We start from the raw sequence: 71,727 nt of genomic DNA, 5'->3' as shown, positions 1-71,727 counted from the left end.
TTCTGTTTATGTAGATTCTAAAACATTGTTATTACTAAATGAGAACTCGACAACAAATATTAAACAAACAAGATAAGCACTCTAAAATGATTTGGAAGAGTGTGGCCACCACAAAAGTACATTGGACAAGAGAAACACTCCAAAACAATTTCGAAGGAAGTGGCCACATAAGTACATTGGACAGGAGAAACACTCCAAAATGATTTGGAAGAAAGTGGCCACATAAGTATATTGGTGGACAATTGCCGCTCATTTAAATACAATTTGCACTATCAAACGTTCACCAATTTGGCCTCTAGCTCTTTAATGGCTCACGAGACTTGATTCTCTCCGTGTGTGGTGCATTGCATGGATGCCATCTCCTCCCCCTCCTCCTCCTCCTCCTTTCTATCTCTCTCTCTCCAAGAGCTCATCAAATGTGATATTTATGTGTGTGTGAGAGTGTGCTCTAATCTTAATTTTTCAAGGCTATTTTTGGGGTCTTATTTTCATTGTGTATATGTAAATTCTAAAACCAAATGACAACTTGGCAACAACTATTGAACAACAAGAGAAGCCCTCCAAAACGATTTTGAGAGTGGACAATTGTCACTCATTTGGATACAATTTGAACCATCTAATGCTCACCAATTTGGTCTTAAGCTCTTTAATAGCTCACCAATTTGGTCTTAAGCTCTTTAATAGCTCACCAGACTTGATTCTCTCTAACGCGCCTATTGTTGCTTGGATGCAATCTCCTCCTCCTCCTTCTTTCTATAGATCTCTCTCTCTAAGTGCTCATCAAACTTGATATTTATGTGTGTGTGCAAGTGTGCTCTAACCTTATTTTTTAGAGTCAAAATTTTCTATATCTCATTTTCATTGTGTATATGTATATAGATTCTAAAACATTGTCATTACAATTCAATAACAAATATTAAACAAACAAAAGGAGCTCTCTAAAACAGTTTCAAAGAGAGTGGTCACATAAGTACATTGTCACCCTGCTATATGTATTTTAAAAATTTACTAGGTACCCTCCACTTTCATCAATGAAAGTGCTCATCTAAATAGTGAAATGACACTTTCCCCTATGATAATACTTGTAAGAGGAGACTTGTATCACCTCCCTACCATACCTTGTGTATGGTGTTTATTTTTTCACACTCACCTCATACACACCCATAGTCAAAATAATTAATTTTATCAATGATGCTAGTTAAAATGTTGATATGGAAGATTTTGTCTACATTCAATGATCTTAACAAGTGCATTTTCTTGTTTTTTGTGCTAACAAGCAATCGAAATCAATTTTTTTAATATATTCTTAAGTGATTCAATAAAGTCATCCATGTTTCTTTGTAGAAAGAATGACGATTGCCACACCGTGCCTCAAGAGACATGTTAATGCACTCTAAAACCAAATGTACAAAAGAAACTACATGCGTAACTGCCCAAGCATTCTAGTTTCCCTTGGTGTTTAAAAAACTTACCAAAATTAGATTTCCTTTTTCATATACAAGAGGTTGGTTTCATTGTAAATTTGTATATAAAAAAGCAAATTTGAAAATTTAGAGAAAACAAAAAAAGCCGAGGAAACCCACATGTTTTGTGCTACTATATAAAATTCGACAAGAATGTACATTGAAATAGTGTAACAAGAATTACTATGTAGCATGTGAACTTGCACAATGGGGACGACAACGAAACTAATGACAAAAGCGTTTCTCTGTTCAAGTCTCAGAACGAGCTTGGTCCTCTCTCACCCCATCTCGAAAAACAAAACATGTGAACTTGCCATGTGAAGAAGGGTATTGCCGATGGTGCTGTAACCAAGCCCGGGCTTACCTAACGTCTACAAAATCAGTAGCCATACATCTTCAAAGTCCATCCACTCACCATGATAGAATGTTGAACGTTCGAGATCATCTCTCAAATCGCTCCAACCACTTGCAGTTTTAAGTGTACATTCCTAGATCTCACTTATGACACGGAGATTGAGTTGTTGTTGAAGGGTCCTGAGTTGAGGAAGGCAACGGGTGAGCCTTCAACCCCCCCTGTGGTGGCGGCGGTGGTGTTGTCGTCATCCTCCTCCTCCCACAAAAAGGTTGCATAAGCTGCCGCAACATTGCTGCAAAAAAACATATATCAATGTTTATGAACTTGTTCGCTTTTTAAGAAGGTAGGCAGTTTTTGTTGCATTTAATTCTAATTCTCGTTAAGAAGACCATAACTAACCATTAATTAACCAACTTACTAGACATACATGCATACATGTAACAAGTGTATGTGCCCTATACATGTACATTTCTTTCTTTCTTTTTTTAACCAGCCTTTGGCTCAAGATCCTTCTATAGTTACCAAATTTCACCATCAGTAGACAGCCACCCTTAAGTGCTTATTTATCCACTTAGAGGAAGCACCAAGGGGAGTTTTGAACCAAGGGCCTCTTGGTCTTATGCTAACATCTTCACCACTTGAGCTATCACCTCATTGACTATACATGCACATTTCACTTGCTCAGTAAAAATGATTTGCTAGTTGATTAACGCTTCTGTTCAAATACCTGTCCTCCGGCGCAGCTTGAACTGCCCGCTCGAAGTAGCTCGCTGCCCTATCATGGTCTCTATGAATTTTCCACACAATGTCCGCATACTGTGCTAGCAGCTCTCCATCTCTGGGGCTTGCAAGAATAGCTCTCGCACAGTACTCTTCAGCCTTTTCATAATCACGCTTAGCCTAATGAACCCAAAAACAATTAATTATACTCAAACTTGCACGCAGTAGTTAATTAAAATTAGAGGATTAACGTTGACGCAATCTTGTATGCATCTAATTATTACCTCTAACAAATATTGGGCATAGTTTCTGAGAAGCAAAGGGTTGCCCGCATCGTCAAGCAGCATTTTTTGGTAGTAGAGATCGGTGAGATTGGCATCTCGAGCTCCTCCACCAAAGCCGCTGCATTTGCAAGCATTTGGTTTTCCACCTCCACCTCCATGATCACTGTCTCCTCCATCATCAACGCAATGCTCTGCGTAGTCTATCGATCCACCACGATCAACATCAATCCTATCAAAATCTACCCTCCAACCACACTCTTCTTCAAAACTAGACAAGTCTCCAGCTAGCGTGTTATTATCAATTCCTTCCTCAAGTGTTGAACTGTAGTTTCGGCTGTCTTCTACAGCCAATTCACCATTGTAGAAAGGGCTCAAAGTGCTGCAAGCTCTTCTACTGATCTCATGAGCTTCGTGATCATGGGGTACCAGAAGAGAAGAGGCTGCAACTCGTGTAGGACGTGCAAACGAAGAAGAAGAAGAAGAAGAAGAAGAAGAAGCGGCGGCAGCAGAAGCTTTTACACACAGACTTTTGAGAGATTGGCCGGTATCAACAGAGCTTGATCTGCAGAATTTAACGTTGGTAATTAGGGGCCTGGCTGCAGGCTCTTCTTTATTAATTTGAGGCGGCGGCACAGAAGCAGCTAAGGTTGAAGAAGAGGAGCTTCTCAGAAGCTGCATTATTTCTTCAAATTAAGAAGTAATTATGTATCCAGTTAAAGTTAAACAGTGTGATTTGGAAGGTGCAGGTAAGGTTAGGGTTTCAAAAGAGAGAGTTCATGAGCAGAGCTTGGGGCCTGAATTTGGGTTTTATAGCGCTCTGAAAAGCGCCACGTGGGGCCCCCATTAAAGTGGAGAAATATCGCGGGAGTGGTCACCTACAACCACGTGTCAGCACCACATTGCGCAATCAGAGATTTTCTGCCCCAAAACAACGTGGTTTTGCCCACTTGGCATAGCAGCTGATGTGGACTCGCAGCAAGCCAGAAACCTCTAGAAGTCACCATCCCTCTTACTAAAATGACCCTGTTTGGTGCGCCAACCAAATAAAGCGTAACTCCTTCCTTTGCTCGGTCTTTGTGTTTGAGAGTATATATATACATATACTCACGCACACAAACCCACGCCGCGTAGCCATGAGGGTATCGAACTTGGGTCCTCTCGTAGCAACCCAACCATTCTACCAACTCAACTACGTGCCCGTGGGCTCATTTGATCGATCTTTCTTATGCTACAAGTCGATTTAACTAACATGTATAAAAAGTCATCCCTTCCCTTATTTTCTTTAATTTCAATCGGTAAAATATGTACTATAATTCCCTCCTTTTTTTTAAGCTAACAATGGACTTCCAAAGTTGAATATTTCTCTCACCACTAAGATTCGAATAATTTTTTGTTATATCAAGGCAAGGCGAAATCTCTTTCAAAATGAGTAAATTACATTACATGATAGTTCTTTCCAAAAAAATCTTACCAACCCATACATTTGATAGCATCAAGCTAGACATAGCACTCAGCCTCTATGGGCCATACACGTTTCGACAAGTTCTTGGCCCCCTTTGTCTAATCACATCCATGGGCATGCTTGTACTACCAACATGGTGCATTTTCCATCTATATGGGATTTGAACTTAGGGAGTCACTCTATAAACCCCTATAGCATGTATTTAAAATACCCCTATTTTATAAGTATACATGTTTAAACCCCCCCCATAAACTTGCATAAATAAATTACATTAGACATCTATTTATTTAATCGCCTTTTGAATGGCGTTAACATAGAAAAAAAACATCCCTTAAAAAATTACACCATCATAAACAAACAAGTTTAGCACTATTTATGCCAAGTTCAAATCAAGTCATATCACACTTTCTCTTCTTGAAAAATAAGAAAACAAAGTGAGAAGATTGTGCACGACAACTAAAAGCAACTATTCATGCTATACAACCACATATGTGACCTTAATTGATTTGAGATACCTAGCATTAGCCAACCTTCATTGATTTGAGATACGTAGCATTAACCAATCTTGTACAGAGAAAAGGTCATTAGATACCATTGAAGTGGCAGCTTTGTTACAATTGTCTAAAGGCACATGGACTTTGGTTATCAAAATAATTAATTCTTTGTCATCTACAATCCCAAAAATGTGAAGTGATTCACATACATTGGATGAAATGCTACATACATTCAGCCATTAAACTATTGTTATCTACAATTGTACATATTAATAGAAAAATACCATCACCTTCAAATCTTTTGCATCAGAACATGTATTTTACCTTTACAACCTGAACATAAGGAAATGATGTAAAATACCATTTGACAATAATAAAGGAAGTTCTCACATAGTTCAATTTGGTAAAAAAGAGAACAAATGCGATTTGTGTACGAGAAAGTGTATTGGCATAGGGGACTCAATCCATGACATCCGTCTTGAAATCAAGACATATATTGTTGACATTGAATCGCATCAATCATTATAATCATTTTAGTACTCATGGGCCGATATTAGATCTTCTATCGACCAATTAAAAAATGTGCCACATTTATGGTGTTGCACCTTTGCTTGTCTTTGATGTTAGGGGCCTAGTCGTATCACAATCTATACTTTTGCCTTTTATTTTAGGGGCCTAATCATGTCCAATCTATACTTTTGTCTTTGATGTTAGGGGCCTAATCATATCACAATCTATACTTTTGTCTTGTTGGTAGTGTTGCATTCTTTCTTGCTATACTCTCCTCTTCTTGGTTTGTCTGCATCCACTATTGAGCATAGCATTAGAAGTCAATGATCCACCTCACTATATTGTTCCCAAGGCCTAGCTATCTCATGTTTGTGTAGGACCACCTTTTTAAGGAGTAGCCATATTTGAGCAACGTAGATGCTCAGTATCTCTTTTTGGACACCATATAATACTTCTTTTTTATTGATATAGTAAAATTTAGACTTTTGGAAAGCATGAGCCGAGTTATAATACTTAGGTTAGGTACCCCCAAATTCCACATTGAGTTCTAATACTTAGCCATGATCACAATTGTAATACTTAGGACAAGTACCTCCATGTTCTACAATGAGTAAAGGGCCAAGGGACACAATGTTTACTAATGTGTGGAGCACAAGTATTCATAGAATATGCAATCACTCTTGAACTCTCAAAGCTAAAAAAACACAAACATGAAGTACTTCCATGACTGGTATATAAATACTCAAAACAACTTTGAATATTGGTTACAACTATAGAGAAAAATACTTATGATAATAGTAAAGATAAAAACAATCAGATGATGAAACATGGAAGTTCTCTAAACAATCCAACAAACTTTTCTAATAATTCTTCCACTTCGTCATTCAACTTGGATTAAAAGGGATATTTATAACATGAAGCTTTATTGTAATGGGTAACACAAATGGGGTAACATCATGCAAACAAGATATATCACCAAGCACCTACTACAACTTCATTCTTCAACTTGGATTTAAAGCAATATTTATAAAACTTTAAGCTTTGTTGTAATGGGTAGCACAAATGGGGTAACATGCAAGCAAGATATCTCACTAAGCAGCTACTACAACTCCATAGAAGAGTTTCTCCAAATTATTTTCTCTTTGAGTGTATTGTAATGATCACTTATGTAGGTTTGTGCAATTGATAGTTCCGCGAAGGTCCAGATAGCTAGAAGATAATTGTAAGCCCAAGTGGAATTAATTCACCAATCAGTGTTGTGTAGTTTTTTCCCATAATTTTTTAATTATCAAAATCCTATTTTGATCACCAATCATCATGCCCCCATAGGATTAAAGTGTCCTAAAAAAAGAAAAGCAAAAAGCTAAAATTTTTCTTTCAAAAGTATAACAAGTTATCCTTCTAATTTTCACCAAGTTTAAGGAAATGTTGTAACACCCAAGTACTTTTTAAGCCTAATATTTCAAGGCATACTAATCCTTATATTAAAACATAGATTCGGGTTGTTGCAAGATCAGGGTGTCCAGTTTTATCCAGTTTATGCTAGACTGGCGAGAAAATTTTGGGGGGCAAGGTACTTAAAATGAGATCAAGCAAATAATAGAAAATACGCTTGCCCTTAAATTAACCCAATATAACTTAAATTAATATAAATTAGTCTAATTAATAAAAAATATGATGAAATGATAAACAAATGATCTTTCCATACTTAGAGTGATCCAATTTATTTTTCCATAAATGCACCATTACAAGTACACTAGTCCCTTTAGGTTTTAGATGATTCACATCAAAAATGTAATTTTACTAATTAGATTATTAATATTTGCAAGCCTTTTGATAGTCTGGAAGAATTTGAAAAAGAGATCATTAAAAATCCAACCATTGGATTTGCAATTTTTACTAACCACCACATTCCACTAATGTCTCAGTATCTACCCACTCTTTTGATCTACAAGATTGAGGATTTTAAGTGGTAGCTATTGTGGGTACAAAAAGTGGCGTATATTATAACACTTTAAAGACTTTGAAATATTTAAAGAAAATAGACAAATATCTTAAAATTTTCTCAAAAAATCAAGTTAAGCTCCATATTATGTGAAGATCTAAGGTACAAAGTGGGAATCTCATATGAGTTTATATGTAAAAGATATTAGCATTTTATGGAATCAGTTCAAATTTGGGACAGGGTGTATACATTGACTTTGTACCTAAGAAAATGAGGACTTTTGACTATCTAATGCTTAATCAAATTATGCAACTATATTTCCAACTTTGAATATGATGTTCCAACAAAAGAACTTGAAACGAAATTCCTTCATTTACTAGGTAGCCACTAAAGGTAAACAAATGCAAGCTGTAGAAGAGATTAGCAATGTGATAGTCCCATGTAGTCTTGAATAATCTATGCACAAGCTGGTTACTTCAAAGATTAGTAAAGAAAATGTATGCAATGCAGGGATTTGATGATAGTTAGTCACGTATGGCATTAGCTTATCATTGAATGTAATTATTTGGTAATTTTAAGTTAACATGTTTGCATTATTGTGCAATAATGGGATCATATTCTTGGGTTTAATGCCCATATATCTTTTGTAGCCACAGCGTAGATGGAATGAAGTTAATAAGACAATGCAAAGTTAGTAGTAACCAGCTTATGAAAGACATTCAGATAACTACTAAAGCATTGAAACATGATCCTGTCGATGGTGATGTTATGATGTCTTGAAAGTGAAGCTCCCCCACGCCTATAGTGGTGAATATTCTGCAAATTCTTTCTGTCCAAAGTTGTCTTCATTGCCTTTTGTAGGTGATGTTGTCTTTATTGAAGAGAAAGGTAAAGTAAAGTAAAAGAAAAGATGATTGATGAAGGGAAAAAACCCAATGGGAAAAAAGTGCCTCCATCTTTATTGATGTGCTAAAGCTTAGAAAATTGAGGTGTGTAAGTGCAGTGCATGGGTTCATCTACAAAGAGTGTCTAATGCATATGTCCAAGAATGGGACACTCTATTTATGCCACACAGTCAATGCATTGGAAAGATTAGTTATGCTGTGCAAGTAGGTCTATAGGTACCTAAGTGATATGTGGTAGCAACTTTAACTTGAAAGTCCAAATGGCTGTCCACAATCAGTTAAGTGGCATTTGTTGTAGAGGTTTCACCACTCATCCTTACTGTGAATATGTGCGTGAGTGATGGACTCATCTTCGCTTCACTGGATTGATTAAATAGACTATAGACTTTGACTCTTATGCTCATCTCATCCAGCATGAGCGACATGACTTACGTAGGCTCAACTCTCCAGCTTGAGCTTATTACACACAAAAAGATGAAAATAAAAGAAAAATGAAAAATGAAAAATATGTACATGCAAACGATATACACAGAGTAGATATACTTGAATATCTGGGACTGATACCAAGCTCATTTATTGGCTTGATTGCCCGACTCTTGACTCTTATGCCAACCAAAATGTTTCATTTGGTGGCGACTTGACTTTGTAGTGTTGTGTCTGGAAGTACACAAATATGAACTTATTGTACCTTTTCTAGGAAGCCTTGTTGCTGGTAGTCTTCATTGTGTGGTTGAGGCTTCCAATTGTAGCTTGCTCGCATATGACAGCTAGTAGATACCCCATTGGCAAAGTATTTCATCCACAATATAATCCATGTTTTGATTTGGGCTTGGATCAAAGATAGGGTTGACAAACATGAAGAACCGTGAAGATAATCTTTGAGGTGGTTCATCTTCTTTGATCTCTTGAATCTGAGCTTCTCGATTGACTTCACTAGAACATCTCTTAGGGACCCATCTTTTACCTGTGGGGGTTGACATTGGCCTTGAAGATGTTTGGGGTTCTTTGGCAGCAGTAGTAGCAGATAGGTTCTTTGGCACCCACTTCTGTTTGCCTTGCAGAGTTGTTGATGGAGTAGCCTCGTACCGTGGAGTAGCAGTAGAAAGTAGCTTTCACTGGCTTCCACTGTGTTGTAGACTTTGAGGCTTGAGGTGGTTGTTCCTTGGATACACTACTACTTGCTTGAGGTTGGGCTAAGGCTTTTGGTAACCATAGCTGTTCTTGTCCTTCGTAGTAGCCTTGTGCTTTGAGAAGATCTTCTGGAACAACCCAGTCTCTGTGAGTTGTAGACATAGTGCTACAAGCTGATACTCGCACCAAGTTGCTTTTGCCATGAGCACACATCTAAGCTAGTTGTTCTTTGGGTATCCATGTCTTCACTGAACTGCCATTTGACTTTGAATGCTGTGAAGTTGAAGGAAAGTTCTTTTTCTTTTGTCTTCGCCCTGGTTGACTCTTCTTTTGCGTGGATGTCCTTCGTCTTTGAGGTTTCCCTCTTGTAGCTGTACCAGTGGAGGACACTGTGTAAGCCTGAAATTCTGGTTTTGGTAGCCACAACTCACAATTGCCTTGGTTGAAGCCTTGCGCTTCCAATGACCTGTAGCTAGATAACCATCCACTTGACTTCATGCTTTTTGTCATCTTGTGCTCCACCCAAAGATGTGTATCTCCAGCACTCAGCTGACGTGCGTTCACCACTCGCTTTGGCACCAATACTTGACGTTGTTGTTTCTTTTGCGCTTTTGGTGATGAATATTTCGGTTGATATATCTTTCTGCGCTGATTGCCCTTGCCGTTTGTCCCAGTTGTTGATGAAGATGGGCGTTGCTCCGCTGTGAGCTTTCCTTGTGGTTGTGCTGAGGTTGTTGCTACGAATGTTGTCATTGTTAGAGCAACATTGTCCTCGACCTTGGCTTTACCTTTGTCAAGATCAGCATTAGCTGTACACCTTGGCTTACTCTCTTTTAGCTTTGACTCAGATGGCTTTTGCTGAAATTCTAGCACTAGTGGTACACTAATGCTAAGTTCTTCTCTTCCTGGAATGGACAATAGAAGCTTTGTTGTGCCTCTATAGCATTCACGTTCAGCCATCCACCAGTGGCAACCAAGAACCACGTGTTCACTTAGATGCCCTGGATTCATCACAAAGAACCTTCCCTTCTTGGAGTGAGAGTTTATGCTCAAAACAACATTTAGTACTCCGATACACTTTCCAACAAGGTTATGTGAACTTTGTTCAAACTTGGAAATCAAAGCAAGATTTGGCTTACCAAGCAAACACCAAGTTTGATGGGACATCATGTTCACCTGTGCTTTCCTGTCAAGAAGAGCTATTCTTTGGAGAATCTTTCCACGCCTACCTTGTAGGTTGATGGCAATTCGTGTCGGTGGAATAGATGCTCTGACATGCTTGTCCTTAGCGTCTGTAGTAGTTGAATGACATGGTTGTGCTTGCTCTTGAATCACTTTTGGTCCTGCTTTTGCGTGCGAGCTAGCACCTGGGTTCTTCTTTGGTTCACTCTTGATAACAAGGCTGGACTGCAAAGTTTCTCGTTTTGTCGTAGATCTGTGTGCTACACCTAAAGTGTGCTCTTCTTGTTGATGGATGCTATCCATTGTACCTGGATCTACAGTCATACAAGATGTTGTCTCTTTTTCAATCAACGCATTTGCTAGCCTTGAATCTTTCTCTATGGAGTTGATAACCAAGTTATCCTTTGAGTGTGTTGTGGTCTCTATTACCAGATTACTTGGACTTTTTGGGTTCTCTACTTGTCTCAATTCTGTGTTTCCCCTTTGAGACAAGATTTGTCCTTCAAGCAGTGATTCAGGAGGTGGTGTTTCAGGCCATATTGTAACAATATGATAATCTTTTGGGTTAACCTCCTCAGTTTTGTTTGACTTCTTGAGCCTTGCCTTTGATGGACAATCTTTGAAAGCATGATCAATCGCACATCTAGTACAAGTTATCAGGAAGGGGTTTGCCCTTTCTGTTATCACACTCATACCCACTAGATGTGGTGTTCTACTCTCGGGTGTGTCTAGACATGGGGTCTTATTGGTTTCAGAGCTCAGTGGCATGTTCGGAACAGGCTTCAAAGCTAGTTTCTTCTCTTGGACTGAGCTACTTAGTTGGTTTTTGACACTAAGGTTTCTCTGTGATAAGCGAGGGTACCAACTTTGTGCTTCTTCATCAGACATTGTTGGGGGAGAGACAGGCCTATAAAAGTTCATGTTCATGTCTTGGTAGACTATCATGCTCCTGTCCGGCGCTTCCAACATTCGTATCAACGGCATTTTAACCACAAAATTTTGAGGACTGGGATGGAAAAGTTCGAAGACAATCCCCAAATCGGTTTTAAACCTCTGAAATCCACTACTTGAAGATGGTATGGGATGGGCAGTGGTACCATCAAGATATCTGAATGTATATGTGGGGCTAACTTGGAAGGTCATGTTCATGGACTCTACATTCCGTTGCGGAGAGCTTGACTCTGATTCATCAGACAAAGTTGTTTCATGCTCTGAAACTACCTTGATCATCTGGAAGGGTATGATGTCATATCCCTCATCATCACAAAACCTCGTAGGTGTTGCTTCATTCACACTTACGTCAAGGGTAGCTAGAATGTCACTCCATCCAAAAGGCTCTAATTCCATTTTTGGAAACGGCTCTGGAATATATGCGTCATCCTTTGTCATACTCTCAAGAGAGTTATGTTCAGAATCTCCTTCTGAAGCTCCACACATCCATATCTCTTTGCTAGAGCTCAACCATGATGGTACAGATGTTTTGTCATGGATTGTAGCCATATCAAAATCTTCAACAGGGGTTTTTGCTACGTCTCTGTAGGAGTGGTCTGCTATATTGATCCGCGTGATTGCAGAATCCTGGCGTAAGTAGATATAGTTAAAACCCCAATCCTGTATCATCTTAAGTTGTCTCATAAATGGACGTCCCAAAATGATATCATAATTCGAGCTCTTCCCAAAATCTACTACGGCAAATGTATGCTCATACTCAACTCCACAAGAAGTAACAACTACACGCTCTAGAAGACCTATGGGTCGCTCAATATGTCCATCAGCTAACTGCAATTTCATGCGAGTCTTCCTTAGAGCTGGCATTCTCCAAGTCTTCCAAATTGACTTTGTAGCAATGGCAACACCTTCTCCACTATCCAAGATAGCTACAGTGGTGTGGCCTGCTAGCTCAACCGGTATGGTCGTATTACCATCATCTCCCTCGCAGTACTCACCAACTTTGTTGATTGGTACTGGTTGGTAGATCTTTGGACTCTTTTGTTCTTTGAAAGGTATGGTTTCTGAGATAGGTATTGAAATACCCATCTTCTGTAAACATGTACCAACATCCTTCCACAGTTCCGGCTTCACTTTAAGCACCTCTGCCAATGTCAATGTACACTTGATTGGTGCACTGAGTAAGGCAGATAAGTTCATTGAGTCTAAGATAGGCGGGTTATCCATTCTAAGAGAGGTTAGTTTCATCAAGTCTGAGTGAGCTTCATACTCCCCTACGTAAGATGGTAAAGTCTTTAGAGTTTCTGCTTTGCTTGCAAAAGACTTTTTTGATCCAACATCTCCAGCCTCTGATCTTAACTCAAGAGTTTTTGGGTCAAAGTCAATCTCAACAATAGGAGGTTTCTGATTTGCTCCCTTTGTATCCCTGTTCTTGTTTATGGCTTCCCATCACTTGTTTCCCCAATCTTCATCCACTTCCGGTATATGTGAAGTATGTTCTTGGATGAATTTCTTCGTGTTTTCTTCTTTCTCTTCATGTTTCGTTTCATTCTCTTCCTCAAGAATTTCATTTGGTTTCAATGTTTGAGGCTCTTTTGTGGATTTTGTCTCGGTTTGTGTGAGAGGTTTCACCTGATCAGCTAGAGCTTGAGTCGCTTCGGTCAATTTTTTATAGATCTCTAATTGCCTAGCTTCTTGTACTGGATCAGGGTATCGTCTCCATCTTTCTTCTAGGTAATCAAGAGGTTTAAGTCTTGCTTCATAAGCCTTCAGTAAACCTTCAAGAGGTTCAAAGTGCTTATCGGCAAGAACAGATCCTCCTGAGTCTTTCTCATCCCCTTTTTCACCTTCTTGTGGTTTTGTTGGTTTCGTCTCCTTTGAGCTGATTGTTCTTTCTCGTCATGTTTCTTTTTAGCAGCTGCCCTTCTAGCTCTTCTCGCTTTCCAGCTTCTAGAAGAAGTTTTTCCGCTCTCACTCACGACAACTTCTTTTTCATTTTTTTCCTCTGGTGCTTTAGCCTTAGCTTGAGCTCTTGTTACAACTTGTATGGACACTACTGGTTCAGTCTCTGACAACCCTGGAGAGCTCTTTGATGGCACAACATCTACCAAGTTCAATGTGGCTGGTGCCTTTCCCTTGTTGTAAGGATTCAAGAGGCAATCTTGCACTAGATGCTTCTTACCACAATCAACACAAAATATGTTCAATGGTGGTAATGTCGGCCTTACAACCTCACTTGGCTGAGCTTCTTCCGGCTGCGCAGTTCTAACCTTGGCAACTCCTGGAAAGAGTGTTTGATTACCCATTCCCTGATATCGTGGTGTTTGTAGCCTCGCATTTTGGTGAGTTATCTCTTGTTCCCTCATGTATCTAATGCGACGGTAACAATCTTTTGTCTCATGATTGGTCCATTCTTGTTCAAATTCGCACCACATGTTTGCCCTTGTTTGCTCTACTCCTTGTTGTGTTGTTGGTCTAAACATTTGTCTCATTTTTCCCAAAACCAACTCCGCAATGGCTTCTACATCTAGTTGACGACTCTTATCAGTCTCATCATCTCTTCCCGAACTAGATGCTTCAACCCTTGATGCAATTCTCTCCTTACTGTAGATATCACAGTTGTCATCTAAGTCAATTGCATCATTTATGCAAGTTTCTAGTGCTTTATGTCGTTTAATGTACAAGCTTGCATGTAAAGACTTGTTTAGCAGTCCTTCCAAGAAGATTGAAACTAGCTTCGCTTGTCCAGGAAGCTCATCTTTTGGGTAGCGAGAGATGTATTGGTGTAATCGATTAGCACAATCTCTCACTGTTTCCTTTTCTTCTTGTTTAAAACTGTCGATCAAGATGCTTACGCTATGCTTGATTCCAGTTTTTGTGAACGCTTTCACAAAGTCTTGTTCAAGAGCTTCGAAGTCTTTGAATATCCATGGATTTAAGGTTTGGAACCATGATAGGGCTTTCCCTTCTAGCGTCAATCCAAAACCTTCCACTAAGATGTGAAGATCGAAGACCTTCTCAGCTCTCGCCACTTGTCTAAATGAAGCTAAGTGATCGTGAGGATCACCTGTTCCATCGTACTTCTTGACCCATTTCTGAAAATTACATGGTTTCGTTTTGTTTCGTGTTGGGTCCCATGAGGATTCAATCGGCCCAAATCCTGGTGGTACTGACAATGTGTAGCCCGACTGTGTTGGTAGTGGTCTTGTTGGTACTCTAGTTACCGGATGACCACTCGTGACCTGCGTGTGTATTGAACCCGCTGCGTTTGGTGTGACCGAAAACAATGGTGGCATAGGTTCCTTTGGAACTGTTTGCCCCAACATATCCACTCCTCCTGGATCCTCAACAGGCATGTACCTTATTCCACTCCGGTCAGTGAAACTATCTACTTGGTAGTGAACTAATGGTGCATGATCAAAGGTTGAGAAGTAATCCTCAATCTTGACCACAAATCTTTTGAATGGATCTAAGTAGATCTTTGCACCATAAGTATTGACCTTTACAAATTGCAACTCAATATTAAAGCCTAAGGCAATACTCTCAGCTCGCTCGGAATTCATAATTAATCAATTGCAAAACCCCAACCTTTTACCTGATGGTCAAAGCAAGGCTCGGTAATTGCTCCTCTTTGTACTTCAGTCCGTGCTCCAATCTCTGAAACCTGCAATCAAGTGCTCTTCTTAGCAGTATCTGGTTTCTTTTGTGCTATGTGCACTACCACTAGAGTCAGTGCTTGTGATTGGTCCCACTCAAAGTCAATTGCACAACGAAATCTGGCAGTTTTTAGCAGTTCACGACAAATTGACTAGAATCACTAAAATGCAGATATCTCACAATCCGGGAGGGATTTTGCGATGGTTGAGGCACCGTTAGAACCGCGTCGACAAGTACTACAGGCCCATGAGGTCAAAACTCAAAAATTTTACAGCTGCCAAAAATCGCGATTTTTGGCAACTTCACCCTTGCAGATGAAAATTGACTCCCATCTGTAGATATTGCTTTCTAGAGCATGCATGTGAAGTTTTTATGCCAAAACATTCAATTTTCATGTGTTTTCATGCAATTTCACTGAGTTGGCAGTTTCAGACTGTTTTCTGGCGCTTTGATGGTCTTCCAAGTGTTCAAATGCAATGAAACTTGGTAGGCAAGGGTTTTAGACCATGCCTAACATGCCCATAACTTCAAAAAGTCAGTTTGGTGAAGTTGCCAAAAATCGCGATTTTTGGCAAATCGACATTTTTTGCAACTTTCTGACCATGATACTTGGTGTGACCTATCCCCTATACATGTACATCAGGCCTAGGTAGTCAAAAGTCAAAATTGAACAGTTGCCAAAAATCGCGATTTTTGGCAGCTGCCCCCTTTTTTGCAACTTTTTGCTATCCAGAGTCTTCCCCCATGTTCATAGCATGTATACAAGCAATCAAGTTGGTATTTTGGCTCCTCACAACAACTGATTAATTCACCCAAATGAGTCCAACAAGCAACTATGCGGTTTATGGTCAATTTATGCAATTGTGGACTTCAATTTGTGTCAAAACTTCATTCCTATGTCATCCAAGACATGTACAATGTATGCAAGTGGTCTAGGTGCAGTTTGAAACTTATCTACCACAGCTGCCAAAAATCGCGATTTTTGGCAGATAGGTCAAATTTCTCAACTTTTTCAAGTGATTATGGCTCATTTGCTTTGTACATGACCATATGTATACACACACACTTTTTTGACCCAAACTGGAGTACTGCCAAAAATCGCGATTTTTGGCAGCAGAGTGTACAGACACACTTTTTGACTCTGAAACTTCCAGTACACTTTAGTCACATGTTCAATTAGTGTTTTGTGCCAAAAAATTCAATGTGTGGGTGGTTTTGACCTCCTGGACGCTTTTGAGCGTTTTTTTCGCCTTTATGGTCAAACGGGATTTGGATATGGTTTTCGATCCAATCCGCGGGTCCAATATGGCCTACTTACCCTACTCCTAGTGCAGAAATGAAAACATAATACAAAAGTGAAAGAAAAACACTAAACGATGCAAAAAACGCATCACTAAAAAGCTTTCTAATTCCTAAGTAATCATGCAAGAACGTAATGCGGACAATGTAACTCACATGTCACATCAACTCACATACACAACCTCACATAATCCTACCAAGGCCCTCGGACGTCCTCGACTCCTGGCTACCTCACCTACTCTAAATCTAAGAGGAAAAGGACTATCTAATCAAAGAGAATGACATATAGATTCTCTAGCTTAGGTTGGCGTTCCCCGGCAACGGCGCCAATGTTAGCGGCTCGCCGCGACGGACGATCTGGTATAGTTTACCGCGTACTAACATACTCTTGTCTCAATACACAGGGAAGCTACCCGGCTAGTGCATGGAAGCTACGTAGATTTGTCAGATCTACGAAATCTATATAACTCAAGATAAGCACACAGACGCAACTCTAATCACACATCTCTAACTCAATCAGGCGCTAACGACTCTCTTTGCCTAAAGCTAAAAGTGCGCACACAAAGGTCAAGACCAATGCGGAACGACACCAAACTTCATACACACACTCACGAGACACTAGGGAACACAATCGTGAAGTCAATTTTGGATTAGCACATAATTAGCGACTAATCACTTAATTAAAAACTAATCAAAAATTGATTTTGATTGACTGTAGACCGACTAGGAACTCGAGGGGATCACTCTAAAACAATCAGAAGCGAAATCGGACGGACAACAATCAAGCGATCAACAAGCAGATTAAGGTCGCTAATCTAGAGACTTGAAAACGCTTAAATGGACCCGAAATTACATCAAAATGTAGACATTTGGCAATGTAATCACTTACCATTGATTAGACTTGCATTAGCAATGGAAATCGTCGCGAGAATTGACGTTGAAATTGGTGGAAAATAGAGCGTACGCTTCAGCTTATCTTCTCTTCCCTTTAATTAAAAGTCCTCTCCAAAAACTAAGGATTTTGACCTTTATACTCACTTATGAGTGTCCGGTCAAAAACCTTTACAACTTGGACGCTCGCTTGGCTCCGACTACTCACCACTCATAGCCTAGGCTAATTCTAATTAACAATTACATCAATTAAGCGGTTTTTACACACAGGAAGTTAAGTCTCGGGAATGCCGTCTTTTATCTGTTCTTCGTATTTCTTGCATTCCTCATCATTGTTGACTTCACGGCATTGGACGCCGGCTCTTCTTAGCTTGAATTGACATTCTCCATGCGCCGTCGCACTCCAGGTCCACATCTTTACATTCCCGAAGTGTTCCCGCTTTTATCCGCACTTCCTCGCTTGTCGACTTTACTTATGCTTCTTCCGGGTTGTCACATCTTCGTATTTGCCACTTTCGCTCATCAATCTGCATTCGGTTGACTAGTTGTTGACTAGGCATTGACCAAGAGTTGACCAGGCGTTGACCCGATGCAACAGAGACCAAACACAAACTTCAAGACTTTTTATGCATCAAAAATATTCTCTCTTCCACGGCTTTAAGCTCCATTCCATGACCAAAGCTCCAACCTTCCAAAGTGCTCTTCCAAGTGCAAGTTATCTGCCGTCTTCAAACGGACATAACTCCTAGCACCAAGCTCCGAATGGAAATCCGAAACCACCTCCCTGTAGCCCATGACAAAGGCTATCACTTGCACCTATTTTCCACCATCTTGAACATCCTTTGACCTTTTGCATTTGAGCTCCAAGTGAGAGTACCTGTTCATCTGTCTCTCCCATATACAACCACATTTGGCACACATGTGTGCACCCAAGCCATTCACCATGTATCACACCTATACCTGGCACTCCCAGGCTCCTCCACTGTATCAACCAAGCAGCATAGATTATCCACATGCCATAACAAACTAGACAAGAACTTCAAACCCTGACCAAAATGAACCAGACCTAGACATACTCTAACCAACTGGGATTGGGCTTTATTCTGCTATCAAAAACCATGCAAGAGACACCATACTAGGGGCATAGACATGCCCATGCACCAACCAAAAGCTAAAACACTGTTTGCAAAAAAATCCTAACAACGTAGTGCTCAATACCTTCGTAGCCTTTTAGCAACTTGCTAGAAACTGATTAATACAAACTTGATCGAAGAGAATTGCTCTTCTAGAATGGTTTTCTCTTCCATTTTATTTGCCATGCATAGTCATCTCACTGCTCTAGAGTTTGTGGAGAGTTTGTGGTGATCTTTAGAAGGGGGGGTAATGTCACGTAGCCTGTAGTGGCATGTGGATTGCCCATAGTGCTGATTTAGCTCAACCAAACACATAGGCTATACACCGGAGTGTGTGTGGTGAAGGTGTCTGAATCAAGGGTGAGGGAGCCCAAGTCGGAATACCATGCGCGATCGAACAAGTGTGGGCAGGCAAGCCACCACTATATATGTCTTGGCCATGAGGTGTCATCCTCATTCTCATGTAGCTCTCTCTTAGAGAGCAATCCCTCTATGGTTGGGTGGTGACCACAAGCTCCTTACCCTCTTGCATTCATGCTCTGGAACCACTTTTGATGCCTACTCCACAAGTCTTATGCTTGTTGTATAGAACCTTCTTCCCCAAACTCACACACAGCAATAATTCATCCCATAAATTGCTAAAAACTTATATGCAAAACAATTTGAAAAATTAGAGACTTAGCTCTAATTCATTTTGGGGGAATTCATGTGCAAGAAGCGAAGTGAAAACCATCCTAGCTTTGATACCAATGTTACACCACTGTAATGCTACCATGGACTCCACCATAGCCAAAGAGGGTAAGGAGCTTGTGGTCACCATCCAACCGTAGAGGGCTTGCTCTCCAAGAGAGAGTTACATGAGAATGAGGATAACACCACATGGCCAGGATATATATAGTGGTGGCCTTCCTGCCCATACTAGTTTAGCCGCCCATGGTACTTAGACTCGGGTGCCCTCACCCCTAAACCCTGGACACCTTCACCACATGCACTCCAGTGTGTGGCCTACGTGTCCGATCAAGCTCAATCACCACTACGGGCAATTTGACGTGCCATTACAGGCTATGTGATACTTCGCCAATCCATTTGCCTGTGGGTAGTAGGGAGATATGATTTCTTGTGCACCACTTTGTAGAATGCAGTCATTTTTTGGATGACTTCGTTGATAAAGTGGCCTCTCGGATCACTTACCAATTTGATGGGGCATCAAAATTTGCAGAAGATATCCTTGTAGAAACGTTTTGCTACCATGGGCTGCATTGGGAAAACTATCATCAATGCCACTTGCAGGTTCTCTTAATTCAAGGCATGACAAATAATTTGCGACCAAGTGCTGGTTGCCTGGCCATCAAATTCAAATTCTTGTAAGAGTAATATCCATCTAGCTAATCTGCTAGTTAAGTGTTGTTGCTTGACTTTGCAAGCAAGGTGAGCTGGGCGCATGATCAATGGTAGGTGCATCTTTACCTGGTTGGCTGAGCTGCTTCCTTGAGAAATGTCAATGCCAACGTGGGGGAGGTCAAAAACCACATGGGAAACCACATAAGATCGCATGTCAAGCTGGCAGACCAGAACATTATACATGGGGTGGACATGAGAGCAGGGGGGCTACTACAAGCAACCTCATTCTCCCACAGGCAGCGCATCAGGCTTCAACCGGTTTTTCCTCAGCTCGCACACACAATCCAAGCCTCCTTCAGGTGCATACAGATTATATTAAGGCTCTCCAACCTGTAGAAAATAGCTAGGCGCAGCAGATATGCTACCAATTGCACTAGCCATCTCAACATTAGCACCATGAGAAAACCACATGAAGCAAGCCAACAACACTTGAAGATAGCCAAAATGCCATAAACAACGTGTAGCCATGATCCACTGGGTCCACCAACATCCTCCAAAACTAGCATGCTTTCGCCATGAAGATGGTGAGCTAAGTGCCTTTGAGGCTTCGCATCAAGATAGCCATCGGTTCCATGAATAAGACACTACCAAGACGTGTCATGCATAGCTCTTAGAGAGAGTCTAAGATCACACAACAACACAAAGAAGGCCACTGGGGGCTCCAAATGCCATATCAGTCTCCAAGGCAAACTGCCAGCATCACCAGAGCACCATAAGAGGTAAACAAAACATCAAAGCGAGGCATACGGCTCTCTAGAAACCTGGTACCACTCGTGTATGCGCAATGGCAAGACAAAAAAATGACATAGCCATCCAAACCCAAAAGTTGACTAGTATGTACATGGTCGTAGGCTCAAAGCTAGCATATCATATGCCTAAGCATCTGCAATGAGCTCAAGCAAGGGGGATTTTGCCTGGCAAAAAAACGCCTGACATAGTTTGCCAACCCCCCAGCCTGCATGACATTCATGTCATGCAGTAGACATCCAAAAATACTGAACATCCCCCTGGATCAAACGGCCATAGAGTAGTGGACCACACAAGCACATCCAAAGACGCATAAAACCCACCTGGGTCAAAATCGTAGTGTCCTGGTATCCATGCTGCATCTCAATGCTTTTCTGCTCATCCACATACGAAATCCCATGAGGGAACATGTCCCAAGACTCATGCACAAAGGCATCACACACCATAGCTCCTTCAGTATAAAAGCAACCCAAAAACGCCTTGGCCAAAGTCCACTTGACATGCATAACCTATTTCAAAGCTACACAAAGTAGCGTGTCCATTAAAACATTAGCACACATTTGTTGCATCATAACATTTACACCCTCTTTGCAGGTGGCCCTGTCCTCGGCCATACACACTAAACTAGCATAAGTGGTCTCGCATGTCATGCCAACCCCCCTTGCATCTTCTTTTGCAACATCCATAACTGCTATGGCCTCAACATCCATAGCATCAGGTCAATCCAAAGGATCATAAACATGCATAGAAGTAGGGTCTACTACCCCACCAACCACATGATCATCAATCTCCATCACATCGTCATGAACCTCTGCAAGGAAAAGTCAAGCGCATCCACAACATCATCCATAGAGAACCGTCTCATAGCCTGTAGCCTAGCAATGGCCTTTGTCACATTTGAATCCATACTAGCATCCATTTTAACCTGTGGTTCATCATCCTGCAAGCTTTCCACATCCCAAGTAGACATGTCACCTTTAGGGACAACCCCCTCATCACCATATACATCAAAAACATGGTCATCCACAAGATGGGATTCCTGCAAACATAAACTGCCATGCCCCTTGACACATGGAGGGATAGATTGCAAGCTACTAGCATCCATAAAATCATCATCACATGAGGAACTAGAGTCCTCGTCATCACTCGAGCTCGAATCATCGCCATCATAAGAATCTTTATCGCTCGCAAGATACGCATACAAAACCTGTCCAGTTGGCGACATAAGGTAGCTAACCATGTGTTGCACCTTCTTAAACTCCATGCATGCCATATCACATCCAATACGCAAAGGCAGGGTGCCAAGAAATAGAAAAACCTTTTCATTACCTATCAACACCACATCGTGATATTCTTCGAGTACCCAAATCAAAGCTTTAAATTCCCAATAATGAACCTGCACATCCTGTATCGTCTTCAATTGCAATTTCCTCACCTGCGGATTAGTGTCGAGAACCACACTCCTGATCTTCTTCATGGCGACGCCTGAAGATGCCAAGAATTATCCTCAGTGGGGGCACCAAAAAACATGAGAGGAAGGGAAAAGGGAAGAGAACTGCCTCTATAGCTGCCCTCCCCACAGTCTTGGAATCAAAGCACATGCAAAAGGGGGCACCACCGCCCTAAGCCGGAATGAAAACATACACACTCACCACCCACCCACACCAGCAAACACCACACGAAATAAAAAACACGTTGGTAGAACTCTCGGAATGGCCATACGAACCCTCTTTATTTACCAAGTACAAGAAATTATTGGATAGGAACATCAAACCTTCATTCTCTCCTCTCATATCTCCATGCTCACCACACCAAGCTTAGTGATCTCCTACACATAGCTGGGCAACCGCCCTTATTTGAAATCGCCCATGCGAAACCCCTCATAAGGAGCTTTCACAAAAAAAGACATTCCCTTTGGCTTCTCATACTCACAGGGAAAAAAAGGTCACATTTAAAGGTGTAGGAAGATATCCAGTACTCTTAGATGTGGAATGGAGCCTTAGAGAGAAGAAGAAAACCCTTTAGATCAACCTTTAGAAAGGAAAACAACTCCCCTTTTTGTCTGGTCCTTTCTGGTTCATCAATCGCGAGAGCTCTCTCTCTCCCTCACTAGAACTCTCTTGACTTAAACTCTCTCTCTTCCCGGTAATTTTACATTCTCTCTCCTTCTAGTGAGAGGAGAGGGCGGCTCTCCTTTAAGGGTTGGTGTAAGGAGGGCGGCAGATTTGAGGAGGACGTGGCTACGCATATGCAGGGCATCAGAAGATGGTAGTAAAGGGCAGTCGGGTGCATGAAGGGTAGCAGTCAAAGGCCATTAGACATACCATAAGACAAGCAGGTAGCCAATTGGAGCAGAGTAGCTATGGCATACAAGTGGGGTTGCACAATACACTGGCTGAGCACACAGTCGAATGTGTATGGCAGCTGGACAATATCATGGCCTGATCTGCGCATGATGGGATTAGTAGCCCGTGTGTGATGGGTGATGGCCAGTATAAGGAAGGCCTTGCAAGCAAGGTGAGCTGGGCGCATGATCAATGGTAGGTACATCTTTAACTGGTTGGCTGAGCTGCTTCCTTGAGAAATGTCAACGCCAACGTGGGGGAGGTCAAAAACCACATGGGAAACCACATAAGATCGCATGTCAAGCTGGCAGACCAGAACATTATGCATGGGGTGGACATGAGAGCTGGGGGGCTACTACAAGCAACCTCATTCTCCCACAGGCAGCGCATCAGGCTTCAACCAGTTTTTCCTCAGCTCGCACACACAATCCAAGCCTCCTTTAGGTGCATACAGATTATATTAAGGCTCTCCAACCTGTAGACAATAGCTAGGTGCAGCAGATAAGCTACCAATTGCACTAGCCATCTCAACTTTAGCACCATGAGAAACCACATGAAGGAATCCAACAACACTTGAAGATAGCCAAAACGCCATAAACAACGTGTAGCCATGCCACAAAGCATTCCTTTTCAACTGGTAATAGGAAATCCTTGTCGCCAATCTTCAGCTCTTTTAAGGTTTCCTGTGTAAACTTATGCCCAATTTTCTTTGGATCTCTGAGATTTGGTTGCATAGAGGCTTCATCCATCTTCTCCTTGCTTTCTGGCGGTAGGGGCAAAGCAACTAGGTTCACCTTCTTTGCAAGCGTTTTATACTTTGTATTAACACGAGCATCCATCTCACCATACATGTGTTTACATTCCATTTCCTCAAATTCTCAGATTACATCGTACATTCCCACAGACGACACTTTTACCATCTCATTCCCACCTTGCAAGCATGAGCTTTCCATGGCAGAAAGCTCACCCATAGTATCCACAAATGACACCTCATCAAGCACACCTGAAATAAACTCATCCTTCTCCAAAAGACCACACTCCTCAAAACCTTTTTGTACACTGGGTCCACCAACATCCTCCAACACTAGCATGCTTTCGCCATGAAGATGGTGAGCTAAGTGCCTTTGAGGCTTCGCATCAAGATAGCCATCGGTTCCATGAATAAGACACTACCAAGACGTGTCATGCATAGCTCTTAGAGAGAGTCTAAGATCACACAACAACACAAAGAAGGCCACTGGGGGCTCCAAATGCCATATCAGTCTCCAAGGCAAACTGCCAGCATCACCAGAACACCATAAGAGGTAAACAAAACATCAAAGCGAGGCATACGGCTCTCTAGAAACCTGGTACCACTCGTGTATGCGCAATGGCAAGACAAAAAAATGACATAGCCATCCAAACCCAAAAGCTGACTAGTATGTACATGGTCGTAGGCTCAAAGCTGGCATATCATATGCCTAAGCATTTGCAACGAGCTCAAGCTAGGGGGATTTTGCTTGGCAAAAAAACGCCTGACAACGTTGTCAGGCGTATTTTTGAGATGCATTTGTTAGCATTTGTACATAGAAAGGCATGGTGATGTTGAATAATGGATGCCCGTCTCGCTGCTGGGGTGCAGTACTTGGTGGGGCCCACTATGACTTTGGCACCCTTTGGTGACTTTTATGTGTGCATATGTACATACACATGCATGGTACATCAAATAAAGGTTTGCCCATTCTCCGGAGCCAGGTAGCTATGTGGGGCCCACATGTGTACAGGCGGGCCAGTGTGTGCATAGTATGTCGACTTTCACTATTATCGGTATTCATGTGATTTTATGCAATAATGAGGAGTTGTATAGCGTAAAACTTCTCGAGGAAGCTATCGACGGGCCCACTGCATGAGGTAAGCAGGTGCGTCAAATGGCATCTAGTGGCGTCAGGGTCAGATGGTGGGATCGAGTCGTGTGCGTTGTCACCAAAATTTGATTTTGGTGAGTTTTTAGCTTCAAAATGATTTTCTCTCTCTAGAACTGGCCCTTTCGGGGAGAGAAAATACCATGGAAGCAAGTGCAAGAGGCAGCAGGAAAGTGCATTGAGGCCACATGAGGGGCCCAGAGCATTATGCAAGCTGCAAAAGTGCCTAAGAAATCTTACCAGGACTTCACCATGCTTTACAAAAGTCAAAACGGGTAAGAAATGACCTCGAAACGGTAAAATTACGGCTAAAATATGGCTTACGGAGTGGGCACAGGGGCTGGAACCATGGGCAAGAGGGCCAAGGGGCTGGACAAGGGGCCAGAGGGGGGCCATGGGCACCCTCTGTGCATGGGAATCAGCCCCAAAAGGAGGCACCTCATTGTGGAGTGCTCCCCAAGTTAGGAAAAGCACATTCTCTCTCTAACTTTTGCTAAAGATAGGGAACCAGGTGCTTTTTGGAAACTCGTGTGCATGTTGGGGCCATATCTGGTAGTCCAGGGCTCAGTTTTGCATGCAGGTGGGTGGAGTTGAAAGCTCTCTTCATGCTCTTCAACTTCTTCCTCCATAGTTTCCTCTAGTTATGCTCATATACGGCAGTTCTCCTTCCAGGCTGCCTAGTAAGACTAAATTCTGCACTAGAGAATAGCAGAGTACAAAGTCCTCTAGAGAGGCTCTCCCCCTTTTCTCTGCAGGAACTACTAGTCCGTGTGGCTTGTGTTCCTTGAGAAGAGGGCAACGGAAACTACAGGTACACGGAGGAGATTACTGCTTGTGTGGATTGTGGAGTTCTTAGCCTCCACAGCCCTCTATGTGTAAGAGCTTCGTGTAAGCTAAAGAGGCCATGTAAGTATTAATTCACGGGTTCCGTGATCAAGTAATACAAGTCCTTTCGAGGGGGGTCGGCCTCATGAATCCGGCCCTCAATCTGTGTCGATTGTGTTAATTTTATTCATGTTTTTGCATATTTTCATGTGCATGATCATGGCTGTCATTATGGCGAATTTGCCTCTTGATTATGGATGTGTAGGCGCCTCAGTTTTGTCTTCACTGTGTGTGTGAGTGAGATTGATGTAGTTTCTTGTCTGTTATGCAAGAATTCATCACACACAAGTCACAATCGTGAAGTATGTGTGTATGAATCATTCTCTAAAAGTCTACGGAGTGCCGTGTGTGTATGCTCAAGTTCATGGTGAATCTATGCTGTGTAGATGCATGAAAAATTGCACACTAGTTTCGATGCTTGTCATGCATGCACCACACTTGTGGTGTATGTGTGTGCAACTCTCTCTCAATCTATTGCATGCCTTGTAGGCAAGATACGCTAGTTTAGACTAAGGGATAGCTTGATTATGTGTCTAAGATTGATTCCAATTTGCAGATTTTGTCTTGCAATTTGTTAACGATAATCATGCAACAGTTTCTCGGAACTAAAAAGTGCATTAAAATTAGACGCATAAAAGGAAGCGTGGTTTCATTGGTATCAGAGCTGTAGGTTTCTTCTTCTTTCTTAAGCAAAAGACGGTCTAGAAGTAGCTTTTGCGATGTTGTATGGTATGTAAGAAATAAGCTGTTGCGAAGTAGGGAAAATTCTTCTCTCCCTCTTCGTGAAGTTTACTTTCTAGCATCAAGACTCGCATATCAAGAAGCTTACTTATTGTTTTCCTTTCTCTCAGAAGTTAGAGCTAAGAAGATGGAAGAGCAGCATGAGGTATGGTGAATTTAAGGGAGGATGCAGGTTCTTCGGAGGGGACTCAAGCACTTCGGTACTTGGTTCAAAAGCTCCATGAAGCGCAGGCTAATCCCTTATTACAACCTATTGTGCAAGCGCTCATGGCAGCTGATCCAGCTGCTCCTTCCAATAACATGGAAAAGTGGCCCTCCCCAGAGCGGAATTCTCTTCCTGGTATGGAACAGTACAATGGAGCGTGTGACCGTGAGGATGTGTCCTCTGACGAGGCTCCTCGAAGAAGACGAGTCCCCCGCTCTCCTGTACGTCCTTCAAAGAGACGCCGTCCAAGCGCTAGTCCGGACTCCAGTTCTTCCGAGAGCAGGAATGGAGAGCGAGGAAGACATCGCCAGCGGCAAAGAAGGTCTCCCTCTCCTCCCTCAAGTCCTAGCTCTTCAGGGAACACAAGTGGATCCTCCGTTCCGACCATGACATCCTCTAAAAAGGCGGCCTCTGGAAAGAGACGCAAGGGGACTCACCATGCTTGGAAAAGAGCGCGAAAGTTGGAGAAATTCAAAGAAGGCGGGAAGAGTGTCACTTTTCTTTCTTATGACGGTGCCTATGGTAACACTGACAAAGTGCTGGGGTTCATACAACAATTTGATGAAGCTTTTGGGGGTGAAAGTTTCACCGAAAGCTCTAAGTTGCGTCATGTTGCCATGTACTTTCAAAAGAGTGCCCGTCAGTTGGTGGGCGAGTCTCCATACTCAAGGCATCGCTCCAAAGACTTGGAAGGAGTGCAGACAGGCAATCATGGCTCAGTTTCTTACTGAGAATGCCAAGGACGATGTCTTCACCTCTTGTAGAGGATTAAAGCTCGAGAAGGGTGAGTCGATGCAGAAATATGTTGACAAGTTTTGGGATTTACATCTCAAAGCAACTATTTTCAAAAAGATCGACTTTGCTGAGCAAAAGCAGCAATATTGTGCTGGACTCCCAGAGGACATGAAGACGTACGTGAATGCCCAAAAGCCGAAAACGATCTCAAAAGTTATCCATCATTCCTTGGTGGCGGCTAAAATCTTTCCCTCCAACAAAGTGGCTGTTAAGCCAATGGAAAAAGGGGACAAGATGCAACCCTCCGATCGCCCTCAAAAGGATCAGAAGGGTAACCAGGGCAAGAAGAAGGATAAAGGCGCGTTCAAAGGGCAAAACAAGCTTTCCCCCAAGGAGCTTGAAAGGTATAAGAAAGAGAATCGATGCTTCAAGTGTGGTGAACAGGGGCATAGCTATCGAGCTTGCCCGAAGGCCATGGCCAAGAAGGAGGCACCACAAGCTACACAGATTCTCTCCACTCTGACTGAGAACCCTAGAGCTTCTCAGTTATGCTATGTATGGGGGAAGATACGGGACCAAAGTGCTTTTATGCTATTAGATCCCGGATCTACGCATAATTTCATTTCAGTGGAGTTAGCCCAGCGCCTAGGCATAAAATATGATGATATGGGAGCACCATTGGAAGCTATGGGAGCCTTCAAAGGCTAGCAAGTTCCAGTCACCCCCTTGATTGGGAAGCTTAGGCTCCATATACAAAAGTACTCTGACACAGAGGAATTTTATGTGTCACCTCTTGAGCACGAGGATGTCATTTTAGGGGCCCCTTGGTTTCATCGCTTGTATGCGAAGATGAAATTCCCAGAAAGAACAGTCACTTTCACTCAGGGAATTCACTGTGCAAGCACAAAGTAAAGGAAACACTATTCCTCTTGTAAGTAATGATTCAATTAAGAAGGTAATAAAGAAATCACTTTTTGCGTATATGGTCTTTGTCAAGGACTCTCCACCTAATGTTGATGTTTCTTTATCTTCTAATGCAAATTAGAACAAGTGTTAAGTGTTAATGAATCACAAGAGTATGTGCAGGCACAGTGTGAAACTTTCCTATGAGAGTATAATGACTGTTTTAAGGATACGGTTCCTAATGAACTGCCCCCTAGTAGAGAGGAAGATGACCATAAGATAGAGCTTGTGCAGGGGAGTTCACCTCCCAACAGGCCGCCCTATAGGGTCTCCCGTGCTCAACAAATAAGAAGAGATCATGACACAAGTCAATGAGCTTCTTGAGAAAGGAATGGTCCGCCCTAGCTCATCACCCTTTTGTTCCCCTGTGCTATTAGTGCAAAAGAAAGATGGTTCATACCGTATGTGTGTGGACTATCGAGCACTAAACAAGACCACAATAAAGAACAGATTCCCAGTCCCCCGGATTGAGGACATCTTTGACAAGTTACAAGGTTCATCCTATTTCAATAGGATCGACCTAAAGAGTGGGTATCATCAGATCAGGATAGTTCCTGAGGATATCCACAAGACAGCGTTTTGAACGCAGTTTGGTTTGTATGAGTTCTTGGTGATGCCTTTCGGTCTCACCAATGCTCCCGCAACTTTTAATCGTCTTATGGATAGAATTTTTTGTAAATTTTGTGCTTTTACTGGTGTATTCTTTGATGATATAATTATTTATTCTAGGTCACTTGAAGAGCACAAGGAGCATTTGGCTCAAGTGCTTAATGAATTGCGTGCACATAAGCTTTATGTGAATAGCAAAAAGACTGAGTTCTTTTTGCAAGAGATTCGTTACCTGGGACACATTATCTCTAAGGAGGGTATCCGTATGGATCCCGAAAAGCTTAAGATAATAGATGAGTGGCCCCAGCCGATGAATCTACATGAGTTAAGAAGCTTTATAGGAATGTGTTCCTATTACAAGCGCTTCATAGAGAAGTTTTCTGTAATAGCTGGGCCTTTGCATGACTTGACCAAGAAGAAGGTTAAGTTTTCTGTAATAGCTGGGCCTTTGCATGACTTGACCAAGAAGAAGGTTAAGTTTCAATGGACTGCAAGGGAGAACACAGCCTTTAAGGAACTCAAAGCTAAGCTAATGTTGTAGCCACTTTTAGTGCTTCCTGACCTCACCAAGACATTTGAGGTGCATTGTGATGCATGTGGCGACAGCTTGGGCACTGTCCTTTCTCAAGAAGGGCATCCTGTAGCATATGAGAGTCGTCGCTTGTTTGCAGACACAAGAAAAGAGTCTGGGCATATATGAAAAGGAGTTACTTGCCGTAATTCATGCCTTGCAGACTTGCAAGTATTATCTGCTGGGAACGCCTTTCATTATTCGCACGGACCATCAAAGTATCAAGTACTTCATGAGACGCAAACGAAATTATCCGACAAACAAATGAGGTGGGCTAATTTCCTTTCGCAATTTCATTTTCATATTGCTCATGTTGCAGGTAAACAGAATGTAGTAGCTGACGCTCTATCTAGACGCCCAAGGTCTAACGCAATCTCTGTTGCATACAACCATGATTTGACAAGCATGGTTGGAAGGTATGCAGAAGACAGTGATTTTGCACAAGTTATAAGAGACCTTGAGAGCAATGTTGCACATGAACCATACTCTCTAAATGAAGGATTTCTATTACATGGCTCTCGGCTATGTATTATTAAAGATCTGAGAGAGAAGGTTATGTATGAGTCTCATGCTCCCCCTTATGCGGGGCATCGAGGAATTCAAGCTACTACTAATGCAATAGAAACATACTTCTATTGGCCCTCAATGAAAAAGGACATCCAGGAATATGTTACCCAATGCTTGGTATGTCAAAAGGTCAAGTATGACTGAGGGAAAGCGCCAGGGTTATTGCAACCCCTCCCAATTCCCAATGTTCCTTGGGAAAGTATAGTGATGGATTTTATCTTTGGGTTACCAAAGTCCATCCATGGGAATACAGGAATTTGGACCATTGTGGATCGCTTTAGTAAACAAGCACATTTTATACCTGTTAAAAAGACTATTAAAGCACACCACATGGCGACCTTATTCATTTCCCAGATATTCAAGTATCATGGATTGCCTACGTCAATAGTCTCAGATAGAGATCCCCGAATGACAAGTCTATTCTGGCAAGGACTATTTGAGACTCTTGGCACTAAGCTCAATTTCTCCTCGGCATATCATCCACAGACAGATGGCCAAAGTGAAATTGTAAATTCCACTCTACTTGATTTGTTGAAAAACTATGTGGGAGAGGTAGAAACCAAGAACCAATGGGAAAAGTATTTACCGTTAGTGGAGTATGCGTATAATAATACCATACACACGTCCACAGGTAAAGCTCCTTTTGAGATAATAGAGGGACGCCCAAAGCCTCCTCTTATCTTGAAAGTGAAAGATAATATTTTTGCTGCTGATGAGTATGTGCGAGACATACAAGATGCTTTCCAAAAGATAAGGGAAACAATACAAGCATCACAGCAAAAGCAGAAGAGGACTGCTGACAAGCATAGAAGGCCACTAGAATTCAAGGATGATGAATGGGTTTTACTCAAGTTCACAAAGGCTCGTTTAGAACTGGCCCTTCCGAGGAGAGAAAATACCATGGAAGCAAGTGCAAGAGGCAGCAGGAAAGTGCATTGAGGCCACATGAGGGGCCCAGAGAATGATGAAAGCTGCAAAAGTGCCTAAGAAATCTTACCAGGACTTCTCCATGCTTTACAAAAGTCAAAACGGGTAAGAAATGACCTCGAAACGGTAAAATTACGGCTAAAATATGGCTTACGGAGTGGGCACAGGGGCTGGAACCATGGGCAAGAGGGCCAAGGGGCTGGACAAGGGGCCAGAGGGGGGCCATGGGCACCCTCTGTGCACGAGAATCTGCCCCAAAAGGAGGCGCCTCATTGTGGAGTGCTCCCCAAGTTAGGAAAAGCACATTCTCTCTCTAACTTTTGCTAAAGATAGGGAACCAGGTGCTTTTTGGAAACTCGTGTGCATGTTGGGGCCATATCTGGCAGTCCAAGGCTCAGTTTTGCATGCAGGTGGGTGGAGTTGAAAGCTCTCTTCATGCTCTTCAACTTCTTCCTCCATAGTTTCCTCTAGTTGTTATGCTCATATACGGCAGTTCTCCTTCCAGGCTGCCTAGTACTTAGACTAAATTCTGCACTAGAGAATAGCAGAGTACAAAGTCCTCTAGAGAGGCTCTCCCCCTTTTCTCTGCAGGAACTACTAGTCCGTGTGGCTTGTGTTCCTTGAGAAGAGGGCAACGGAAACTGCAGGTACACGGAGGAGATTGCTGCTTGTGTGGACTGTGGAGTTCTTAGCCTCCACAGCCCTCTCTGTGTAAGAGCTTCGTGTAAGCTAAAGAGGCCATGTAAGTATTAATTCACGGGTTCCGTGATCAAGTAATACAAGTCCTTTCGAGGGGGGGTCGGCCTCATGAATCCGGCCCTCAATCTGTGTCGATTGTGTCAATTTTATTCATGTTTTTGCATATTTTCATGTGCATGATCATGGCTGTCATTATGGCGAATTTGCCTCTTGATTATGGCTGTGTAGGCGCCTCAGTTTTGTCTTCAGTATGCTCAAGTTCATGGTGAATCTATGCTGTGTAGATGCGTGAAAAATTGCACATTAGTTTCGATGCTTGTCATGCATGCACCACACTTGTGGTGTATGTGTGTGCAACTCTCTCTCAATCTATTGCATGCCTTGTAGGCAAGATACGCTAGTTTAGACTAAGGGATAGCTTGATTATGTGTCTAAGATTGATTCCAATTTGCAGGTTTTGTCTTGCAATTTGTTAACGATAATCATGCAACAGTTTCTCGGAACTAAAAAGTGCATTAAAATTAGATGCATAAAAGGAAGCGTGGTTTTGTCTTGCAATTTGTTAACGATAATCATGCAACAGTTTCTCGGAACTAAAAAGTGCATTAAAATTAGATGCATAAAAGGAAGCGTGGTTTCATGCGTGGTACGTGTGGGTACAATGGGGGCGTCTTCTTGTGATGAATTATGCTAGGAAGTTATCATGAGGGCTAGTGGAGCCCACTTCATGTGGTTGCGGGTCCGAATGATTGGAAAAAGCCGAGTGCCAGGTGTGCAAATGTGTGCAGAAGAAGTGACAGTGGACCTTACGGCCACTTTTCGGTCTGTTCGGGGTCCGTTTGGGGTCAATCAAAAGGCCAAAGGTGCCCAAGGGTTAAGGCTATGTGAAAGCACTTAAAAAACATGCAAAAGATCAGCAAAAGGGTCGTGACCAGGTGTGTGAAGAAGAAGAAGAGGCGCTACATCAGTTTTAGCTATTTTTGGAGGCTGTTTTGGCCGAAATCTGCTCATACGAACTCCGATTGGAGCGCTTCAAGATTGTAGATGGGGATTTTGGGCCGCTCCGGACACGATGGCGCTGTCCATTTTGCCTAATTCCTCACTGTTTATCTGCTTTTTTTGCTGTGTACACTTCTCTTGTGAGTGAAGTCTCTGCTCCCAATCATGATTGTAATTGGCATATTTCGCCCATACCTTGTGAGCTGTTTGCCCCAGTGATGTTGGGCTGAGCTGAAGCTTATCTAATGATCAGTATTTTGCCTCTTCTTGAGCTTATTGAGTGGTGTTATTGTGTGTGTGAGTTCCCGTGTTGAGTGTGTGTGTGGGTAGTTCTTCCCTTCACTCCATCTGTGTGTCCCTGTCTCGGCCAGGTGGGTTGTGCAAGCCGAGTGGTGCCCCCTATAGTGTGTGTGTGTATTTTCGAGAGCGTGTGTTGGGTGATTATAGAGGCGTTGTGTGTGTTTTCCATTTGCCCCACATCTCTTTTGGTGCCCCCACTGAGGAGCTCGTCTGCGAGTACCTTCGGTCTACAGGTTACAGGAAACAGGTGCAGGTTACAGGTTCTCCAGATTTGCAGGTACCTTGAGACATTCGAGGTTTGCAGCAATGGCAGATGTATGTTAGTGTTGGGTTCATGGGTTGTGAGTCACGCCCATGAACAAAATTTATTGTGGATGTATTCTTGATGTGGTAAAGGACGTATTGAAAAAATCTGCTTATCCTTGTGAGTGTGTGAGGTTTTTAGCTGGGGGATTCTCATTGTGTGGAGATCCTTTCGGTGATGTAGGTGGAAGATCCCTCGACAAACCCATTTCGGCATCAAGCTTAGGATGTGATATTGTGGTTAGATCAGGGGATGCATCTGTTGCTCTCAGGCCGTTGAGGCATTGTGTATTGATTCACTACGTGCATAAAGGAAGTCAATGACGGGACAATCATTAGAGGGTATCCTTTAGCCATAAAATCAAGAGGAAAGTGAGTGGTTTTGATCACAATGGCCGCTGGTTTTTTTGGTTTTTTATCCATTTACAGCCGTTATGCTACCGAAATTTTGTCATGAATAACCAAGCAAGACCACCTTTCTTGCCATATCATGCAGTGCAAAGAGTTTGCATAAACGTGCATGTTGATAGGAAGGTCTTTTATCAGCAGCGCATTGTGTTTATGTTTGGCCCAGAGAAGTTGAGGGAGATACTCGAGTCACCTTTGCCAGTAGTCATTCCAATCATCAACTACGAGATCTCCTTTGACGTGCACATTTTCATTCTCTTCTAGGGCGCAGGTGTACTACCTTGATAGATCATTCTCTCTGAGAATACCTTCAGCGTCAAGTTTTTGGAAGAGTACAGGTGCTTCTTGGTGAAGTCATGTATGTTTCTAAGTGATGGCAATGAATACATTGTGGGATTTTTTGGGCCTTGAAGCAAAAGATGTGGTGTTTGTAGATGCCCCTCAGTATTTCAATGGCTATGGTGATGTTATAGAATTTGTGGCTTATGGAGAAGACAGGTGTCGGAGGATTGGCTTGGACGATGATGAAGGAATGGCTAGCTTTCTTGCATAAGCATTCGATGGTGAGGTCAAAGCTTGGTTTGACATGTTGCCATGTTATGTTCAATCAAGTTGGATGCGATTAAGGTTTGCTTTACTTGAAGATTATGGCCAAGGTGTCGTCCTTGAAGCTTTGCATTTGTTGAGAGAGCATCGGTGGCAGGTTTCGAATTATGAAGCATCCTTTAATATTGTGTGGAGAGCATATGAGCATGTATCTTTTTTTCGAGCCGATTTGTTACAAGTGCTTAAGTCCAAGATGTTGGCCAAATATAGAGAAGCAAAGGTAAAGTTAGAAGCATTGCAAGAAGCACATGACATGCATGTGATTGATATGGTGGATGCTACCAGTGTATATGTACCTTTGGAGATTACAAAAGAGGAGGAAAGAATGAAGAATGATGAGGAGGTTTATACACAGGTCTCTTGTGATTCTATGGATCCCATGGATGCCAGTGACGAGATGGTTATTATAGCTCTTCTGCTACGGAGAAGTCTAGTGATGATGAGAGCATTTCTGTTTTTGATACCAACTCTTCATGTGATGATGCTTCTTCCTGTGACATGGCACATGATGATATGTATGTGGGTGATGCTCATGTTGACCCCATGCATGGTATAGATGCCATTGATGAGGCTTATTTGGTTACCTCTACAGATGCCATGTTTTTGGATGCTTCTATGAGTGGTTCTCTTAGTGTTGTTATCGACGATGTAAAAGAGGGAAGTTACCAAGTTCTCTTATCATGTATAATGCGGAAAGCTGTCATGGATTATGTCTTGCAAGAAGCATATTTATGCTTGGTATCTTATGCCTTTTTTATGGCTATATGTGTGCATATGACACATGTTTTGGTTATGATACCTGTTGATGATTGTTGTGCGGATGATGATGCTCTTGATTGGGGATTTGAGGAGCATGATGTGGAGGTGTATGCTAAAATGAAGTTTAATGTCACCAAGGCTATGAAGAGGATTGATACAACGAGGAATGCCACGAAGGATGGTCATTATGCTTTAGATGCACTTATGGATGATTTGGAGACCCTGTTTAATGAGTATTGGACTGATTTTAGCATTTTTGATGCAGATGATGCTTATGAGTATATGGTTGATGCCTATAAGTCTTTGCCCTTTGATCCTGGTGGAACATGTGGTGGTTACGTGCCAGTGTGGGCCACGATCATATGGCCTTTTGACCCAGGGGGGTTGGCAAGTATTTGAGGTTTGCTGCTGAGCATGAATGCTCTAGCAGGCTGGGGGGGTGGCAAACTATGTCAGGCGTATTTTTGAGATGCATTTGTTAGCATTTGTACATAGGAAGGCATGGTGATGTTGAATAATGGATGCCCGTCTAGTTGGGGCCAGTACTTGGTGGGGCCCACTATGATTTTGGCACCCTTTGGTGACTTTTATGTGTGCATATGTACATACACATGCATGGTACATCAAATAAAGGTTTGCCCATTCTCCGGAGCCAGGTAGCTATGTGGGGCCCACATGTGTACAGGCGGGCCAGTGTGTGCATAGTATGTTGACTTTCACTATTATCGGTATTCATGTGATTTTATGCAATAATGAGGAGTTGTATAGCATAAAACTTCTCGAGGAAGCTATCAGCGGGCCCACTCCATGAGGTAAGCAGGTGCGTCAAATGGCATCTAGTGGCGTCAGGGTCAGACGGCGGGATCGAGTCGTGCGTGTGGTACGTGTGGGCACAATGGGGGCGTCTTCTTGTGATGAATTATGCTAGGAAGTCATCATGAGGGCTAGTGGAGCCCACTTCACGTGGTTGCAGGTCCGAATGATTGGAAAAAGCTGAGTGCCAGGTGTGCGAATGTGTGCAGAAGGGTGACAGTGGACCGTACGGCCACTTTTGGGTCTGTTCGGAGTCCGTTTGGGGTCAATCAAAAGGCCAAAGGTGCCCAAGGGTTAAGGCTATGTGAAAGCACTTAAAAAACATGCAAAAGATCAGCAAAAGGGTCGTGACCAGGTGTGTGAAGAATAAGAAGAGGCGCTACATCAGTTTTAGCTGTTTTTGGAGGCTGTTTTGGCCAAAATCTGCTCATACGAACTCCGATTGGAGCACTTCAAGATTGTAGATGGGGGTTTTGGGCCGCTCCGGACGCGATGGTGCTGTCCATTTTGCCTAATTCCTCATTGTTTATCTCCTTTTTTTGCTATGTACACTTCTCTTGTGAGTGAAGTCTCTGCTCCCAATCGTGATTGTAATTGGCATATTTCACCCATACCTTGTGAGCTGTTTGCCCCAGTGATGTTGGGCTGAGCTGAAGCTTATCTAATGATCAGTATTTTGCCTTTTCTTGAGCTTATTGAGTGGTGTTATTGTGTGTGTGAGTGCCCGTGTTGAGTGTGTGTGTGGGTAGTTCTTCCCTTCACTCCATCTGTGTGTCCCTGTCTCGGCCAGGTGGGTTGTGCAAGCCGAGTGGTGCCCCCTATAGTGTGTGTGTGTATTTTCGAGAGCGTGTGTTGGGTGATTATAGAGGCGTTGTGTGTGTTTTCCATTCGCCCCACAACGTCATGAACCTTAAGATGAGCAGGGAGATCTAGCTTGTATGCTTGAGTCCCTACACATTTTACAATTTTATATGGCCCACAATACTAGGACGAAGATTTTTATACTTCCCTAGGGAAAGAGTGCTTCTTTTAGGTCGGACGCGGATGAACACCTTGCCACCTTCGTTGAAGTGCCTTTCTGACCTTTTCCCATCCGCGAAATGCTTTTGGCGGTCTTGGGCAACCTGAATATCCTTACAAATGGTGTTTATCTGGGCTTCCATCTCTTCGATCATCTTCTTTGAGGCTTCAACTCTGATAGTCAGGTCGGAAAAATTCTTAGGAGATAAACACTCCTGCCCATAGAGAGCATTAAAGGAAGTCATGCCAATGCTTTGGTGATAAGAGGAATTGTAAGCAATCTCCACCAGTGGAAGATACTAAATCCACTTCTTAGGCTCTCGATTGCAGTAAGCCCTAAGAATATCCTCAATGACGTGATTGACTCTCTCTGTTTGTCCGTCCGTTTGTGGGTGATATGCTGAACTGAAATATAACCGAGTACCTATAGTCTGGAATAGGGCCGTCTAGAAGTTCAAGGTGAACTTCGCATCTCGGTCACTCACTATCCGCTTAGGTAATCCATGAAGTTTGAAAATTTCTTTGACAAAAATTCTGGCAATATTCGAAGCTATATAGGTTACCTTGACAGGGATAATGTGGGATACCTTTGTGAGCATATCCATAATTACCATAATGGAATGATATCCTCCCTGTGTACATGGTAATTCGGTAACAAAATCCATGCTTATACACTCCCATTTCATCTCTGGGATGTCCAGCGGTTGGAGTTTGCCCGGCATCTCGACCTATTCAGCTTTGACTCTTTAACAAGAGAGACATTGCCGGATGTAGCAAAGAACGTCTCCCTTCAAGCCTATCCAATGATAGCTTTTTCTTATAGCATTCAAGGTCTTTGCATAGCCTAGGTGTCCTGATGTTGGGTTATCATGTGCTTTGTATATTATAGCCTTCTTTATGCCACCCGACTCTTGGGGAATGCATAGCCTATCCCTATAATATAGACATCCATCATGGCAGGTGAAATTCCAAACTGGGTTCTTCCCATCATCAAAATTCTCCATCTTATTGTGATATGTAATCGAGATCTTTGAGTGAGGCTTCCTTTAGTTGGGTTAGGATAGGATTATCTGTGATTGAGATAGCACTGAGAAATGCCTTCCGACTGAGGGAATCTGCAACCACATTGTCCTTCCCTGGTCTGTAAAGGATGTCGAAGTCATATTCCTGCAGAAGCTCGACCCATCTTCGTTGATGCATGTTGAGCGTAGGCTGAGTAAATATCCATTTTAGGCTTTTGTGATCAGTAACAAGTTGAAACTTGTGGCCTAAAAGATAATGTCTCCATAACTTAAGAGCATGGATGACAGCCAATAGCTCCAAATCATGGGTCGGATAATTCTTCTCATGAACTTGTAGTTTTCGAGATGTGAATGCAATAGGTCGCTTCTCCTGTACCAGAACACCTCCGACTGCAATTCCACTTGCATCTGTCACCACTTCAAATGGTTGAGAGAAATTAGGAAGCTTCAAACATGGAGTTGTCATGACGTATTCCTTGAGTTCATCAAAGCTTATCTGATGATGTGGTTCCCAGTTCACCTTGCTTCCCTTCTTTAGAAGATTGGTTAGAGGAGCGGCAATAAGAGCATAATCTCGGATGAAAGTTCTATACCAGCCTGTGATGCCTAGAAATCCTCTTATCTCACTCACCGACGTAGGTTGAGGCCATTCCACTATGTCCTTAACCTTAGCAGGATCGACGGAGATACCGTCGTCGTGAGACACAATAAATCCCAAATATTCTATTTGAGGTGCAAAGAGACGAGCACACTCTCTTGCTTCATTTGCCAGAGTAGGCTTTTCAAGTGCTGCATGAACACACCTTGCTGGCTGTTCACGACCTTGGCCATAAACGCGGGCCACTCAACCACATTCTCTTCCACGTCCTCCATTTCTTCCTCCTCTATGATTCACATTGCCTCTAGGAGGATTCGGTGCTGGAGCGGCGGCTATTGCGGCAACCTGCCTTTGGGCACCTATTCCTGTAGTGACCCAGCTCATTACACCCAAAGTAGCGCACATTGGGGAACTCATTATTGTTGTTTGGGTTGCAGACTGCAGCATAAACTCTGGGTGCAGTGGGTGGAATAACTAGTGCAGGAGCTGGACGCGGTTGCTCAAATCTCACCCTCTTGTTCCCGTAATTCTGAAATTTCCTTGCATTGTTGAAGTGATGCTGGGCTTCCTTAAACAATGGTTTGGCTCTGAGAAGAGCATCCTGAAGAGATGTAGGCCTCATTGCCTCCAGTCTGGAGTCAAGTGGAGCATTGAGACCTTGGCAAAACCTAGCTATCTGCTGTTTGCTGGTCATGAGCGGAGCATAATGCCTGAGTGTTACGAACTTAGCAAAATACTCCTCCAAGGTTGAACTAAGCTGACGTAGCTCGAAGAACTCATTCATTTTCAGGGCTTGGTGAGCAGGTGGGAGGTATCTTTCTGTCACTGCTTTCTTAACCTTCTCCCATGTCTGTGTGTCTTCAGATGTGCCGGTGTCACGGCAATGTTGCTTCCACCATAGCTTAGCATCTCCTTGAAGACGGAATTGGGCAAGCATAGACCGATTTGCAAGAGCGGTACCCGCAGTGGAGAAATAATCGTCCATAGCCTCGATCCAAACTTCAACATCGCGCTCAATATCCCGGCCTTCCCCCTTGAAAGTGGGTGGCTGGGTCTGTTTTAGGAGCAATTTCTTCTCTTGAATCTCAATATAGAGTGCGGGTGTGATCATTTCCTATAGAAAAGGAATTCAATTAATTTACCGTACACCACTTACTTCATATTCTATAAGACTTTAATATTTATGAAAACCAACTATGGAAATATCGGATTTAACTTAACAACATGGCTGGAAAGAATTTAAAACCCATAGACTCAGAGGTTCTCAAAATTTCATGCCCTACATTGAAATGTGGATGTACCAGTGCCTTGGAAAAGACATAAGCATGGCCTAGATTGGCTCAGAGGCTTGAGAACATGGACTAAATAATAAAAAGATAATTCCCAACTCAGAGGTTGACATACAAATAACCATCTCTTTATTCCACAAGTTTATTTACATAGGTGTAGTCTTATTACATGAAGGATAATAAGCACTCTATTCCTGCCTAAAAAGAGTCCTAGCTTCACGGCTTCTAAGATTTTCTGCCAAGTCTTCCTGGAGGTCATGATGAAACTTAGTCCACTCCACCTCTTGGTAGATGGTAGGATCTTCCATAATCTGCAATAGTCTATACCTTTCTGGTAAGGTCGGAAGAGATCTTCCCAAGATTGCTATCCGATTAGCTGGTAAGACCTTTAAAACATGCTGATAAACTGCTTGGTTTCACTGTATTAACTTGCCATCAACTAATAAAGTGCTACCCACGTCGTCTCGTGGCAAGAATAGATATAAGGTTATCAATTTGAAATTCTCCATCCATCTGAGGCGATCAAGGTCGTTCTGACCAAAATCGGCCATTCTTGATGCGTCTATGAAGTAGTCAAACTTTCCCTTTAACCAAAAAGGGTTGGTGCAGTAGAAAAGATACGTCTCTGCGAGAAACATCTTTTCTAGAATGTAAAGCATGGCAAGGCGATAGGTGAAACTTGGGGAAGTTCTGGCTGTTCCTTCCATAATCTTTAACGTTAAATTTTTCCTAAAGTTTGTGAATTCCATACGATCACATCAGACATTTTATAAAGGTTACACTGACCTTTACTTAAACCATTCATATTTAAAACATTACTCAAAAGAAGTCAACACCAATCTTTATTTATATACACAAGATATGTACAAGCTCAAGTGAACTGCAACTGTAATTTCTACAAGGGTACATACTCCTCCACCACACCGGGTGAGGAACCTACACTCTCCGTGGGCTCACTGTCCAAGGGAGTGTAGCCATGGAAGTCTGTGGGGCTATCACCTAAGTGAAGTAGGGTACCTCATCCCGAGTCTCTAAAAGCCTGTAAACTGAGGGTAGGGGAGGATACCCATACATCCTCCACATCCCCGACTCAGGATAAGCCCAGTCTGCGATCACTACCCTATCGCGACAGGAATCTCGTTAGTGACTCAGTCATAGACCCACCTGTTATGGGTCTTGACTACTCCATCGATCTCTATAGTCGCTTGTGGGTTTGTTCCATGGAAGCACAAAAGCTCCTCAGCCCATCGTAATCTCTGTAAGTCCATCTCCAAGTTCCCAACCTGGTCCGCGTAAATTTGAAAAGTCCTCACGTGCTGTGACCACACCGTGCCTCTCTCCCAGCCACACTGGATCCGTGAAGGGTGTGGATCGGTAAGTTGATCCAAGGTCTGCCATACTAGGGTCCGCGTCTCTAAGGACAGAGATGCGCAAGCCGAAGGGTACAGCTGTAGTAGCATCTCTCCCCCTCCGTAAAAAGTGTCCATCTTCTGAATAAACCAATTCATATAGAGTGTCAGACTAAATTTTTAATTAACTTTTTGTGTTTAAAACAAACACTCTAAGCTAAATTTTTGGTTGTTTAAAAACAACACCTTGATTCTAGTTGTTTATAGAAATAACAACAGGACATAACCCGTTTAAATACCCAACTTAACGTTAGTAAGGCAAGCAACGTAGTGCTTTGATACCACCTGTGAGGTGCCAACCCCTAACCACTTAAGGTTAGATTGGCAGCAATAATGCCTCTTAGTAGTCGACTTGGCTTCAAAGGAAATTCCAATGGGTGTCCCTGGACCTTGCACCAACGTCTGTGGATACGAGCCAAAGGAGCCTTACCTAGTTCTACTTTGCAGAAATTGAGCATAGTCACCTAGGGGTAGTCTATTCCCATCACACACTCAACCCAGCCATGGGACGGCTGCAGAATGCGGAGGTACGTTCACCCTTGGTTCATGGCACAGTCTGGCACCCCGAGGCACTGACAACTGTGCTTTCCCCTAAGATGAGGGACTTAAAGTATTTGGTTACCCTTGGTTCATGGTACAATCCTAGCAACCCTGAGGCCTGGCGGATTATACATTCCCCTAAGGTGAGAAAGAGAATCTTAAGCTACTCGTCCTAATGCTAAATTTGTTGGAAAGCTACCCGACTTATTGGGTCCACCATCCTTTAGAAAGGTGCCGTCAGGGCGACCGATCTCCCACTTTCCACCCCGCATGCACCCGTCATGGGTTTTCTAATTACTACCACACTATTGAGACAGTTAAAATAATGGTTCCTTTAGGTTATTTTTGTTACATTGTTCGTAAAAATCAGCCCTCCAAACAATGGTAGAAAGCATTGTATAAAACAACATTAACTAAAATAAAACCATATACTTGAAAGTATATTTACAATACTTTGTTTCCAAGGGACCGTCCGCCTTACAACCAGGTGTGATCCACCCTTGGATTATTCACTAGAAAACCATCCAACAGTCGGGCGAGCTGTCTAGAATCCCGACGCCCACTACCATTAACCATGATGAGGGTCTAAAACCAAGGGACCCCTATTCTAACTAGATTGTGATCCACACTTGGCGGCGTTAAACTTGCACCCCTGGTTTCTTCCGCCCAGATCACCAGGAGTTCAGCTACCTTGGCAAGGCTGGCCATCAAAGGTAGGAAAAAGCCCCAAGCTTTAGGTACTCGTGAAGGGCTCTTTACGTCCGGAGTACCTTGGTCGTTGAGCCAATCACGGCCGTCCATCTAGACGTCAAGGTTGGTTAGCCTTATCTTTAACCAAGAAATTATTCTAACTCCTACTAAAGTCTACGACTAGTCAAGTTTATGAAGACATTCTTTTCAACTTGAAATTACAATGGAAACCATATGCTTTGTGTTTCCTTTGGCCTCGGCCAAGTTAGAGGAATTGTTCACATTTCTAAGGTCGTTTGACCATCTTAACCGTATTATGTGCATATGTTAAGTTTAAACCATAAGCCTTTAATAATCAAATAATTGGGACAAACCTCTTGAACTTTGTCCGATGGCATCGTCAAGGGGAGTTCGGCCGTCGTAGGGAGAGTAGGACGCGAAGTGGCCCCTCCATAAGCTATCCCACTACGGGTTCGCCTAGAAGTCATCCTCGATAGATAAAAGCTAACTAAGCTGCTTAATGAATTAAAGTAGGACTGCCATGAGGACAATAAAGGTCAGCATTCTAAAGAAGTCATAGCTTAAATCATTTTCCCGTTACCTGGAGATATGCTACCTCCTTAACCTTAGGAGAGACGCGACCTTTCTCTCTCTACTAATTTAACTCCTTGAATAGGTTTTCTCCGCAATAAGCTTTAGCCACGATGGTTAACTCGTATGTAATCCTTAGTCTAAGGTTTATATTATCCCCTTTGTCCCATTTAGTGGCCTAAGTTAGGAAGGCCAATTTCCCTTCTAACTTGGTCGCTAAACTAGCAGTTTTTCGTCTCTCTCTAGTTTTTAGGAGTTTCAAGGATTAAATCTCTACTTTAGCTTCATTCATAATGTTAAAGTAACCTTAATACATCCCCACACAAGGATTTGAGCTTAATTATTTAGAGTAGTTAGCCATATAGCCAATTGGGTCGCTAAATTGGCAGATTTCTACTATCTCTCTCTAGATTAGGGCCTGTATGTGGAACTAATTAACATTCTAACATCATAATAAGGTGAATTAATCCTAAATACACCTCTGTACCAAAGGGTTTTACTAATGATAAAGTGGAGGGTGCTCATCTTACTAATTATATGCTAATCTAATCATTAATAGTCACCTCTCTCTAGATTAATGAAAGTATAAATATGGGGAGCTAAATTTTGACATCATCCAAAGGTTAATTACCTTCCAATTGAACTCTGCACAAAAGGGTTTGGTCAATTAATCATGGGAGGTTAGATATCTCTCTAACTATGTGTAAAAACTACCGTTAATCACCACCTCTCTCTAGATTAATGAAAAACCAAAGATGATGAGTGAAATTCAGCATGATCCAATGATTAATTAGAGTCTAATTAACCTCTATACAAGAGGGTTTAATCAAATTAACATGGGAGATTAGATATCTCTCTAAGGGCCACTTAGGGCCCTATGCCACTGGATCACTCCCACTCCCCTAGCCCACCATTCCATTTCAATCAAAGAGGCAGGTTTGTATTATCCCTTCTCTCTCTGGAATTAATAATTCCTAATTAAATTGGATGGTTTTTGCTAAGGAATTGGTCCTTGGATTAATTTGCGACCTCCCGAGTCCCTGTTCATGGCTCAATTCGTCTCGGAATTGCTCTGTTATCGTTTTGACAAAGTACGAATAGTAGGGAGCTCGGGTTCGAGGCGGTACGAGAAATCACTTGCTTTTCCCGCTTTTCCTAAATAATAGGGAATTTTTTCTGGCAATTGTAAATTTTATTTAAGATGTTAGGATTGCTAAGGCAAGGTCCAGTAGTGCGCTTGCGCCTTTAAATCTCACTTTTACCGCACGTAGGGTGGCGGAACGGCAATCCCTAAAATATAGCTGGTTCGACGGGACGTGCGAAATTCAAATCTCGCAGCAAGTTCTCACAATTTTATGGTATTGCGACTATCTTCCGATGCTCGCAAGTAAGTAGGAATGGTCGCGGTACGTACATAAACTACAATTCGGTTTCCTAGCCAAAATGTGGATTATAGCGGATGCAACTTGACAAAGAACAAGAGAGTAATGGAGTCGACGGAACTAAGTCCTTTTTTGAAATATGATAGAAGCTTACAAAGGTAGGCACATTACACCTTTAATTGGTATCAGAGTGTGGTGTTGTGGGTCCGGTGATGTCATAGAGCTTTGTGAATAGTGCAAGCAGTGAGCTCTCAGAGGCGGTCTAGCTAGCATGGCAATTGCAAATCTTGTGTACATCTAACTGAGAGTAGAGCTTGAAGCTTTGTAGCTTGTTTGGCTATGGCAAGCTTGTAGAGCTTGTGAGGAACTTGCTAATGGAGATCAATTGCGGTGCCAGATTGGAACTTCAAACACTCTAGTGTCTATAGTAGCAAAATTGTAGAAGGCAGCCCCTCGAGCAATCTTGCACACACACCACTTGTTGCTCCTAATATTTCTACACAAAGCAGTGGCTCTCTGCTGCAACAACACCATAGCTACAAGGTTTGAGCTCCATAGGGCATGCATACATTGTGTGGTGCTCTAGAAAACATGAATGCCAAGCGAGTATGTGCAAACTGCAACATATTTGAGCTGATTAAGAGCAACATACACAATAGAGAGAGAGAGTGTGTTTCTTGGAGCAACTGATTTCATGAGAGCAGTGCAGGTCTTGGAGCAATAGAAGCGTAGGAAATAGCATTAGTAGCTATAGTGGGCATAGCTATGGCGAGTAGGAGTCTTGCATCAATAGCATCTAGGCCTGGTTGAATTATTGATGTGTGTGTGTGTGGGGGTGGGTGGGTGTGTGCATGTGTAAATACACGATTCTGAGCAGTTGCACTGAGCAATTACACAAGAAGCAAGTGGTAGATTCGCAGAAGCAATTGAGCGCAGATAAGTGCCACTATTCAAGAATTAGTTAGAGTGCATTGTAATAGAAGCATAACAAGTGCTTGTGAGAGCCATGAGTTTTTGTAAAGCCTCATGTAGTGAGTGCCTGGTATAGCTACATGAGGTGGATTAGATACTAGAGCATGCCCTCGAATAGCCTTGCCAGAGACCTCACGTGCCATTTTATGGTCATGGAATGATGGATATATAGACCTTGTGGGTAGGTGCTTGTAGGATGCCGTGTCAACTTTGTTGCTCAGTTGCCATGTTGGCACTTTTATATGCATCATAGATCAATGTGGCAATGATTCCCTGATAGAGTAGTTTTGGCAATGATATTCTTATATGTGATTTTATGGCTGTAGTTATTTTGATCCACATACCAAAATAGTGTCAAAACTTTGCCAAATTTTCCCAGGAGAGTTGCATTGTTTATTTGTATTGCATATATGGTTTTTTTTGCTGAAATAGTGCAAAAGTACTCACAAAATTCTGCCAAAATTTTGCCAAGTATTCACAACCATTTTATGCATTGAGATTTTCAATGTATGCCAGTTTTCAGTCAGTCTTTTGAAGTGTGATTATGGCTTCCTTGCTAGAGAATGGATTGTTAAATACAAAAAAGTTGGATGACATGAAATTTTCTTATTAGAAGAAGCAAATCTACGATGTGGTTGTGCAGATAAAGTAGATCAAGTCCATTAAAATACAAGGTGTGAAGCCAAAAGACATGTCTCAAGGCAATTGGGACGTTTTAGGTGAGCTGGCAAAGACTACGATTAGACTTTCATTGTCAAAATCAATCTATTTCAATGTCAAGGACGTAGGCAGTGGTGTATATCCGTTATGGGAGAAATTGTGCAATCTTTATGAGAAGCAAAGCATTGCATCTCTAGTGTAGTGGCTAAAGAAGCTTGTGGACTATCTTATGAAGGAAGGGATGACGATCTTTCCTCACTTAAATAAGTTCAATGCCATATTTAGTCAGTTGCATGGACAAAACGTTCCCATTGTAAAAGCGATGTTTTTGCTTACTACTTTGCCAAAGAGTTGGGACACTTTCAAGATAGCAATAAGCAATAGTGTGACATCGATGGACTGAAGACTGTAGATGTTGCTAGTGTGTTACTCACAAAAGAAATGAATCATAAGAATGCTAGCAGCACAAAAAGTGGCAATGCGCTTATGATAAGAGGCAGATCCAGCTCAAGGGGGCAATCTTGTGACAGAGGTAGGTCTCGTAGCATTTCTCATAAATCACAAGGAGATCGAATGTTATTATTGTGGCAAAAAAGGCCATATGAAGAAAGACTAGCGTAAGTGGAAAAGAAAGCAAAAAAAGCAAGATAAAAAGGAGAACACTAAAAAAGATAACAAGGGCAAAGCCAAGGTTGAAGAGGCAGGTCTCATAGCATTTCTCATAATCACAAGGAGATTGAATGCTATTATTGTCGCAAAAAGGCCATATGAAGAAAGACTACCATAAGTGGAAAAGAAAGCAGAAAAAGCAGGATAAAACAAAGAAGAACACTAAAAAGATAACAAGGGTAAAGCCAAGGTTGAAGAGGCAAATACGATTGTCCATGGCAGGTACGATGGTGACATATGCTATGCTTCTACAATTGGTGATGCATTTCTCGTTGTTGCCATAGATAATATTCTATCACAAAATTGAATATTGGACTCAAGAGCACCTTTTCATGTTACTCCACATAGGGAGTGGTTTGTTTTATATGATGTGAATAGAAAAGAATGTGTGAGGGCAATGACAATGAGTGTGATATTGTGGAGTGGGAAATATGCATATAAAATTTGGCAATGGTTCATCCTTTATGCTCAAGAATGTACGACATGTACTGCATCTCACAAAGAGCTTGATTAGCATTGGACAACTTGACAATGGTGGGACAATGGTGGACACCATGTCATATTTGGTGATTCTTCATGGAAAATTACCAAAGGTATGTTGGTCATAGCTTATGGTCCTAAGTCTGGAACCCTCTACATGCTACATGTGTCTAGTGTAAAAATCATGTCATTGCAGTAACCAAGCAATCGTCTACTTCTTTATGGCATCGTGAGTTAGGCCATATGAGTCAAAAAGTAATAAAAATCTTATCTCGTTCTTGCTATATCCCTGACTTTAATTTTTTTGTTTTTGAAGTGTGTAATGATTGTTTGTTTGGCAAAACAAACTTTGTCATTGCATAAAGCTAGTGGCAAGAGGAAAAGTTAGCCCTTAGATTTGGCTCATAGTGATGTGTGTGGGCCTCTGCCAACTATATTGTTAGGAGGAGCTTCATACTTTGCTAAGTTTATAGATGATTACACACAAAAGGTTAGAGTGTATTCTCTCAAGTGCAAAGACAAAGTGCTTTTAGCTTTTCAAAACTTTATTGCACTAGTGGAGAATCAATGTGGTAGAAAGCTCAAGTGCTTACGTATAGATAATGGTGGAGAGTATGTCTCTAAAGCCTTCCACAACTTTTGTGACTCAAAGGGCATTAAAAGAGAGTTGACTGCTCCATATAATCCTCCACAAAATGGTGTAGCTAAGAGAATGAATCGCACAGCAAACACATATACCAGAGAGAGAGAGAGAGAAGTTGCCCGGCCATTATTTTTGCCGGTGCTTGTAATAATTTTGGAAACACTGTAGTTTAGGCGTGTTCACCGCATTTGCCAGATTATCTAATGGTTTTTGGGCAGAAGCTATGCACACTGTGGTTCATCTTATCAATTGATCACCTCATAAGTCTTTAGATGAGAAGGTTCCAAAGGAGCTATGGTTTGGGAAACCTCCATCTTATGGGCATCTTTGTCTTTTTGGCTGTGAAGAATATTGTTATATTCCTAAGGATATGCGGAATAAGCTTGATCCAAAGTCAAGGAACTGCATATTTCTTGGATATGGCTTGTCTGGCAAAATGGGATTTTGTTTATGGGATCCAAATGCTAGAAGTATTGTATGCAGCCATGATGTTATCTATAACAAAGAAACTTGCCTTAGAATCCTATGCCTACTAATGAGATATATAGAGTGGTGATTCAAGAAGATGGAATTGTGCACAATAGAGTGCCAGCTCCCGTGCTATATAAGGCTCAAACTTAAGTTCGAGGCTCTTGAGCTATATAAGGCTCGAACACAAGTTCGAGGCTCCTCAGCTACTATATTAGGCTCGAACTCAAGTTCGAGGCTCCTGAGCTATACAAGGCTCTCAAGTTCGAGGCTCCTAAGCTATATTAGGCTTGATCTTAAGTTCGAGGCTCCTAAGCTATACAAAGATCGAACTCAAGTTCAAGGCTACTGTGCTATACGAGACCGCCGAGATGACACGACAACGCTATGCGGGCTGTGAGTAGTGGAGTCGGGGGGGATTGGCGGGGGCGGGGCGCTAGGCGTGCGGAGTTGCGTGTAATGTGCCTACCTTTGTAAGCTTTAGTTCAAGTTCTAATTTATAGCTCAGTTTTCCGTCTACACTATTTTCAATTTTTCTTTCATAATATTCGTCTAGTGTGAACCAAATTTTGGCCAAGGAGCCGAGGTGTGCACCGACCATTTAAAGTTATGCACGTACCTGCGTCCCTCTTGGACTACTCGCGAGCATTGCAAGAGAGTAGCATACCATACATTTGTGAGAACTTGCCACAGAATTTAAATTCCTCACATCCCGTTTAACTGGCTATAAATTAGGGATTACCGTTCCGCTACCTTACGTGCGAAAAAATTCAAATTTAAGGGCGCAAGCGCACTATTAGACCTTGCCTTGGCGATCCCCACATCTTAAACAAAAATTTTGACTTCTGGAAAAAAATCCCTATTATTTAGGAAAAGTGAAAAAAGCAAGAGATTTCTCGTACTGCCTCGCACCCGAACTCCCTACTGGCCGTACTCCGTAGAAACAATAACGGAGCTTTTTCGAGATGATTTAGACCATGAACGGGGCCTCGAAAAATTGCAAATTAATTCAAGTTTTAATCCTTAGTGTAAAGCATTCAAATTATTTATCTAATTTTTTTTAGAGAGAGAAAGAGGATAATATCAAAACTTGCCAATTAGGAATGGTGGGCTAGGCACATGGGGGCATGTGGACTGATCCTAGGTGGCAAGGGGATCAATTTAGCAACATAGGGGCGTTTTAAATTTGCTAAATATAGGTAGTGACTGGGCAGGACCCCCAAAAGCCTATAAATACGCGATCTTTCTTCTCTCTAGTCCAGGGCATTTAGAGAAAGAGGATAATATCAAAACTTCCCAATTAGGAATGGTGGGCTAGGCACATGGGGGCATGTGGACTGATCCTAGTTGGCAAGGGGATCAATTTAGCAACATAATAGCATTTTAAGTTCTGCTAAATATAGGCAGTGTGACTGGGCAAGACCCCCAAAAGTCTATACATACGCGATCTTTCTTCTCTCTAGCCCAGGGCATTGAGTTTTGGACTTAATCTAAAGCGCTTAAGGTAAGCTCCTAGCCTTAATCTAGCTTAGTAATTAAGAATGTTTAGTAATTCTTTAATTAGCTTCTCCATTTTCTAGGATTAATTAATAATCCTAGAGAGAGAAAACTTGAAAAATATCTTAAACTCATCCAATTAATGAGTTTAAGGGCTTCATAATTTTCTATTTAATCTTTTAAGCATGTTTAACCATTCTCTCTCTCTTAATTACTCATGTGATTAGCATAAATCATATAATTCAAAAAAAGTTAATTACTTTTAGAGAGATAATATATCTCTACTTAAAATTAAACTAAACCCTCTTAACCAAGGGTGTATTAGACATTTAATTTTATGATTATGTAGTTGGATTAGTGAAAGATTATATCTAGTCAGTGATTTTCTAGAGAGAGGTGTGATTTTTAGCCTAAAATTAGATATTTCTAGAGCCAAAAATTTTTATTTTATGTGGAATGACCTGAGGAAACCATTGGTGAAGTTCGTTTTTTATTTTGTTACGTTTTAAGTGAGATATGACCGTTTTAAGCTAGTTTTCGCAAGATGCCTCCGCGGCGTAACAAGGAAGCGGCTACCAATTCCAATGTAGCCGGACATGATGAGGATCGTGTCATGGTCCCTATTGTTAGAGAGGTAAGACAGGTAAGACCTTATGCGAGGGTCGCAATCCCCTTAATGGCGCAAGTTAAAGTTAGTGGCAAAGTTGGTCCAATTTTTTTAGTTTGCATAGTATTTCTTTATTAGCATATGCAAATAGGATACCCAAATGATGAAATAGGCTTTTTGTATTAAGTTGTTCAAGTTTTTGAAAGGGCACCAGAATTGAATGGTGAAGACACCTTATAATATTACCAAAAGCTCTCTGGTGGCGCCCAGGTCTCTCTTTGCGTAGCATCTCTCTAATCGGGACCAAGTGGGACACAGCTCTCTCTCTCTCTCTCTCTCTCTCTCTCCGATGCCTGCGTTATCTCTTCCCCTCTTATATGTAGTACAAGCAAGGATATATGGTGTCTTTTGGTTGCAATGCCATGATTTTGAGTATGCACTTCAAGCCCTTCTTAACCCTCAAGCCTAGCGCACACACAGGCTCATCTTTTTCAAGCTCAATCTCTTCTGCGCAGCAGTAGGGACACATATGTTTGAGCTGTTGTGTGAGATAGAGGCGCAAAGCTCCTGAAGTAGCCAAGGAGCCTCGGAGGAGGTGAGTAGCTGCCTAGACAGAGACATATACTATGTAACACTATGGTTTTAAATACCATTAGTTTTGTCTCTCTCTCCCACACGGATGCCATGCAAGAAGGCACGTGGACCCTTCTTGCATGGCATCCGTGCAGCACTCCAGTCTCCCTCCCCCTGTCTCTCTCATTCTCGGTCTCTTGCTCTGCCTCCTCCCATCTCTGTGCAGAGCGTGTTAGCCAACACATGAGACAGCCCTCCCCTCCCATCCCTTCTCTGGAGGGGCTTGACAGAGAGTGCCTCTCTTGCTCTGCCTCCTCCCATCTTTGTGAAAAGCGTGTAAGCCAACACGTGAGATAGCCCTCCCTTCCCATCCCATCCCTTCTCTGGAGGGGCTCGCCAGAGAGTGTCTCCTGTGTAGAGCGTGAGACAGAAATTGCCTGTGCAAGATACTTCTGTGCACCATACAGAAAGGGCAGGCAAGACAGGAGAGGCAGGGCGGGGTAATGCCAGGAGGCGACATTAGACAAAGGGAAAGGCTAGAGAGGCATCAGTAGAGAGAAATTTCTTAAAGGCGCAGAGAGGGGGAGGCGGCCAGTGGTGAGGGAGAGAGCGCATGAGGACAGGAGTGTGCAGTAGGGGAGGGGATTTCCAGAGAAGGAGGCTACCACGAGGGAGGTGAGCATAGGAGGGCAGGCATGGCTCAAACCAGGAGAGAGGAAGAGAGAGAGGACGCCAGGGTAGGAGAGAGAAGAGGAGAGAGAGGGGGGAGAGAGTAGAGAGAGGGGAAAGTCGTTTACCCTTAAAGCATTACAGTGGCATTAATGTAATGCTCTCCAACGATAAGGAGGTGAATAGACCACTCCAATGAAATACGAGTGCCTATGTTTTCTATTGGTCATTCAAGTTAAAAAGAATGTTTTCCTAAACATTGTTTGATTGTACATTAAGGTATATATTATGTTTCAATTATTCTTTTCAAGGAATGGTTTTAATTTTCCTCCACGTCCAAACGATCGGCCGTGATTGGCATTACGGTCAAGGCACTCAGAAGGCGACAAGTCTTAGTCGCAAATGCTTAAGCTTTAAATTTAGCCTACCTCTTATGGCTAGCCTTGCCGAGGTAGTTGAGCTGTCGGTTTTCTTGGCAGAAGAGACTGGGGGTGCAAGTACAACGCCGCCAAGGGTGGACCACATCCAGTTCAGATGGGGGTCCCTTGGTATTAGACCCTTCACCATGGTTCGTGGTCCTTGGGCGTCGGGATTCTAGATAGTCCGATCGTGTTTTGGGTTTTTTGTGGAGGTGGTCAAGCGAGGATCACACCTTACCTAAGGTTGGGGGTCCCCTGGACGAAGCGTTGTAAATCTACTTTCAAGTATATGGTTCAAGATTCTAGCTTAATATTTTTATACAATGCTTTTATCTATCTACCACTGTTTGAAGGGCTGTTTTAATGAACAACGTAACAGAAATAACCTAAAGGAACCATTGCTTTAAATGTATAAACAGTGTGGTAGTAATTAGATAACCTATGACAGGTGCGTGCAAGGTGGAAAGTGGGAGATTGATCGCCCTGACGGCACCTTTCTAACGGCGGATGGGTGGACCCGATGAGTTGGGTAGCTTTCCAACAGTTTAGCATTAAGACGAGTAACTTAAGATTGTCTTTCTCACCTTAGGGGAAAGTATAATCTGCCAGGCCTTAAGGTTGCCGGGATTGTATCATGAACCAAGGGTACCCGAATAGATTAAGTCCCTCATCTTTGGGGAAAGCATAGTTTGCCAGGCCTCAGGGTGTCGAAACTATGCCATGAACCAAGGGTGAACATACTTCTGCATTCCGCAGCCGTCCAATGGCTGGGTTGAGTGCGTGACGGGGATTAGTTGACTATAGGTGATGACCACGCTCAAATTTTGCGAAGTAGAACTAGGTTAGGCTCCATTGGCTCGTATCCACGCACATTGATGAGCGCGAATGCGAAAAAGGAGACAACACCAAAAATTTCAACGAAACAACCTCGATGGCCCTCGAACAGAACAATTGCCTTCATGCCTCTCTATACCCAAGTGATAGAAACACCAGCGACGACCACAATACATACACAGATTGGTTCCATCCTTACACTTGACATACATAAGATTTCCATGAGACAACTAAAAAACTGAAATTGGAGACTGCGACACATTGGAATCAGAAAACTTGTCACACCATTGATTATATACAAGTCTTTACAAGAGAGAGATAGCCACCATGCTTCTCTCGAAACCATACAAACTCCCCATGTACATCACCATCCTGACAACAGAACATGCCAAGTCTTCACAGCTTTTCCTTCTTCTTCACTTTCTTCACACACAAGAACTTCGCAGATCGGACACCACAATTTGCAGGGAGCACCACTCAACCTCGAATACATAAGAAGAGAATCACTCTTTCCTCTTCTAACCTCGATGGTGAAGCCTACATACCCAAAGTGAAGACACCTAGTGAAAGCCGAAGCTATGGAAACAAGAGCTGCCGTCGAAGCTAGCTCGCAATGATGGGGACGATGGCGGCGACGGATAAGGGCGATGAAGACTCTATCACACTCTCTCTCACTCTTCACTCCCTCTCCTTTGCTTTTCTCCCCCCTTTTCTTTCTTTCTTTTCTCTTATAAAGGGGAACAGTCACGGCGCCGTGATTGTCCCAAATTTTTTTTATTTTTTTTTTCAAAATTTTTTGGCCAAAAACCTTGAAAAACAGTACATAAGACTTTTTTGTGAAGGAAGTAGCCCCAGAAGTCCCCAGAAGCGACGAAATGGACACCGAAACCGCCGGAACTCGCAAGTCGAGCTGCGAATGCATAGAAACACCGAAATAGCATCTCGCATGCGCGCAACGTGGACGCCAATTGGAAATCTCACTGGAACCTTCCCACCTTCACACATATCGACCTCATAGGAGTCGATTCACACGCACTCGAACAAAACTGAAAGCCTATATACATTGCCGTATGCACAAGACAGGCATGGTTTTTCGGGGGTGCACCATCATGCCCAACCCACACGTTGAGCATTCATGCTCAACCCAAAACATTCTTTACGTCGAAAACTGTAGCTCTTTCAAAGTAGAGCTTCAACCTGACTCCATTCACCTGATGTCGCAAATAGGACCCATCCATCCTTTGCAAGCTGCTAGGTACCATTGCGAAAAGCTTTCTTCACCACATAAGGACCTGTCCACTTCTTGCGAAACTTCGTTTGAAAAGTAAAATCAAGTGCACTTTCATACTTCATGACCAAATTACCTTCAATAATATGCTTTGCCGGCAACTTCTCATTGAACTTCGCTATCCTGCGCTCACTCTGCTGAGTATAAAAATCACATGCTTGATCCCTATCCATCTGAAGAACCTGTAAAAAAGCAATCCTCTTCTTGAGACTTTCATCTTCATCTTGACCATGCATCTGCAAAGTCTTCAATACACCCATTTGAACATGCAAAGGCAAAATTGCCTCCTTGCCATAGACCAGATCATAGGGAGTAAAATGCGAAGCCACTTTGTAAGATGTCCTGTAAGCCCACAAACACTTCTCCAAGTTGGACTCCCATGCTTCAGGATGATCGTACACATACTTCGTCAGCATCCTTATGATTTGACCATTTGTGTTCTCGACTAAACCATTACATTGAGGGTGATAAGGAGATGAAAACCGGTGTTGAATTCCCATCTTATCCACAAGAGTTTCCACAAGCTCACTACAAAATCCCTGACCCCTATTTGATATCAAAACAAGCGGCACACCAAAGCGACAACATATTTGATCATAAAGAAAAGCCGCTACCACTTTTGCATTCACGTCTCTCACTGCCTTTGCCTCAACCCACCTGGTTAGATAATCAATGGCAAGCACCACATACTTCTTTCCGCTCGAAGACCTCGGAAGGGAACCAATAGCATCGATTCCCCACTTCTCAAATGCATCATAAGCAATGATACTTCCTTGTGGCTGTGACAACAACCTTCTTTGACCACTAACTTGACATGGATGACAAGTTTTGCACCAGTAATGAACATCTCTTACCAATGAAGGCCACCAAAAACCTGCTCTCAAAATGTGAAACAGAAACTGGTCTTTCCCCTGATGTCCGCTCTCATCATGACATTGACGCAATATAAGCCCAATCTCTTCTTTGAAAGGCACCCTTCTTAGAACTCCATCCCTACCCAAAGCCATAAGATCCTCGCCGATCTTAGTGTAGTGACGAGCCTTCATTACAATCCTTCTCTTCTACACTCTTGTCATAGAGTCTGGACATTGACCTGAATCAAAGAAAGCTTCTACATCCTTAAGAGTCTCCCTTCCTACATACGTAGCCTGTGGTACCTGTAAACCCATGACATGACTTTGAAGCTTTTCACTAGCCAAAGCGTCAGCAAGGTGATTCTTCTCCCTCGATACATGCTTGAACTGAATCACTTCAAACTCCTTAGCAAGCTTCTTTATACCATAGAACCATGTCTTCATTGAATCTTTCTTAACCTGCCATAGACCAAGTAATTGCTTGATCACCAAGAGGGCATCCCCTTGACAATTAGCCTCGAAATCCCAAACTCCTTACACTATTTGAGACCCAAGTACAAAGCCAAATACTCTGCTTCATTGTTAGTGTGGACATCATCAAGATCATATGCCTGTTTAAAAATGATCTCACCTTGAGGATCCTGTATGACAACTCCACCACTTGCTCGTTGGAGAACCTTACGATATGCTCCATAAAACCACAAGGTAAACGCCTCCCCAATATCAGCTTCTTCATCAAGATTTGCTTCTACCATCCTGGGATAAGAAGGCATATTTGCCTCTTTATTGACTAGAACATCTGCCAACTGAGACTTCTTCGAACGATCAATCTGAAAATCAAACTCGTACTCTTGTAATTCCAAAACCCACTTCATGATACGCTTGCCTGGCTTTAGATGCATGACCACATCAGGTAACATATTCGATGATGTCAAAACCACAAACTTCTTTGGAAGCAAATAAACTTTAAATTTCCTGCAAGCAAACACCAAGGCATATACCCACTGCTCCATGTCTGTATAAATCATTTCACTGGGACTCTTGACCTTGCTTTCAAAATAAATTGGCTTCAGATTCTTCCCATGTTTTTGAAATAATGCCGCTCCAAATGCAACAGTACCAACAGTGAGTGAAACATAGAAAACATCTTCACGATTGGGTGGACTCACCACTGGAAGCTGACATAATACATCTTTAATTTTGTCAAATGCCTCCTGAGCTTCTTCTGTCCATACAAAACCTTGAATACGTTGACTTAGCTTTTGCAAAGGGTAAACATATTGAGCTAGCATCCAAAAGAAGCGAGTCAGATAGTGAAGCTTATGAACAAATGAAGCCAAACTCTGCACACTTGATGGTGGATCCATCAACAAAAAGGCTTTCACTTTCTCTGGATCAGCTTCTATACCATTCTGTGAAACCACATGACCTAGTAAATGTACTCTCGCCTGGGCGATCTTACACTTCTTTGGATTAAGCTGTCCATCTTCTTCATCTAGCCTCTTGAAACATAGTTCAAGCTTTGACAAATGCTCCTTTCTAGAGCTAAAACATCCAATATCATCCATGAAAACATTGAGGAACTTAGCCAGAAATGGTGCAAACACCTTGTTCATCCACCTTTGAAATGTAGCATAAGTGTTCATGAGACCAAAAGGCATCCTCCTATACGCAAAACATCCCCACGCCGTAATAAAGGTAGTCTTCAACTGATCTTCTTCTGCAATGGGAATCTGAAAATACCCAGAAAAGCCATCCAAAATGGAATAACGCTCATGTCCCGCCACTTGGTTGAGAATTTCATCCTGAAAAGGAAGAGGATAGTGATCCCTCTTCGTCGCAGCATTAAGGGGATTATAATCAACACACACTCTCAACTTGCCATTCTTTTTTGGAGTAATGACAACAGGCGATACCCATTCAGATTCCTTGATAGGAAAGATAAAACCTGCTTCCAAAAGCTTTGTCACCTCTTCATGTAGTGCTTCTCTTTGGATGACTCCCAACCTTCGCAGCTTTTGAACCTTCGGCTTAGCTCCTTCCTTAAGCAATATGTGATGTTCTACTCCTTTTGCACCTCGCAAATCTGTATACTCTGTAACGAATAGCTTTGGGAATTTCTCACTCATAGCTACATAATCATCTTTCTCCTTCTCTGTTAAATCGTCCCCAAGCATACTTCGAACATCCACTTGAGACGAAATAGCAAGAGACTCCACAGGTTTCACACATGCTTTAGGCACACCCTTCTTCTTCTTTGTGATTTCCTCGACACTGATGCTAAACAAATCAGGGCTTATCTCCAACAAATCGTCATGCACATCCTCTTCTGAAGTGGTCGAACACTCAATATCACTGTCATAAGAACTATATCCATCATCACTTGTCTTCGACTTGTCCCTTTCTTCCAATGGATGAAAGTGAGACTCCTTTGACTGCATATTGTATACCACAATCCTTCCTCTAGACTTTTCTGGAACAGTCAACAAACCCGTCTTCCAATCTTGACTAGCTCCTGAAGCTATCAACCACGGATGACCCAAAATCACAGGATAGGCATTCTCCTTCGCACGCATGACATAGAAATCCACCATACAGTCGATCCCCAACACCTTGACATGAACATCCTGCGCTATACCAAGACATCTCACCTTCTTATGATTTGCCATTCGCATGTGAATAGTGGCTCTCGCCGTAACTTTAGCACCAATTTCTTTACAAGTGGCCTCTGTCATGACGCAGACTTGCGCACCGCCATCTACATAGGCCTATATCCTGGAAGATTTACCCATTATAATGTCAATGATAGGATTGACGTCCACTGGATGACCAACCTTTAGCATCAAGGCATCAACTTTCTTCGGCTTGGCTTTTGAAATCCGCGTGCTCACGCATTTACTCCATTGCCTTCTCAACTTTGAATTGAGACCAACCACCTGTCCAAAAGTGATGTTAGCCTTTTGGTTACGAAGATCCTGCACAAGGTCATATTCCTCAACCCCCTGACCCAAGACAAAATCATGTTGACGTATAGTCCTTCGCTTCCTTGCACACTTGCTACTCTTTGGCTTGTCATCTACCTTAGCTTTCCCTTTCTTTCGCCTCAACTCTCTTTCCTCTTCAATTTCTTTATCTCTTTCCTCCCTTGCCCTTTTGTTTGCCATGACATCAACATCACTCCCATCAATGGAAATTACATTGACTCTACCTGCTTCATCAGGCGCACCTATAGGGAGATTAGGAGGTTGTTGAGCTCCTCTCGCATCCTATGGAACATATTGCGCATCTCCATGACCTCGACCATAAAGAGGATACATGGCCCCTCTTTCCCTCGGAGGATACGGACACTGCGGTGCATAGTGGCCTTCTTCCACACAATTATAACACCTGCCATACACTGCCCTGCCTCTTCCACCTCCTCGACCTTGAGCTCTATCTTGTTGGGCAGGCCTTCCTCGATCAAACATATTCAAACGCAGCTCATTCATCTGTTGAGGAAGGTCCTGTAAAGATCTCATCACATCAGGATCATGGTTAACTGATGGTGCTCTTGCATTTCCTTCATCCTCGACCTCTTGTCGATGAGGTATAAACACTCCTCCAGCAGGACCCTCACTCTCATGCTCCCACTTTCTCTTTATCTTCCTGCTCTTTTGACATGCCAAATTCAAAGCTTCTTCAAACGTATCCGGCTCTTCCAAATCCACTTTCTTCCTAGCTTTTGGGTGAAGACAAGCAAGGAAACTCTTCAGCTTGAAATAGTTGCCCTGTTGGACAGCTGTCACCTCCTCAAGCTGTCTCCAACAATCCTCAAACCGGCGTTGAAAGCTTCGAAATTCCTCCCTTGGATCCTGTCGCAAATCCTTTAACTTAGCATCGGCTTCGGCAGCTGAAACCCTTTGCCCAAATCGAACAAGAAACGCTTGACAAAATCGAGCCCAATCCCCTCGAACCTGAGCATCCAACCCATTCCACCATTTTTTTGCTTCACCTCGTAGCACCAAAGCAATGGTATGTAATTTACCTTCATCATTCACAACTCGCATTGATAGCATAAACAACTCATAATCTGCGAGCCAATCTTCAGGAACTTCCTTGCCGGTAAAAATCGGATAATTCGTCGAACCCATGGCGATCCTTTCTTCTTCCCAACCACAGAACACTGTCACAGAAGACTTCTTGAGTGCCCAACCCTGGAAAATCTACGCTCCTCAGTGGGGGCACCAATTTGATGATGAGCGCGAATGCGGAAAAGGACACAACACCAGAAAACCCTCAACGAAACAACCTCGATGGCCCTCGAACAGAACAATTGCCTTCATGCCTCTCTATACCCAAGTGATAGAAACACCAGCGACGACCACAATACATACACAGATTGGTTCCATCCTTACACTTGACATACATAAGATTTCCATGAGACAACTAAAAAACTGAAATTGGAGACTGCGACACACTGGAATCAGAAAACCTGTCACACCATTGATTATATACAAGTCTTTACAAGAGAGAGATAGCCACCATGCTTCTCTCGAAACCATACAAACTCCCCATGTACATCACCATCCTAACAACAGAACATGCCAAGTCTTCACAGCTTTTCCTTCTTCCTCACTTTCTTCACACACAAGAAGTTCGCAAATTAGACACCACAATTTGCAGGGAGCACCACTCAACCTCGAATACATAAGAAGAGAATCACTCTTTCCTCTTCTACCCTCGATGGCGAAGCCTACATACCCAAAGTGAAGACACCTAGTGAAAGCCGAAGCTATGGAAACAAGAGCTGCCGTCGAAGCTAGCTCGCAATGATGGGGACTATGGCGGTGGAGGATAAGGGCGATGAAGACTCTATCACACTCTCTCTCACTCTTCACTCCCTCTCCTCTGCTTTTCTCCCCCCTTTTCTTTCTTTCTTTTCTCTTATAAAGGGGAACAATCACGGTGCCGTGATTGTCCCAATTTTTTTTTTTCAAATTTGTTTGGCCAAAAACCTCCAAAAACAGTATATAAGACTTTTTTGTGAAGGAAGTAGCCCCAGAAGTCCCCAGAAGCGACGAAATGGACACCGAAACCGCCGGAACTCGCAAGTCGAGCCACGAACGCATAGAAACACCGAAATAGCATCTTGCGTGCGTGCAATGTGGACGCCAATTGGAAATCTCGCTGGAACCTTCCCACCTTCACACATATCAACCTCATAGGAGTCGATTCACACGCACTCGAACAAAACTGAAAGCCTATATACATTGCCGTATGCACAAGACGGGCATGGTTTTTCGGGGGTGCACCAACGTTGGTGCAAGGTCCGAGTGTCGTCCATTGGAATTTCGTTAGAAGCCTAGTCGACTACTAAGAGGTAACATCCAGCCATCTAACCTTAGGAGGTTGGGAGGGTCGGCACCTCACACTGCGGATGTTGGGGGTGGCGGGGTGCAGAGGGTAGAGGAGGGGGGTAGGGGAGCTATGGTGGCAGGGGCCAAGTGCGGTGGCAGAGGCGTATGCACAAGACGGGGCATGGTTTTTCGGGGGTGCACCAACGTTGGTGCAAGGTCCGAGTGTCGTCCATTGGAATTTCGTTAGAAGCCTAGTCGACTACTAAGAGGTAACATCCAGCCATCTAACCTTAGGAGGTTGGGAGGGTCGGCACCTCACACTGCGGAGGTTGGGGGTGGCGGGGTGCAGAGGGTAGAGGAGGGGGGTAGGGGAGCTATGGTGGCAGGGGCCAAGTGCGGTGGCAGAGGCGGGCTACGGGGTGCGTAAGCTGAGAGGTTTGGGGACGAAGGGTGGATCTTGGGTCTGCTCCCGCTCAGAGTTATAGGGAGGAGAGAGAAAGAGGACGTGAGAAAAAAAAAGAAAAAAAGCAAAAAATAAATATTAAAAAAATAATTAATTAAAAATAATAAAAATAATAAAAATAAAATAGAGAGAGAGAGAGTTAGAAAGAGAGAAGACGAGAAAGAAAAATAGAGAGAGAGAAGACTGAGAAGAGAGAAAGTGTAAGAGAGAGATAGAGAGAAAAGTTAGAGAGAGAAAGAATGTGCGAAGAGAGAGAAGAACTTGCAAGGGTTAGAGAACCCTAGATCAACCAACAGAAACGGTGGATATAAGGGACAAGTGGGCGGCAGCCAGGGGGGCGGCGTGCGTGTGGGCGGTGATGGCAGAAATAATTAACTACAAAAAAAAAGTTAAAAATGGAAAGAGAGAGAGCACACGCATTTCCACGAGGATAGGGCGCGGGGCAAGCACCGGGGTGTGAAAAATCACTGCGGACAGGCAGCATAGCATCTTGAATGCGTTTTGAGAGCTATGGGCCGGCGCTCAGGGTGGGTTTTTCGTCCTTCCGGTGGGGCCAAAAAATCTAAAAAAAAGTCATCAATGAGCTTAGGAAAAAGATGAGAGATTAACTAACAGAAAAAGATGAGAGATTAACTAACAGAAAAAATAAATTTTCTTATTTCGGGTTCCGAGTGACGGGCGGGTGCCCAAATGGGCGGTCGGACACGATCGAGCGGCCACCAGTGTGAAACAGACATGTTTGATATCAATGCAACCGATTCGACAAAATGACTCCTAATCTACCTATGGCGAGCCTTATTTGGAAATTATGTGTGCGTAAAACGAGATTTTTGGTCAAAACGGGCTTAGGCACAAAGCGACAAAAGCCTAGTTTTTCAGGCATGCATAACTCATGCATACGGGCAGGGCCTAAATTTGACGGGTGCCTATGAAATTTTTTATGACAGGCAATTTTTTTTTCCGCCTTTCACTTGACAGGTTTCAACAAAAAAGTTCTTGTCAAATGACAGGTAAATTTATATCAACACAGATACCATAAAAAGAAGACACATAAAATAGAGAATAACCTACGGACCGGCTCTCTTTGAAATCACATTCATGCATATCTTGCCAGTGCAAAATCCCTAATCATCAAAAGATATCAAATAAAAAACCACTAGATCACAATAAACCTCGGACAAAAGACTGAAAATGTGAACAATCATCAAAGTTGTGCAATCCAAAAATCACTCTAATGGCATAGCTCTCCTCTTTTTTGCTTTACCCCAAATATCAAACACATCATCCGAGTCAATCAAAGAACTCCCACGTGCATCAATAGATAGAAACATCAAAGCATCCAAAATGTCTAGTCGTAAGCCAGATCTTGAGGTACTTTTGATGAAATTTTGGCGAGAAAAACTGCGCTCACATGCAGCAGTACTTGCTGGAACAACCAAACTTAATTGCCATAAATGCATCATTCTGGGATATAAATCCCACCGTCTTGGTTGCGCTGCACACTTCCCATGCATCATGTATACTCTTATTTCCTTGTGATTCGTGAACCCTTTCATACCTTGACCGGCCACCCATCACAGTGCCACGCCCGCCGCCCAGTGCCCATGTGTGTGTAGACTGTAGTGTTTAAACTTTGAATACCAAAACCCTTGTGAACCCTTCCATACCTTGACCGGCCACCTGTTCACAGCGCCCGCGCCCAGTGCCCACACATGGCCATTGGAAATTTAGTAATAATTACTAAGCATGTCAAATTTCAATTGACTGGTAGTATTTGGAATAGCTTGTCGAGGTGACAGGCAAATTTTTTTCTCGGGCTTGTCATTTGACAGGAATTTTTTTCAACTACCTTTTTTGACAGGCAAAATGGCCCTTGACAGGAAAAACAGCCGTCAAATTTAGGCCCTGGACCATACGGGGTTAGTTGGCCGAGCTGATTCATAGGCATGTTTATCTCATGGGATACTATGCTCGTGCCAAACCTCACCTATGTTGGAGCATCGTTTCACCTATTTTGGTGTGGCCAACTCGGGCACCTAGAAAAGGTATCCCGAGAGGCGAAAACGCTATCCCATGCTCCGATTTGTCTCAAATCACACCGGAATTGGGCAACCTTGATTGAGATAATCAAGTTATTACTTTCAATGAGTTTTACTTCAATTGAGCTCACGATAGGACCGTTGGAGCCGTTTAAGTGCCGCTTTTCAACGAAAAACGTCAGAATCTGCAATAGAGGGACTTTGCGGTCTACACTGGATGTCCAATCGTGCGCCAATTTTTACCCAACCTAGCCTTGGACTAGGGCTACCACCCCCAATCGTTGGAATGCGAGTAGCAAAGTCGATTGAACGAAAAAAGAATTAAAAAAGAGTTAAATTTTATATACAGGTGCCGTCTCGGAGGCATCCATGAGCGTTAAAATTGAAACCGGACCTTGTTGGCGATGAAATATATCATGGGGGTAATCAAAATTGGTCTACACAATCTACTTTGGCTTCCCCATCAAACACTACAGTGTTTAGACTCTTCGTTTGGTAGGTATCACTCAATTTATGTTGTAGGTTCTAAAACGAAGAGTAAAATTGTAAATTTTGAAGCTTCCGGCACACATGCCGTAACTCAGTTGTCGCTTGTCCAAAGCATGCAATTAGATACTCTAGAAATACCTCCTCAATCTCATTTATAAACCTATCAAGTTAAATCCTAATTTGCTTCTATCGTTTGGGCATGATGAGCTGCCGAATTTGGTCAAAAAGAGGGAACAAAACCAGAATTTTTAAAAAATTCGACAGCCTAACAGCACACACGCTCTAATTCATCCGTCGTTAGTCAAAAACCTACAAGTAGATACTCTAAATCATCTACTAAACCTACTCTACGAGCCTATGTGCTCAGATCTTGCATTGCCTTTACCGTTTGTGTATGGCGAGCCGTCAAAAAAGAGTTCAAGAAGAGGAAAAAACCAGAATTTTCAAAAATTTGATAGCCTAACGGTGCCATATGCTCACACACATAAAAAATTAACCCTAAATGAACTGCCTAACATAATATTCACATTCAAACACATACTCGAGCCACACATGCTCCCACCAACATAATCCTCACCACATACTTACATGTCTCTTATGCATGTGTATGTCCGTTAGCAGGATCCCATTTCACGGATTGGTATACACATGCATAGTAATAGAGAGTACAAAGATATGTAATAGATGGATGTTGCTTTACTCTCCTAATGAGCACCTGATCTGGGGTGGCAACTTGTACCCCTTCCGGGTTGCCTCACTCTCAAACACTCACTAAATGAACAGTACACTACTGTTACTCTCAAAAGACACATCTCATGTGCATCTCGAGACTGGGATTACCACACAAACACACACACACACACACACACACACAATTCAACATATAGTTCATGACACAGATCAAGATAAGACAAGAACAGTATGCTAGAACACAAGAGCTCTCTTCTTAATTGCAAGTAACTCCATACAATGTGTGATCACCCCTCTTATATTCCCCTTGACGTCCGGTACCTGCTGCTTCTTAGGGTCGTTAGGGTGGCGGGGCCTTAATCTTGGCATGCTGGGGCCCGCTCTTGTCCTTCCACATCACCACGTGGCACTCCCAGATTGGGTTCCAAACTTGCTCTCACAAATGAGATGTTCCCGGTAGATCTTCTGATGTGCAACATCTATGACGTGTGCTTGGGCATGTTCTTGTGTATATGAGCTTACAATTTCTGGTAAAACCTTCTCATGGAATCTTGTGGTGGAGGTTGTTGCCACAGACCTACTTGGGCACCTGATCTAACCTTGAGGCTCTACTACATATAAAATGCCTGCGTATTGATGATTCTGCAGCAAAGGCTCTTCTCATACTTTTCTGAGCAGGTCCGTGCTTTCCTTGAATTGTTCGGGTAAGGGCATGCCATTCTTTGCATATTCACTTGAAAGTACGTAAGCTGCGGATCTGAACAGCTCATAATCTGCAGTTTGCTTAGGGGCTTTCAATAGCCATTGCATTTCATCATATAATTTTCTATTTTCTATTATTAGTTGTCCTCTAGATTTTCTTTACTGACTTGAAGCTATTGGCTCCTGGTCAGTTGTCCGGATTAGTTCTGCATCTATTAGGGCTCATTGCAACTGACCCTCCATGCTTTTTATTTGTTGTTTTAGTTTGGAATTCTCATGTGTTATTTTGAAAGTGGGCTTGAATGCCTCTCTGGCCCATTCTTGTGCAGTTGCTTTGCTTGTTGTAGGAGATCCGTTTCATAATTTATTTCTGCCTCCAGTGCAAAATCTTCACCCTCCGGGTATGACGGTTGGGTTTTTCGATCTTGCATTCTGGTGGTTTTATTTTTGATGGACTCTTCTAGCTGGTCAATGTATCTTTTCCTTTCTTCTTTGAAGTTTTTTGTGCTGTCTTTAAGCTCCAGTAATTCTTGTATTTTCCCTTTGAGTTTTTGATTCTCCAGAGTTGTATCCCAGACTAAATCTATATACTCAGAGGTAGGGCAGTTGGTAGCACACGCCTCTTTCCAATGCTGAGTTTCCTTTCTATATTTTTGGGCTTCCTCTTTCTAATATTTTATTCGGGCTTCTTCAGATTGACCCAGTTGTTGCTCTGCTTGAGGTTGTGCCCTTTGTGCTGCTAGTTTGTTGTAGGCATTCCTCCATTTGAGGACCTCTAACTCGGCTTCCTTAAGTTGATTCTTATGCTAGGCACGCTGAGACGTGGATGTGTCCGGGACTATCCTTTGGCTGAGCTCATCCATTTTAGTCTTTGCGGTGTTCCACCTCTTATTGAGGGTTTGTGTTACCGCATTCATCAGTGTTTCCTTAGCCTGGGGAGGTAGCATGAGGACTTCTTCATCTTCCCCTTCCTTTCTTTTCAAGAGGGCATTCTCTTGTTCCAGTGTTTCAATTCTTACCGCAGCTTGCACCATTTCTTCTTCCATTTGATTTATATGTTGAGTCCATCCTTGGACTGCTTCTTTGAGCTCCCTTATTTGATTATGTGCATTTGCTTTCTCTTGCTCGGCCTTTTGCTTCAGGAGGTCTCTTTCCCTCGTTGCTTGTTGTAGTTTTGACTGGGCCTCTTTTGCTCCTTGCACTTCAGCCTGCATTCTTTCCATGTTTTCCTTAGTTCTATTGAGTTCGAGCTGTAGCTCTATTCTTTCCTTACCAGTATGTTTTAACTCTTCTTTGTAGTAGGCGGCGTTCTTTTCCTGCTGTTCTTGAACTTTTAATTGTAGTTTTTTGTTGTCATTGTGCTTGGTTCGGATGACTTCTTCATAATATTCCTTCTGCAAAGCTGGAGCTAATTCTTCAGAGTATTTACCTGTGCTATTTTTGCATCTTGCTGTTGTATTTTCTTTTGGGCTAGCTCTAAGAAGCGGCTCATGCACTCCCTTATAGCTCTCTAGGAGGCTTCTATTTTGTCCCGTGCTTCTTCAATGCATCTTTGTATTTGTTTCAAGAAGATGAGTTTGTCTTTTTGCAGCTTCTGCACCGCGTCTAGCTTGCACAGAGCATCTTCTAATGCATTTTGGAGGCTTGACGGGGCAAGTATGTTGATTGCTGCTTCATCCGGAGTTTCCATGAGATATATTGTTGTTACTTCAGGTGGCTCAACAGTTGAAGGTGGAGGCATGGGTGTGGGGATTGATGAAGTTGTGGCGGGTGCGGCTGGCTGTATCTCTTTGGGATCTTCCTTGGTAGGCATCTTCTTCCTTCTTTTTGTTATTATCCCTGAAACTGCTTCAAAGGGATTTTGCTCCAAGTCCTTCAGAATGCTACTTTCACTTTGTAGCTCTCCCCCAGCCCTACATACGTGTTGGTCACCTTGTTGAGTGGCTTCTGGCCTTTTGCCCAGCTTTCTCCCCTCTGATGGTGTTTGCATTTCTTTCCTCTTTTTCAGGAGCTTCTGTTGTTCTGTGATTTTGATTCCCTCTTTGCCCTTTTTCATCAGGGATTTCCGGGCCTCAGGGTCTTTAGGGGCAGTTGCTGCTAGTGCCCTAAGGTGTGCATGCACTGTGGTTATCCCACCCCGTTCTGCCACTATTGCTGCCCTCTTCTAGAGATTCTCTAAATAGACTGTTGCCCAGTTGATTTCCTCTCCTTCTTATGCAGCCTTGAGCTTACTGTAGTTTTTGGCTGACATGTCTTCACTTTTAGCCATATGCATTACATTGTGAAGGTAGAACAAAAATTGTGCCCGTCATTCAGAATTGGGCACATCTTTTGTCTGATGCATATTACCCCTTGGGCATATCTCTGCCGCCTCAACTGGGTAGGTTTGGTTTGGCTATGTCGGACTTGCATTGTGAAGTCCTAGTACTTCATTTACCAGCTTTGTAGTGACTTCTATTGGTAGTTTCCCTTCTGTAACCGAGTGTTGGTTTCCACAAAGTGTTTTATCATTTTGTCAGCGTCTTCTTGTGTTGCTAGGGTTTACCAATCCTGTTGTATCAATCTCGCGAACCCTAGCTTGTCTGCCCAGGTGCGGCTTTCTTGGTTAGTCAAGTTAGGGATTACAAGAGGGGGTATTGGGAGCAGCGTCTTCCCTTTTGACATCGTTGATGCCTCTATGTTTGCAAGGGGAGTAGATAAGTCTGCGCTCCTGTTCTCTTTTGGCAAGGCTTGCGCAGTATTTGGCAAAGTTTGCATGTGGATTGTTTTTGCTGAGTATGGTATGTTACGAATTTCCTTCTTGGCACAGCTTTGATGAAATTTAAGGACACTTCTCTATCATGATGATAGTTTTCTTTGATTCGATCGTGGATTTTAATTTTGTTACCACTTTCTTTTTCCTTGCATTTACTTCTTGATTTTGACCGTTTTTTCTTTTCTGATTGTCTTTTGCCGCTGTTGATTTTTGCCGTCACCAAATATCCGGGGTTGATTGGTGAGAACATCGGATACTGAGTATGTCCGGTGTCTTTTGGATTTCTTCTTCTTTAAGGTGGGCATAAGGTTTGAGTCTGCATCCATTGACATTAGTCGGGTAGGGTGACCCATCCAGATTTCTTAGTGCCAACGTTCCGGGAGCGACTTTTTTCTATATTATGCAAGGTCCTACCCATCTTAGTTTTAGCTTTCCCGGGTGTTCGTCTAACCTTGAATTGAATATTAGGACTTGGTCTCCTTCTTGGAAGACTTTGTGCGCTTGCTCCTTCGGGAATCTTCCATTGTCATTCTTTCTTCAATTGAATTCTTAGACTTGGCACCATAAATTCCATGGGCACTACAGCTTCTATACCATAAGCCATCCTAAAAGGTGTCATTCTCGTAGTTACTTTGTAGGAGGTTCAGAATGCCCATAATGCACTGTCCAATTTCTTGTCCCAATCTTTCCTATTTACTTGAAGTGTCTTCTTTAGAGTGCTCATCAATATTTTATTGCTTGATTCGGCCTAGCCATTGATTATGGGTGGTACATTGATGACTTCTTGTGAATGATAAGATGTTGGGTTGTCAATTCCTTAATAACTTTGTTCAGGAAATGTGTTCCCTGATCACTTAATTCAATTGGGCACCCAAACCTTGTCATTACATTTTGGTATAGGAATCTTGCCACCTCCACTGCTGAATTTGTATGAAGAGCTTTTACTTCTGGCCACTTTGTGAAGTAGTATGTAGCCACTATGATGTATTCACATCCGGATGGGTGAGCTTTTGGCTTGATGGGTCCCACAAAATCTAGCCCCCATTTGGCAAATGATTGTAACGGTAATATAGGGTGAATTGGCATCAACGGTAATATAGGGTGAATTGGCATCCTGTCCCTATCTGTGGTCTATCCCACGCTTTGGCATACATCACAATTCTTTACCTGAAGATGGGTGTCCCTTGCCATGGTTGGCCACCACAGCCCGCCGGCCTACAAAATCTTCCTTTTTGTTGTTTCTACTACATAGTGTCCTCTAGTCACACGTTGGTGAGCTTCCTGTAGTACAGCCTGAATTTCATGATCCGGAACACACGTCCGGAGGACTTGGTCAATTCCCTTTTTATAAAGTTGGCCTGCAATTATTGAGAAATCTCGACTTCTCAGACCTAGTTGTTTCCTTTTGTCCTTTGACCACAATTGTGGAAGCACATAATCCATGATGAAATTTCTCATGTTCTCATACCAGTCTTTGCCACTTTCTTTGAATGTGCCAAATAGTGCAGCATCAGGCAAGTCGTCCATTACATCTTGTTGTGGTAGTTGCTCTTCTAGCCGGGAGAGAAAGTCTGCCACAGCATTCTAATTCCCTGGTGTGTGCTGGATCACAAATTCAAATTCCTGTAGCAATAGCATCCATCTAGCCATTTTTCCTGTTAGCATTGCTTTGTTTACTATGTACACAAGCGCTTGATGGTCCACATGCAATACAAACTTATTCCCTAGTAAGTAATGTCTGAATTTGGCAAGAGCATATACTATAGCCAGTGTTAAGCGTTCTCCCAACCCACTCCCCTTACACAGGAAGAGCGGATCCGGGAGAGGTTTAACTTCCTTCTTCCTCACCTTCTCCTCTTTATGCAGGAGGATAAGGTGAAGAAGGAGGGTGTCGTAGGGAACTTGTGCAGGGACCGAAGCATGCATGCGGCAACACACACACCCACACACACACACACAATGACGAGAGGGTCGCTCTCGAAGAAGAAAGAAGATGAAGAAGTGTGTCACTCACCTCTCACCTACGCCGGTCGCCGAATAGCTTGAGTGTTGTAGTCCGCGTAGAGACTAGCCTTCGTGTAGAGATTGCTCCTGTACTCTTGTTCTCTCAACTCACCCTCCTCCTCTTCCTCTCCCACACACACAGGGAACCCAAAGAGATGATGCGCAGAGAAAAACCAGACACACAGAGACTATTCTCGTTTTTTGACTTAGCACTCAAATTATGACGTTGAATTTTTACAATTTTGGGCTTTATACTCACCCAGAAACGTGTCCGGACACTTATACTATGACCTGGGGCTAATTTGGACACGTTTTGGGGCTCCCGAAGTGCTCAAACAACTAAAAATAAGACTCAAACATGCCGGTTTTACAATTGGCAATGTTCGGTTTAATATTTGAATTATTACAACACGCCGACAAAAAATGAGAAACCGGTCTTAAAAAATTATAAGAATACATGACTAAAAAGATATTTCCAGTTGCCCACTTTTGCTCTAGTGTGGCACCCTCCGCTTTGTTCCTTTCTGTGCTGGCTCGTATCTTCGTTAACATTGCCCCCTTCCTACTCTGAATGCCGTCCTCGGTATCAGGTGGTGGTCGTAGCTCCTCGAAGTGCTGCATGAGCGTGCTTTCTCAGAGTTTTGTCAGTGAAATTGGCCTCATAGCGAGCTATAGGATAAGGTGTATGCCTGGTAAAATAGAATTCCTCCTTCAATTCCCAGAATCTGGTGTCGAACATGTCTTCAAATGTGACCAGATAATTGCCAGGAAGATTCTTGACCTTGTGAAGAAAATGATAGATTATTTGTAGGTCAGGACCTTTAGCTAGGTTGAAGACTTGTCGCATGGAAAGGCTCTCCAAGGCGTTGTAATTCTGCAACTTCGTGAGAAGAAGAATGAGCTTTAAGAATCTGCAGGTTGCGACAATTGCCATGTCGGGAATGAAGTTCCAGGCCTCGAGAAGCTTTACAATTGTTGTCTGAAAAGCAGCCAAGGATGTGTGATCTTCATTTGGGAGCTGTGGAAAGTTATAAGTTATCCTTACATCCAGGACCATCTCCTTGGTGTGGGGTAGAAGACGGGGTCTTTTCTAATGTTTGGAGGGGCTGATTTGTAGAGGTTGTACATCTCCTCTTTCTGCAGATATATCTTGCGCCAAGATGGTTGATGCTTAAGCATATTTTGCCAATCACTTGTCTGAAATAAGGGCATATCTTGGGAGCCATCTGTGAGCGGGTCCCTGTGGTTTTTTCGCCAGTGCCTTGCTAGATATTTGATTTTCTCTGTCGCCATTCTGATTTCGAGGAAATCTGTAAGATTTTGTGCGGTAAAGACATCTTGCTCGAATCTGACCCATGCCCAGGTGAACCCTTCTTGCCTCAATTTGCTCTCAATCCTTGGTTTAAGACCTTGAATGATCGGCATAAGTGGGTAAATTTGAAACCCTTTCTTGGTTGGCCAGTTGGTGTAAGGGATAGGAGCAATCTTTGCCATGCGATCATGGAGAAGAAATGGATCGTTGGGAAGGTTCCATTCTTTTGCATAGCGCTCCTTGAGCTGTGAGAAACTCTGCTCAGACTTGTCCACTAGGCTATCTCCAAATAGCTCATGAAGATGATTGATGCGCTCCACCACCTGTGTCTCCCATAAAAGCATTTGTATAGGGAAGTCTTGTCAGAGAGGACTTTTCTTTGGTGTGGGCGGGGTGTCTGCGAGCGTCATGATGGCTTCTACAGCTTGTGGTGTATCATCTTCAATCCCTTCAATATGTGGGGTATCCTGCAGTGGACTTTGTATTCGAGCCCATTCTGGATCTTCAGGGATGTGAGGAAAGGTGCCACTGGGGATGAAATTTGGTGGTATGGTTTTGAATCGTGCACTATGGCCTTGCAGTCCTGTTTGGTCATGTGGTAGCTGTGACGTCAGATTCAAAACATCAAAGGCCCTGCTCCCATATTGCTCTTTATATTCCTGAAGGTTGGAGCAGATAGGCAGTTTTTCCCAACTATGATCTACTTTCCAATCAGTGCCCTGTTCTGTATGAAGGAGGGTTTCTTGAGGTTGGCTTGAGGGTGCAGCTAGTTGTACCTTCTCTGCATACTCTTGGAGCATATCGCAGACCTCCTTCATTTGCTTGAAAATTATTATGTAGTCCTTGGGCTCCTTGGGAAGGTGAATATGTGCCAAATTTGCTTCTTCAAACAAGATGGTA

General features: G+C 42.8%; 4 protein-coding genes and 1 pseudogene across 5 annotated transcripts; 2 read left to right on the top strand and 3 right to left on the bottom strand.

The window, feature by feature from the left end:
* Positions 1-1,566: 1,566 nt before the first annotated feature.
* Positions 1,567-3,600, bottom strand: LOC147641323 (uncharacterized). Its single transcript, XM_086820490.1, has 3 exons — positions 2,823-3,600; positions 2,546-2,718; positions 1,567-2,110 (listed from the first exon to the last, which is right to left on the bottom strand). Exons 1-3 carry the CDS (start codon positions 3,498-3,500, stop codon positions 1,963-1,965), a joined length of 999 nt encoding a protein of 332 aa, XP_086676616.1. The 5' UTR covers positions 3,501-3,600; the 3' UTR covers positions 1,567-1,962.
* Positions 3,601-27,396: 23,796 nt separating this feature from the next.
* On the top strand, positions 27,397-30,988 carry LOC147641322 (uncharacterized). The gene is made up of 5 exons (XM_086812211.1): positions 27,397-27,743; positions 29,032-29,383; positions 29,583-29,700; positions 29,802-29,926; positions 30,404-30,988. Exons 1-5 carry the CDS (start codon positions 27,397-27,399, stop codon positions 30,986-30,988), a joined length of 1,527 nt encoding a protein of 508 aa, XP_086668337.1.
* Positions 30,989-32,586: 1,598 nt separating this feature from the next.
* On the top strand, positions 32,587-36,558 carry LOC147641321 (uncharacterized). Of its 2 annotated transcripts, none has more exons than XM_086820445.1 (2): positions 32,587-33,251; positions 33,462-36,558. In XM_086820445.1, the coding sequence occupies exon 2, from the start codon at positions 34,790-34,792 to the stop codon at positions 35,447-35,449; it is 660 nt and encodes a 219-aa protein (XP_086676571.1). In that variant the 5' UTR covers positions 32,587-33,251; positions 33,462-34,789; the 3' UTR covers positions 35,450-36,558. The 2 variants fall into 2 exon arrangements, with proteins under 2 accessions (XP_086676571.1, XP_086676581.1); XM_086820455.1 differs by lacking the exon at positions 32,587-33,251 and adding an exon at positions 33,273-33,289.
* A 20,445-nt stretch (positions 36,559-57,003) lies between these two features.
* Positions 57,004-57,871, bottom strand: LOC147641320 (uncharacterized; annotated as a pseudogene).
* Positions 57,872-58,303: 432 nt separating this feature from the next.
* On the bottom strand, positions 58,304-59,167 carry LOC147641319 (uncharacterized). The gene has a single exon (XM_086812180.1). It carries the CDS (start codon positions 59,165-59,167, stop codon positions 58,304-58,306), a length of 864 nt encoding a protein of 287 aa, XP_086668306.1.
* Between the last annotated feature and the right edge of the window lie 12,560 nt (positions 59,168-71,727).

Source organism: Cibotium barometz, chromosome 2, assembly GCF_041138505.1.
Source record: "Cibotium barometz isolate CiBa-2024 chromosome 2, ASM4113850v1, whole genome shotgun sequence".
NCBI lineage: Eukaryota > Viridiplantae > Streptophyta > Polypodiopsida > Cyatheales > Cibotiaceae > Cibotium > Cibotium barometz.
The sequence above is the reverse complement of the archived record's forward strand: the minus strand, read 5'-3'. Positions and strand labels throughout refer to the sequence as shown.

Bases quoted from the DNA above. Each gene is read 5' to 3' on its own strand.
- LOC147641323 (XM_086820490.1), bottom strand. From the start codon at position 3,500: ATGCAGCTTCTGAGAAGCTCCTCTTCTTCAACCTTAGCTGCTTCTGTG. The intron at 2,719-2,822 runs GTAATAATTAGA...TGGGTTCATTAG, and splicing joins ATGCCCAATATTTGTTAGAG to GCTAAGCGTGATTATGAAAA. The intron at 2,111-2,545 runs GTATTTGAACAG...GTTTTTTTGCAG, and splicing joins CAAGCTGCGCCGGAGGACAG to CAATGTTGCGGCAGCTTATG.
- LOC147641322 (XM_086812211.1), top strand. From the start codon at position 27,397: ATGCAGAAATATGTTGACAAGTTTTGGGATTTACATCTCAAAGCAACT. The intron at 27,744-29,031 runs GTATAAGAAAGA...TATTTATTCTAG, and splicing joins TCCCCCAAGGAGCTTGAAAG to GTCACTTGAAGAGCACAAGG. The intron at 29,384-29,582 runs GTTAAGTTTCAA...GCTTGTTTGCAG, and splicing joins ATGACTTGACCAAGAAGAAG to ACACAAGAAAAGAGTCTGGG.
- LOC147641321 (XM_086820445.1), top strand. From the start codon at position 34,790: ATGGCACATGATGATATGTATGTGGGTGATGCTCATGTTGACCCCATG.
- LOC147641319 (XM_086812180.1), bottom strand. From the start codon at position 59,167: ATGGGTTCGACGAATTATCCGATTTTTACCGGCAAGGAAGTTCCTGAA.